The sequence below is a fragment of the Arachis ipaensis genome, chromosome B3 (assembly GCF_059453495.1).
Source record: "Arachis ipaensis isolate K30076 ecotype BB chromosome B3, ASM5945349v1, whole genome shotgun sequence".
NCBI lineage: Eukaryota > Viridiplantae > Streptophyta > Magnoliopsida > Fabales > Fabaceae > Arachis > Arachis ipaensis.
The window spans coordinates 78,900,206-78,972,294 of NC_142438.1; the positions used below are offsets into that span (position 1 = coordinate 78,900,206).

At 39.0% G+C, this 72,089-nt stretch overlaps 1 protein-coding gene and 4 non-coding genes across 5 annotated transcripts; 3 read left to right on the forward strand and 2 right to left on the reverse strand.

Moving 5' to 3' along the window:
* Positions 1–2,737: 2,737 nt before the first annotated feature.
* Positions 2,738–2,845, reverse strand: LOC148571246 (small nucleolar RNA R71). Its single transcript, XR_015907830.1, has one exon. It is a non-coding gene; the product is annotated as a small nucleolar RNA R71 (small nucleolar RNA).
* A 30,618-nt stretch (positions 2,846–33,463) lies between these two features.
* LOC148571247 (uncharacterized) lies at positions 33,464–36,238 on the reverse strand. Its single transcript, XM_088508215.1, has 2 exons — positions 34,703–36,238; positions 33,464–34,648 (listed from the first exon to the last, which is right to left on the reverse strand). Exons 1-2 carry the CDS (start codon positions 36,236–36,238, stop codon positions 33,464–33,466), a joined length of 2,721 nt encoding a protein of 906 aa, XP_088364341.1.
* On the forward strand, positions 35,550–35,653 carry LOC148571248 (small nucleolar RNA R71). The gene has a single exon (XR_015907800.1). It is a non-coding gene; the product is annotated as a small nucleolar RNA R71 (small nucleolar RNA).
* A 12,044-nt stretch (positions 36,239–48,282) lies between the features above and the next one.
* On the forward strand, positions 48,283–48,390 carry LOC148571249 (small nucleolar RNA R71). Its single transcript, XR_015907914.1, has one exon. It is a non-coding gene; the product is annotated as a small nucleolar RNA R71 (small nucleolar RNA).
* A 5,543-nt stretch (positions 48,391–53,933) lies between these two features.
* Positions 53,934–54,040, forward strand: LOC148571250 (small nucleolar RNA R71). The gene has a single exon (XR_015908663.1). It is a non-coding gene; the product is annotated as a small nucleolar RNA R71 (small nucleolar RNA).
* The last annotated feature ends 18,049 nt before the right edge of the window (positions 54,041–72,089 follow it).

Consider the following 72,089-nt stretch of genomic DNA (forward strand, 5'->3'; position numbering starts at 1 on the left):
AACAACGGTGATGCCCAACATAAAGCTTTCCATGGAAGGGTGTATGAATGATTGGATGAAGGCAATAGGAAAGTAGAAGTTTAGGAGGAACAAAGCATCTTCATACGCTTATCTGAAATTCTCACCAATGAATTACATAAGTATCTCTCTTTATTTTATATTTTATTCATCTTTTAATTATCAATCCTCCATAACCATTTGAATCTGCCTGACTGAGATTTACAAGATGACCATAGCTTGTTTCAAGCCGACAATCTCCGTGGGATCGACCCTTACTCACATAAGGTATTACTTGGACGACCCAGTGCACTTGCTGGTTAGTTGTGCGGAATTGTGACTAAGTGTGATTCACGTTTGAGAGCTCCAAGTCTTTGGCGCCATTATTGATGATCACAATTTCATGCACCAAGTTTTTGGCGCCGTTTCCGGGGATTGTTTGAGTTTGGACAAGTGACGGTTCATCTTGTTGCTTAGATTAGGTAATTTTACTTTTTATTCGAAAAAAAATTTTAAAAATACAAAAATTTTCTATTTTTGTTCTTCAAAGTTTTTAAGAATGACTTCTAGAGTTTCATGATGATTTATTGAAGTCTGGCTGGCTGTGAAGCCATGTCTAATCTTTTGGACCGAGGTTTCAACTTATCATCACAAGAGCTTGTTGATTTCTATCAATTTTGTTGTTGTGAGCAATGATCTGCTAAAGCTTGGCTGGCCATTGGCCATGTCTAGTGTTTTTGACCAAAGCTTTCTTTGAAAGCTTGGTTGGCTAGTAAGCCATGTCTAATTCCTGGACCAGAGTCTTAGACTAGCATTGCAATGATTCCTGGAATTCTTATTAAAAAATTTGAATCCCTTTATTTTCTTTTCCATTCAATTTTCGAAAAATCACAAAAAAATTTTATAAAACCATAAAAATAAAAAATATTCTATGTTTCTTGTTTAAGTCTAGTGTCTAATTTTAAGTTTGGTGTCAATTGCATGTCTTTATTCTTCTAATTTTCGAAAATTACATGCATTATGTTTGTCATTGATCTTCAAGATGTTCTTGATGATTTTCTTGCTCTAATCTTTAAATTCTCTTGTTTTGTGTGTTTAGTTGTTTCTCACATGCATTTTTCAAATTGTTATAGTCCTTAGTATACAAACTTTTAAGTTTGGTGCCTTGAATGCATTATGTATTTGATCTTAGTTTTCCATGTTTAATTGCATTTTGATTTTTCCTCATCATTAAAAATCCAAAAATTTTTCAAAATTATGTCTTTTCAAGTCAATAATACAGAGAATTGAAGATTCAGAACATGCAGCAGAGGAATTACACAGAAAAAGCTGGGCATTCAAAATGCCCAGTGAAGAAGGAAAACTGGTGTTTAAACGCCAGCCAGGATACCTGGCTGGGCGTTAAACGCCCAAAAGGGTAGCATTTTGGGCGTTAAACGCCAGAATGGATACCATTCTGGGCGTTTAACGCCGGATGACATAAGAGGGAAGATTTTGTTTTTAATTCAAATTTTTTTTCAAGTTTTCATAAGTTTTCAAAATCAAATCTTTTTCAAATCATATCTTTTCAATCATATCTTTTCAAAATAAATTTCTTTCCATTTTTTTTACTATTTTCGAAAATACTTGCTAACAATTAATGATTTGATTCAAAAATTTCAAGTATGTTGCTTCCTTGTTAAGAAAGGTTTAATATCTGAATCATATCTTTTAAATTTCTTGTTAGCCAAGTCATTAATTTTAAAATCAAATCTTTTTAAATTGTTTTTCAATTATATCCTTTCAATCATATCTTTTTAAAACTATATCTTTTCAATCATATCTTCTTAATCACATCCTTTTCAAAATAATTTTTAATCATATCTTTTTGATTTCTAATTTCAAAAATCTTTTTCAAAAATCACTTAATTTCTTTCCCAACTTTAATTCTCGAAAATCATCAATCGAATTTTCAAAATTTCTTTCAATTATTTCAAAATCTTTTACTTTAATTTCGAAAATTCTTCCCCTCTTCTCACATCCTTCTATTTAAAGGACTAACACTCCACCACTATCAACAATTCGAACTCTATCCCTCTTGATAAGTTTGAATTCTTCTCTTTCTACCTTCTCCTTCTATTCTTCTTTTCCTCTGACACTTCAAGGAATCGCTATACTATGACATAGAGGATTCTATACTTTCTTATTCTCTTTTCATATGAGCAGAAGCAAAGACAAAGGCATTCTTGTTGAAGCTGATCCTGAACCTGAAAGGACCTTGAAGAGAAAGCTAAGAGAAGTTAAAGTACAACTCTCTACAGAGGACCTAACAGAACTTTTCAAACAAGAAAAAGACATGGCAGCCGAAAACAACAACAATGTCAACAATGCAAGGAAGGTGCTTGGTGACTTTACTGCACCTACTCCCGACTTCTATGGGAGAAGCATCTCAATCCCTGCCATTGGAGCAAACAACTTTGAGCTTAAGCCTCAATTAGTTTCTCTGATGCAACAGAATTGCAAGTTTCATGGACTTCCAATGGAAGATCCTCATCAGTTCTTAGCTGAATTCCTGTAAATCTGTGACACTGTCAAGACCAATGGGGTTGATCCCGAGGTCTACAAGCTTATGCTCTTTCCTTTTGCTATAAGAGACAGAGCTAGAACATGGTTGGATTCACAACCTAAAGAAAGCCTCAACTCTTGGGAAAAGCTAGTCAATGCCTTCTTGGCAAAGTTCTTTCCACCTCAAAAATTGAGTAAGCTTAGAGTGGAAGTCCAAACTTTCAGACAGAAGGAAGGTGAATCCCTCTATGAAGCTTGGGAAAGATACAAGCAATTAATCAGAAGGTGCCCTTCTGACATGCTTTCAGAATGGAGCATCATAGGTATCTTCTATGATGGTCTGTCTAAACTGTCCAAGATGTCATTGGACAGCTCTGCTGGAGGATCTCTTCATCTGAAGAAGATGCCTGCAGAAGCTCAGGAACTCATTGAGATGGTTGCAAATAACCAATTCATGTACACTTCTGAAAGGAACCCTGTGAATAATGGGACAAATCAGAAGAAAGGAGTTCTTGAGATTGATACCATGAATGCCATACTGGCTCAGAATAAAATATTGACTCAGCAAGTCAATATGATTTCTCAAAGTCTGTCTGGAATGCAAGCTGCACCAGGCAGTACTAAGGAAGCTTCATCTGAAGAAGAAGCTTATGATCCTGAGAACCCAGCAATAGAAGAGGTGAATTACATGGGAGAACCCTATGGAAACACCTATAATCCTTCATGGAAAAATTATCCAAATCTCTCATGGAAGGACCAACAGAGGCCTCAACAAGGCTTCAATAACAATAATGGTGGAAGAAACAGGTTTAGCAATAGCAAACCTTTTCCATCATCTTCTCAGCAACAGACAGAGAATTATAAGCAGAGCCACTCTGAATTAGCAACTGTAGTCTCTGATCTAATTAAAACCACTCAAAGTTTCATGACTGAAACAAGGTCCTCCATTAGAAATTTGGAGGCACAAGTGGGTCAGCTAAGTAAGAAAGTTACTGAACTCCCTCCTAGTACTCTTCCAAGCAATACATAAGAGAATCCAAAAGGAGAGTGCAAGGCCATCACCATGACCCACACGGCTGAATCTGGAGAGGAGGAAGAGGCATTGATCTCCACTAAGGAAGATCTCACTGGACGTCTACTGGCCTCCAAGGAGTTCCCTTATGAGCAACCATGGGAATCTGAGGCTCACACTGAAACCATACAGATTCCATTGAATTTACTTCTGCCATTCATGAGCTCTGATAAGTATTCTTGCTCTGAAGAGGATGAAGATGTTACTGAAGAGCAAGTTGCTAAGTACCTTGGAGCAATCATGAAACTAAATGCCAAGTTATTTGATAATGAGACTTGGGAGGATGAACCCCCCTTGCTCACCAAAGAACTGGATGACTTGACTAGGCAGAGATTACCTCAAAAGAGACAAGATCCTGGAAAGTTCTCAATACCTTGCACCATAGGCACCATGACCTTTGAAAAGGCTCTGTGTGACTTAGGGTCAAGCATAAACCTCATGCCTCTCTCTGTAATGGAGAAACTGGGAATTTTTGAGGTACAAGCTGCAAGAATCTCATTAGAGATGGCAGACAACTCAAGGAAACAAGCTTATGGACTTGTAGAGGATGTCTTGGTAAAGGTTGAAGACCATTACATCCCTGCTGATTTCATAATCTTAGAGACTGGAAAGTGTATGGATGAATCCATCATCCTTGGCAGACCCTTCCTAGCCACAGCAAAAGCTGTAATTGATGTTGACAGAGGAGAATTGGTCCTTCAAGTGAATGAGGACTCCCTTGTGTTTAAAGCTCAAGGATCTCCCTCTGTAATCATGGAGAAGAAGCATGAAAAGCTTCTCTCAATGCAGAGTCAAACAAAATCCCCACATTCAAACTCTAAGTTTGGTGTTAGGAGGCCATGCTCTGAACATCTGTGAGGCTCCATGAGAGCCCACTGTCAAGCTATTGACATTAAAGAAGCGCTTGTTGGTAGGCAACCCAATCTTTAATTATCTATGTTAAATTTCTATTTTCTTTTGTTATTTTATGTTTTGTGTAGGTTGATGATCATGTGAAGTCACAAAAACAATTGAAAAAGCAAAAATAAACTGAAAAATAGAATGAAAAATAGAACACCCTGGAGGAGAAGCTTACTGGCGTTTAAACGCCAGTAAGGGTAGCAGAATGGGCGTTAAACGCCCAGTCTGGCACCATTCTGGGTGTTTAACGCCAGAAATGGGCACCAGACTGGCGTTTAAAGCCAGAAAAGGGCAAGCTGGTGTTAAACGCCAGAAATAGGCAGCAACTTAGCGTTTAACGCTAGGATTGGAAGAAAAGGGCGTTGTGCACGCCACTTGGTGCAGGGATGAAAAATCCTTGACACCTCAGGATCTGTGGACCCCACATGATCCCCACCTACCCCACCTCTCCCTCTCCTCTTCACCCATTCGCCAATCACCTCAATACCTCTTCCCCAAAAACCCCTCACCTATCAAATCCTACCCTCTTCTCCATAAACCCTTCACCAATCCACATCCATCCATCATAAAACCCCACCTACCTCACCATTCAAATTCAAACCACTTTCCCTCCCAAACCCACCCTATATGGCCGAACCCTAACCCTCTCTCCACCCCTATATAAACCCATCTTCACTCCTTTATTTTCACACACAAAACACACTACTTCTCCCCCTTGGCCGAAACATCAACCCACCTCCATCTCCTCCATTTCTTCTTCTTCTACTCTCTTCTTTCTTCTTTTGCTCGAGGACGAGCAAATCTTCTAAGTTTGGTATGGTAAAAGTAAAGCTTTTTGTTTTTCCATAACCACTTATGGCATCAAAGGCCGGAGAAACCTCTAGAAAGAGGAAAGGGAAGGCAAAAGCTTCCACCTCCGAATCATGGGAGATGGAGAGATTCATCTCAAAGGTGCATCAAGACCACTTCTATGAAGTTGTGGCCAAGAAGAAAGTGATCCCGAAGGTCCCTTACAAGCTCAAAAAGGGTGAATATCCAGAGATCCGACATGAGATTCGAAGAAGAGGTTGGGAAGTTCTCACCAACCCCATTCAACAAGTCGGAATCTTAATGGTTCAAGAGTTCTATGCCAATGCATGGATCACCAAGAACCATGATCAAAGTGTGAACCCGGACCCCAAGAATTGGCTTACAATGGTCCGAGGGAAATACTTAGATTTCAGTCCAGAAAATGTAAGGTTGGCATTCAACTTGCCCATGATGCAAGGAGATGCACACCCCTACACTAGAAGGGTCAACTTTGATCAAATGTTGGACCAAGTCCTCATAGACATTTATGAAGAGGGCGCTCAATGGAAGAGAGATTCAAGAGGAAAGCCGATTCAGCTAAGAAGGCATGACCTCAAGCCCATGGCTAGGGGATGGTTGGAGTTCATCCAACGCTCAATCATTCCCACTAGCAACCGGTCTGAAGTTACTATAGACCGGGCTATCATGATTCATAGCATCATGATTAGAGAAGAAGTAGAAGTTCATGAGGTTATATCCCAAGAACTCTACAAGGTGGCGGACAAGTCCTCTACTTTGGCAAGGTTAGCCTTCCCTCATCTCATTTGTCACCTTTGCAATTCGGCTGGAATTGACATAGAGGAAGACATCCTCATTGATGAGGACAAGCCCATCACTAAGAAAAGAATGGAGCAAACAAGAGACCCCACTCATGGGCAAGAGCATGAGGAAATTCCTCATCATGAAATCCCTGAGATGCCTCAAGGGATGCATTTTCCTCCACAAAACTATTGGGAGCAAATCAACACCTCCCTAGGAGAATTAAGTTCCAATATGGGACAACTAAGGGTGGAGCACCAAGAGCATTCCATCCTCCTCCATGAAATTAGAGAAGACCAAAGAACCATGAGAGAGGAGCAACAAAGGCAAGGAAGAGACATTGAGGAGCTCAAGCACTCCATAAGATCTTCAAGAGGAAGAACAAGCTGCCATCACTAAGGTGGACCCGTTCTTTAATTTTCTTGTACTTTATTTTCTGTTTTTTGAATTTTTATGCTTTATGATTATTTATGTTTATGTCTTTATTACATGATAACAAGTGTCTAAGTGTTTATGCCTTAAAGCTATGAAAATAAATCCATCACTTTTCTTAAATGGAAAATGTTTTTAATTGAAAAGGAAAAAGAAGTACATGAGTTTTAAATTTTAAAACAGTTTAATTATTTTGATGTGGTGGCAATACTATTGTTTTTCTGAATGAATGCTTGAACAATGCATATTTTTGAATTTGTTGTTTATGAATGTTAAAATTGTTGGCTCTTGAAAGAATGACGGGAAAAGGAGAAATGTTATTTGATAATCTGAAAAATCATAAAATTGATTTTTGAAGCAAGAAAAAGCAGTAAAAATCTTGCAGAAAAAAAATATATGCGAAAAAATGCAAAAAAAAAAAAAAGAAAAAAAAGAGAGAGAAAAGAAAAAGAAAAAGCAAGCAGAAAAAGCCAATAGCCCTTTAAACCAAAAGGAAAGGATAAAATAAAAAAAAAGGATCCAAGGCTTTGAGTATCAGTGGATAGGAGGGCCCACAGGAATAAAATCCTGGCCTAAGCGGCTAAACCAAGCTGTCCCTAACCATGTGCTTGTGGCGTGAAGGTGTCAAGTGAAAACATGACACTGAGCGGTTAAAGTCGTGGTCCAAAGCAAAAAGAGTGTGCTTAAGAGTTCTGGACACTTCTAATTGGGGACTCTAGCAAAGCTGAGTCACAATCTGAAAAGGTTCACCCAGTTATGTGTCTGTGGCATTTATGTATCCAGTGGTAATACTGGAAAACAAAATGCTTAGGGTCACGGTCAAGACTCATAAAGTAGCTGTGTTCAAGAATCAACATACTTAACTAGGAGAATTAATAACAATATCTGGATTCTGAATTCCTATAGAAGCCAATCATTCTGAATTTCAAAGGATAAAGTGATATGCCAAAACTGTTCAGAAGCAAAAAGCTAAAAGCCCCGCTCATCTAATTAATACTGATCTTCATAGATGTTTTTGGAATTCATTGTATATTTTCTTTTTTTTATCCTATTTGATTTTTAGTTGCTTGGGGACAAGCAACAATTTAAGTTTGGTGTTGTGATGAGCGGATAATTTATACGCTTTTTGGCATTGTTTTTAGTATGTTTTTAGTATATTTTAGTTCGTTTTTATTATATTTTTATTAGTTTTTATTTAAAATTTACTTTTCTGGACTTTACTATGAGTTTGTGTGTTTTTCAGTGATTTCAGGTATTTTCCGGCTGAAATTGAGGGACCTGAGCAAAAATCTGATTTAGAGGCTGAAAAAGGACTGCAGATACTGTTGGATTCTGACCTCCCTGCACTCGAAGTGGATTTTCTGGAGCTACAGAAGCCCAATTGGCGCGCTCTTAATTACGTTGGAAATTAGACATCATGGGCTTTCCAATATATAATAGTCCATACTTTGCCCAAGATTTGATGGCCCAAACCGGCGTTCCAAGTCAGCATAGAAATTCTGGCGTGAAAACGCTAGAACTGGCATAAAAGCTGGAGTTAAATGCCCAAACTGGCACAAAAGCTGGCGTTTAACTCCAAGAAAAGTCTCTACACAGGGAAGCTTCAATGCTCAGCCCAAGCACACACCAAGTGGGCCCGGAAGAAGATTTCTGCATTAATTACCTATTTCTGTAAACCCTAGGTTACTAGTTCTCTATAAATAGGACCTTTTGCTATTGTATTTTGATACTTTGATACACTTGATCACGTTTTAGGAGGCTGGCCTCACGGCCATACCTGAACCTTGTTCTTATATATTTTCAATGGTGGAGTTTCTACACACCATAGATTAAGGTGTGGAGCTCTGCTGTTCTTCATGAATTAATGCAAAGTACTACTGTTTTTCTATTCAATTCACGCCTACTTCTTCTCTAAGATATTCATTTGTTCTTCAACTTGATGAATGTGATGATCCGTGACACTCATCATCATTCTCACCTGTAAACATGTGCCTGACAACCACCTATGTTCTACTAGCAATGGCTTGAATGCGTATCTCCTGGGTTTCTAATCTAAGATCGGAACCTTCGTGGTATAGGCTAGAATTATTGGCGGTCATTCTTGAGATCCGAAAAGTCTAAACCTTGTCTGTGGTATTCCGAGTAGGATCTGGGAAGGGATGACTGTGACGAGCTTCAAACTCGTGATTGTTGGACGTGTGACAGACGCAAAAGGATCAATGGATCCTATTCCAACATGATCGAGAACCGACAGATGATTAGCCGTGCGGTGACAGTGCATTTGGAACATTTTCACTGAGAGGACGGGAAGTAGCCATTACCAACGGTGATGCCCAACATAAAGCTTGCCATGGAAGGGAGTATGAATGATTGGATGAAGGCAATAGGAAAGCAGAAGTTTAGGAGGAACAAAGCATCTTCATACGCTTATCTGAAATTCTCACCAATGAATTACATAAGTATCTCTATCTTTATTTTATGTTTTATTCATCTTTTAATTATCAATCCTCCATAACCATTTGAATCTGCCTGACTGAGATTTACAAGATGACCATAGCTTGCTTCAAGCCGACAATCTCCGTGGGATCGACCCTTACTCACGTAAGGTATTACTTGGACGACCCAGTGCACTTGCTGGTTAGTTGTGCGGAATTGTGACTAAGTGTGATTCACGTTTGAGAGCTCCAAGTCTTTGGTGCCATTGTTGATGATCACAATTTCGTACACCAGAATGTAAAGGGGAGTGGGTGCTGGAAATTAAAGAAAGCAATAGATCAAGCAACTGGAAATTTAAATTACAGGAAGAATAAAGGTAATTGGGTGCTGGGATTCAAAACTGAGCAAGAAAGTATAAATTGCAGTGAATCATAGAAATGTAAGATGAAGGGAATTGCAAAAGGACTAAAACAGAATTTAAAAGTTGCAAAAGCAGTAAAACAGAAACAATTGAGATTAGATCTTCAAATTCATGAAAACAGAAACAAAGGAATCAAAGGAAACTCAACAATGGAGAGATCCAAAAGAATTCTCCAATCAGAATTCCAAAATCACAACCAGAAAGTGGAAGTTGCAGAAGAGTGAAAATGTAAACCAGAAGACAAAACTTAGATTTGATCTTTCAATTCTTCAATTCAAAGACAAAAACTAAAAGAGAGAGCTCTCTACTCCTACTGCTCCCTAGTGGAGCCAGCCTCCTTTACAAAAATAAAAATGATGCCTTATATAGGCTTTACAAAGTGGAAATCAAAATGAAATTGAAATTAAAAACAAATTACAATTTAAATGAAATTCCTATTCTAACTTGTTCTTGTGCCTTTGAGTAATGATGTGGGCTTTGCTTTCTTTGGATTTGAAGAGAGATGGGTCCAGTTGTCCTTGGTTCAATTGGTGAAGAATTGAATCCAATTTAATTTTCAATTGAATTTTGGACCATGGGTGCTGCTCCCAGGGAACGGCTCAGTTGATTAAGACAACCGAGCACTCCCTTGCTCTCGGCCCTTCAATTTTGTGCGAATCAGCCCCTTGTTCATGCCAATTTTGTTGCGCTCGGTTGAAGAAGTGAATTGAGCTCTCCATCTTGCACTTGGTGTGCCAAGTTGTGCGCGTGACAAGCTCCTTGGCGTGCCAAAATGTGAAGGGTGTTGGGGGGAGGGGGAAGTAGCGCTCAGTTGAAAAAGTGAACTGAGCTTCCCTTTTTTTCTCTTGTGTAGCGCTCTACCTTTGAGTGTGACGCCTTGAGTTCGAACCTTGAGAGAAGCACTTTTGTGAGCATATTCCTTGCATTTTCTTGAGTGGGAGCCCGATAAAGCTCACAAGGTTAACCGAGCGCTCTTGCTGATGCCTTGTAAATTTTGTTTCCTTGTCTTAGCAATGATGTCGCGCTCGATTGGTAAAGCCAACGCAGCATTCCTTGCCTAATGAACGCTGGCCAATTGATTTTATTCATTGGCATTTAAATGCATGCTTTGAATAATGCTTTGCCTAATGCAAGCATGCTTTACCGTGAAGCTCTCTTTTATTTATCAATTCATGCATGCATGTATAATGCTATTAACGCCTTGGCATTAATTTATTTCTTTACTAATTAAATGCATGCTTTTTATATTGTAATGCATTAATTCAATCAAATGATCCATGCATTCATAGGCTTTATTAATGCAAGCTTACACTAACTTTAATTAATAATGCTAGGCATTCATTCATTAAATGAACGCATAATTAAGCCAATGATTGCATTAATAGTGCTAGTGTGAATAAGCCATCATAGCATTCATTTACTAGTAATACCAATGTGTTAATGTAAGCTTTACTTATTCATTTGCCAATTTCATTAGAAATTAAATCTTCATGCATGCATGCTTCCATGACTTTAATTAATAATGCCTAATGCATTAACGTAATGGCAATTGCATTAAACATTTCATGCATGCATGCATATGATATTGATGCATGTGCCAAGGTTTCATGGTCATGGGCCACGCTTTTAAAAGCGTGGCCTAGGGTTCTAAAGCGTGCTCAATCTTCAAAGCGTGCCCAAAATTCTTCTTTTATTCTTTTTAGTTTATTTTGTGCTCTTTTGCTTCTTTTTCTTTTTATTTCCTACAAAATTTATAAATCAAAAGATCAAAGAAATATACCACTTAAGCACAAAAGAATGCAATATTTAAGCACTAATTATCTATTTCTTGTATGAAAAAGTATAGAAAAATATGACATGATGACATGTCATCAGTGTCCTCCAAAGTCTTTCAGTGGAGGGAAGAGAATCCCCTGCTACTGGTTCAATCCAAGATAAGTGGTCAACCACTTGATTTTCTATCCCTTTTCTGTCTCTGATTTCTATATTAAACTCTTACAGGAGTAACACCCATCTTATGAGCCTAGGCTTAGAATCCTGCTTGGTGAGGAGATTTTTTAGAGCAGCATGGTCAATATAGATAATTACCTTAGATCCTACTAAATAGGATTTGAACTTGTCAATGGCATACACCACTACAAGTAATTCCTTTTTTGTGGTGGTATATTTCTTCTGTACATCATTTAAGACACGACTGGCATAATAGATGACGTGTAGAACCTTGTCATTCCTCTGCCCCAGGACTGCGCTAATGGCATGGTCACTGGTATCACACATTAGCTCGAATGGTACATCCCAGTTGGGTGCAGAGATTACAGGTGCAGTGATAAGCTTAGCTTTCAGAGTCTCAAAAGCATGTAGACTCTCTTGGTCAAAGATAAATAAAGTGTCGTTAGTCAGTAAGTTGCACAGGGGTTTACCGATTTTAGAAAAATCCTTAATAAACCTCCTGAAGAATCGTGCGTATCCAAGGAAACTTCTGATTCCCTTGACATTAGTGGGTGGTGGTAATCACTCAATTACCTCCACCTTAACTTGATCAACTTATATTCCCTTGTTTAAAATCCAATGCCCAGAGATAATTCCGTCAGTTACCATGAAGTGACATTTCTCCCAGTTTAAAACTAGGTTTATCTCTTGGGATCGTTTGAGAACTAAGGTCAGATGGTCAAGGCAGGATTAAAATGAATCTCCAAAGACAGAGAAGTCATCCATGAATACTTCAACGAACTTCTCCACCATATTAGAGAAGATGGAGAGCATATATCTCTGAAAGGTGGCAGGTGCATTGCACAGGCCAAATGGCATCCGCTATAGGCAAACACGCCATATGGGCATGTAAATGCTATCTTTTCTTGATCTTGTGGATCCACTGCAATTTGATTGTAACTGGAATAGCCATCCAGGAAACAATAAAATGCGTGCCTTGATAGTCTCTCTAGCATTTGATATATGAATGGTAAAGGAAAATGATCCTTTCTGGTGGCGTTATTGAGCCTTCTATGGTTAATACACATACGCCACCCTGTAACTGTCCTTGTAGGGATCAGTTCATTCTTTTTATTATGAACCACTATCATGCCTCCCTTTTTGGGTACAATTTGGACAGGACTCACCCAGGGGCTATCAGAAATGGGATAAATAATCCCAGCCTCCCATAATTTGGTGACTTTTTTTTTGCACCACTTCCTTCCTGGCTGGATTTAGTCGCCTTTGTGGTTGCACCATTGGTTTGGCATCATCCTCCAGCAGGATTTTGTGCATGCATCGGGTTGGGCTAATGCCCTTAGGGTCACTTATAGTCCACCCAAGGGTTGTCTTGTGTGTTCTTAACACTTGAATTAGCGCTTCTTCTTTTCATGGCTCTAAGGTAGAGCTTATAATCACAAGATAATAGTCGTCATCCCCTAAAAATGCATATTTTAGGAATGATGGTAATGGTTTGAGCTCGGGTTTAGGAGGCTTCTCCTCTTCCTTAGGAGGTTTCAAAGGCTCTTTTATCTCCTCTGGTTCCTTTAACTTAGACTGGACATCATAAAAGATGTCATTCAGCTCTTCTTCAAGTCTCTCAACCATGTTTACTTCTTCCACCAGGGAATCAATGACATCTATGCTCATGCATTCCTCTGGGGTGTTTGGATGCTGCATAGCTTTGACAGCATTTAGCACAACTTCATCCTCTTTGACTCTCAAGGTTACTTCTCCTTTCTAAACATTAATAAGGATTCTTCCTGTAGCTAAGAAGGGTCTTTCTAGGATGAGGGATACACTCTTGTGCCCATCCATATCCAACACCACAAAGTCAGTAGGAAAAGCAAAGGGTCCAACCCTAACAATCATATCTTCAACCACGCCTGATGGGAGCTTAACTTAACCATCAGCAAGTTGGAGGCATATGCGGGTTGGTTTGACTTCATGAGTCAAGCAGAGCTTCTTTATTAATGAAGTGGGTATTAGGTTAATACTTGCTCCAAGATCACACAGGGTTGTCCTTGTGCAAGCATCCCCTAGAGTTCATGGTATCGTAAAGTTCCCAGGATCTTTAAGTTTCTCTGGTAGACTACTTTGAATGACTGCACTGTACTCTTCAGTGAGGAGGACTATTTCTGCCTCTCTCCAATCCTTCTTATAACATAAGATGTCCTTTGTGAACTTAACATAAGAAGGTATTTTTTCAAGAGCCTCTGCAAAAGGGATCTTGATCTCTAGTGTTCTGAGGTAATCCGCAAATCGGGCAAACTGTTTATCCCTTTCTGCTTTACAAAGATTTTGAGAAAATGGTATCTTGGCCCTGTACTCGTCAATCTTAGTTGATGTCGGCTGAGTGCTTAATGTACTGGAAAGGGGGTTACTAACTTGCTTATGAGGGGTGTTATCAGCACTTGTATATGTCTGACTACCTTTGTTTGGGCGTTAAACGCCCTCATTGCTGCCCCTAGTTGGGCGTTCAATGCTAGGAGTGGATACCCCCTTTTTGGCGTTGAACGCCAATGAAATTCCTCTTTGGGCGTTCAACGCCCTCAGAGATGTCTTGGACAGCAGTCTGGTATTCCTTTGATAGCTTTTCTTCCCTTGATCTCCTGTTGCACTGAGGTTAGGTGTTTAATGATTTTTCATTCCTCAGTTGGATAGCCTGACACTCTTCTGTTATCTGCTTAGATAACTGCTGCCTTATTTGACTCAGCTGGGCTTCTATATTCCTGTTGGAAGCCTGCGTTTGTCTCAAAGCCTCTTGCAATTTCAGCTTTTACTGGGCAAGGGCGTGTAGTTGCTGCGTCAATGGCCCATCCTATTCTGGAAGGTTAGGTTCAGTAGATATTGCCTTAACCTCTCCTTTCATAGAAGTCTCAGCGGCTAAGTACAGATGCTGGTTAGTGACAACTATCTCAATAAACTTGTGAGCCTCTTCAATTATCTTTCTCATATGTATGGAACCACCAGCAGAGTAGTCTAAAGATATTTTGGCCATGTCCGAAAGTCCGTAGTAAAAGATGTCTAGCTATACCCATTCTGAAAACATTTCAGTGGGACATTTTCTTAGCATCCTTCTATACCTCCCCCAGGCATCATGAAGAGATTCATTGTTCTCTTGTTTGAAGTCTTGAATGTCCAGCCATAGCTGGGTTAGCTTCCTTGGAGGTAAGTATTAATTTAGAAACATATCTACTAGCTGTTTCCATGTTTTCAAGCTAGATTTGGGTATGTTATCTAACCACCTCTTTGCTTGATCTCTTACAGCAAAGGGAAATAGTAGCAGTCTGTAAACATCCTGATCTACTCCATCAGTATGTACTGTGTCAGCAATTTATAAAAAGTTTGCCAGAAAATTAGCAGGTTCTTCCTGTGGAAGTCTAGAGTACTGGCAGTTTTGCTGCACCAGAATAATGAGCTGAGGATTGAGCTCAAAGTTACTTTCTCCAATGGGAGGTATACTAATACTTCTCCCATAGAAGTCAGGACTGGGGGCCATGTAGGACCCCGAAGTTCTTATGAACTGTTCAATCCCAAATGGGTTCATGGTGAAAGAAAGGTAGAAGAAAGAAGTAAAGAAAAAAATAGAATTAAATTATTTTTTTGTTTTTATTTTTATTTATTAATTAAATTCAAAAATAAAAGCTTAATTAATTAAAAAGATTTGAAAATTAGAAGTTGGTTTTTGAAAAAGAAGAGAGAGAAGAATTAGTTAGGAAGTTTTAAAAAGAAGAAAGAGAAAACAAGTAACTAAATAAGAAAGATTTGAAAATAATATAAGATTTGAAAAACTGAATTTTAAATTTTGAATTGGAAACAAGATAAGATAAAGAAGTTAAGAAAGATAAATTTTAAATTAAAAAGATTTAAAATCAAAATAAAAAAAGATAGTTTTTAATTTAAAAAGATTTGAAGTTTAAATTTTAAAAGAAGGTTAAGAATCAAATTAAAAGAAAAGATTTAAAAAGATTTTGAAAAGATTTGATTTTAAAATTTAAATCTTGACTTGACTAACAAGAAAACACCTAATTTAAAATTTTTGAAATCAAATATGCTAGATTTTCGAAAATTAAGGAAAGATAAGAAAATATATTTAAAGTTTTGATTTTTGACTTTAATGAAGAAAGAGAAAAACAATAAAAAGACAACAAACTTAAAATTTTTAAATCAAAGACACTTGGAACTCGAAAATTTTAAAGAAAAACACAAGAGGACACCAAAATTAAAAATTTTAAGATCTTTACAATAAAAGAAACAAGAACAACTTGAAGATCAAGAAGAACACCAAGAACAAAACTCGAAAAATTCAAGGGAAAAGATCAACACACAAAGGACCCCAAACTTAAAGATTGACACTAGACTCAAACAAAAGACACTATTTTTGAAAATTTTTTTTTTAGAAAAAGACTAAGAAAAATCAAAACTTTAATCAAGAACAAGAACAAAAGATTCAAACAAAAGATAAAGATTAATGAAAAAAAGCAAAGATTTTAATTTTTTTTTCGAAAAAAAGGGAAACCAAAGACTCAAAACAAAATTAAAAAGTACCTAATCTAAGCAACAAGATAATCCGTTAGTTGTCCAAACTTGAACAATCCCCAGTAACGGCGCCAAAAACTTAGTGCGCGGAATTTAACTTCGCACAACTGAACTAGCAAGTGCACTGGGTCGTCCAAGTAATACCTGGGGTGAGTCAAAGTCGATCCCACGAGGATTGTTGGCTTGAATCAAGCTATGGACACCTTGTAAATCTCAGTCAGGTGGATGAAAAAGTTGTTTGGTTGTTTAAGTGCATAAAAGTAAAATAAAGATAACATTACTCAATAATTGTGGATTCAATGATAAGAAGATGGTCAAGGCTTCGGGGGTGCTTTATTCTTCTGGATTAATCCTTTCTTACTGTCTACTCTAACTGTGAATGATTTCTTCTATGGCAGGCTGTATGTGATCAACGCCGGTTGAGAGGCCGCTAATCTTCCTCTAGGCTGAACACCAGGTTTAGTGTGCATCTAGTCTGAATGAGGCTGAAGCTTATGCAGTTCATTCCGTTAATGATCCTACTCAAAATACCATAGATATGGTCAAATCTTCTGGATCAGAGAATGATATGCCATGGTTCTAGCCTCTACCACAAAGACTCTAATCTCCCCATACCTCGGCTGAACTGATGTCTTGAGAAATCCCCAACGAAGTCATGGATTAGCTGTCTAAGAGATGTATAATCAAACTAGTGGTTCAGTAATATCCGATGAAAGATGCTCACTGAACCCATGTAGAATAGAGATAATTTGTGATAGTTCAACTCATTCATATGGTTGACGAATGAAGATACATCTTAGAATAGAATCAAACACGAATTGAAATAGAACAGTAGTGCTTTATTAATCCATAAAACTCAGCAGAGCCCCTCACCTTAACCTAGGAGGTTTAGAGACTTATAATGTACATAAGAACAATACAATTCGAAAATATGGCATAAAGTTCTAAACAAGGGTGATCCTTGTTCTATATATACTAATCCAACGACTAAAAATTACAGAAATATGATAGGTGTAGGCTTGTAGTGCGAAAATCCACTTCTGGGGCCCACTTGGTGAGTGTTTGGGCTGAGCTGAGGGTGTCTCCACGTGCTAGTAGGGCTCTTGGGCATTGAACGCTCACTTTGGACTCCCCTATGGGCGTTGGATGCCAGCTGCTCCCTTTTGGGCGTCCAACGCCAAGAAGGGGGTAGATGGCTGGCGTTGAACGCCAGTTTTGGGCTTTCATCTCTAAAGATAAATATAGACTATTACATATTGATGGAAAGCCCTGAATGTTAGCATTCCATATCCGTTCAGAACGCTCTATTTGGATATCTTTAGCTCCAAAAATTCTTGCTTGAATGCACGGAGGTTAGATCCTGACTGCATCTGCTACGTTTTCCTTGCCTCTGAATCAGACTTTGATAAACTCTCATATTTCAGCCAGAAAATACCTGAAATCACCATAAAACACAAAAACTCATAGTAGAATTCAAAAATGTGAATTTCACACTAAAACCTATGAAAACATAATAAAACTTAAACAAAACATGCTAAAAACTATATGAAAATGATGTCAAAAAGTGTATAAAAATATTCGCCCATCAGCACCTCCTTCCTCTGTTTTTCTCATCTTTGTGGGGGTTTGTGGCATTGTGTTTATGTTGATGAGGGGTAACGGCGCTGGGTTAGGGTTTGTGAAGGACTGTGTGGGTGTTGTGTGATTTAGGGTTAGGAGAGTATGGGTAAAATTAGGGTTTGGCTGGTATAGGTATTTTTCTTAAATTAGGGTTTGTCCATTTTAATAAAGAAATCTCTAAAAATACAATTCTGAATATATATAATAAATAATAAATAACTTATTATTTAATTTTCAAAAATCCAGTGTGATGACAAGTCATCTTATGTTAGTTTCACACGCATTTTTCTTTTGTTTCATTAAATTTTTATGCACTTTCTTGTACAATAAGTAAGTGTTTGGATTGAAACTTCATGCATTTCCCAAGTAAATTAAACATGGTTGTTTATGTACTTTTTCATAAGGTTTTATGCTACTTTTACTAGATATTATGAATGGTGCAAATACCTCAAGATTACAGCAAACTTTGAGGCAATTGTTTGATTGATTGTAGGTGGAAATAAGGCAAGAAATAAGCAAGAAATAAGAGGAAGAAACAAAGTGAAAGAGTATTGAAGAAGAGAGGGAGATACAACGTTGGTGGCAACGTTGATCCACCAATGTTGAAGGCAACATTTTTGGAAAGAAGAAATGAGTGCCAACGTTGGTGATCCAATGTTGCCTCAAATATGGGAAGCTACAAAATGCTGGTGCTGGCGTTGGAGAGAACGTTGGAGGTCCAACGTTACCTCCAATGTCTGCGATGGTTTTCAATTCTGGAGCCAGAAAAATTTTGGGTGACGCGTATGTGTCGATGACGCGTACACGTGAAAGTTGAAAAATTTCTTATTCCACGCGTAAGCATGAGTGACGCGTACAAATAAAATGGAAAAATTGACCATTCACGCGTATTTACCCACGCGTACGCGTGACCAAACGAACGTTGGAGGTCCAATGCTACCTCAAACGTTGCCTCCAACATCCGCGATGAGCTACCCAAAAATTGGATTTGAAAAATTGCAATCGACCCGCACACGTGGACCACTCTTCAAGAACCAGTTTAATTGAGCACCCATGCAGATCAAAAATGTGAATTGCCAATTGCCCTCTTCAACATCACAGAGACCCACTCTTGCTTGCTTCAACAAAGGCCTAATCTAAGGACTTGAAGACCAATTTGGAAAGTGTATAAATAGAAGGAAATTTGATTTAGAAGGAGAGATAGTCAGTAGGGAATTGTAGCTTTGTAGTTAGCTGCAGATCTGAATTTTTTTTCTTTTGTATTTTCTTCTGCATTTTCTTTCTGCAACCTTTTGTTTTCAGGTTTTACTTGAGCAATGATGAACTAAACCCCAAATTCATTAGAGGGTGAAGCTCTATTGTAATTCCAATGAATCAATGAAATTCTTCTTCTTCTCAATTCATTTTTGTATCTATTGGATATCTTCTTTTTTGATTTAGAATTCTTCACTCCAGAAGGGGTTGAATTCAATTGAATGCTTGTGTAAGCCTCAGAAGAGGAATCACTTGCATTAGAATTGGAGCTCTATCCTCTTGAACAACACCATTTGGGAGGAATTGAGATCTTGAGAGTTAGTATGGCTTATGGATGAGAGATTTACACTTAACCTCTTCTCATGACAATTAGATCAAGGAATTGGCAAGATTGATTGTGATTAGAGAGATTGGATTGCCAAGGAATTGGGATCCAATCAATTTCAATCCGCCATAGATCTACTGATATGATTGAGAAGGTAGTTGAGACCCAATTGATTAATGAAGGATTAGAATATCTCCGATCCCTGATGAACCACTTTCTTTGATTTTTTTCACTTTAAACTTCTCTAATTTCAATTTCCATTTGATTTGTCTTGCTGTTTGAATCCCTGCACCCAATTCCCTTTATAATTCCTGCAATTTAAGTTCCTCGCAATTTGGATTCTACAATTTTACTTTCTTGCACTCTAAGATTCAGTTATTTACATTTCTTGCAATTTAAGTTTCATCTCTTTTAGATTTCTTGCACTTTAAGATTCAGCAATTTAGGTTTCAGCCAATTTACTTTCAGCAATTTATAATTCTTGCAATTTACATTCTGTCAATCAATTTCAACTCAAATCACCAACTATTAGCTTAACTAAATTCATCACCTAACTAAATTTGCTTAATTCATCAATCTCTGTGGGATCGACCTCACTCCTGTGAGTTATTACTACCTGATGCGACCTGGTTCACTTGCCGGTTAGTTTGTGTGGAATCGTATTTTCCCTCATCAAGTTTTTGGCGCCGTTGCCAGGGATTGATTTAGATTAACAATGATTAAGTAAGGTGATAATCTAGATTAAGAATTTTTCTTTTGTTTTTATTAAGCACACTAACCGTTTAAGATTTTGTCTCTACCAACCACAACCTCACTCTAGCAACAGAGTGTTCTGCTTTTGTGTTTTTGGTTTATTTGGTTGTACGCCAGGAGGGAGAAGAGGTAAATCCACCTCATTTGATTCTGAACCAGAGAGAACATTCTTGAGATTGAGAAGAGAAGCAAGAGGGAAAGGAGTGATTGAAGAAGAAGAATCAGAGGAAGAAGATCAAGAGATGGAGGGTAACATCCCTAATCCACATGAGGATGTGTGATGAGTGGTCTTTTGATGGTATAGAATTCACAAATGAAATCTCGTCGCAATATAGTTTCTGAACCAACAATAGTCCTTTCATACAAAAATTTTTTTGTCACAAGTACAAACCCCTAATAAATCTAATAACCGAAGTATTTAAACCTCGGGTCGTCTCTCAAAGGAATCGCAGGGTAGTGTTCTTGTTATTGGCTATGGACATGTATATTTTGGGGTTTTGAATAAGAAACAAGAAAAGTAAATGGCAATGGAAATCAAATGACAAAATGGTCTTGGCATAGTTTGGTGCTCAAGGATCTCTATCCTTATCACTAACCATAATATGATAATTGCAAGGATCAATGTAACGACCCAACTTCCAGCATGTCTAGATCATACTAGAAATCGAATGTTACCAACTTGTTTTTCCTTTTTGTATTATTAATTAATAAATATAATCCTGTACGTTGTTAAAACCCCGCAAATTTTACAAGTAAATTTTTTTTAACAAGAATAATTTAAAGTCGCATACCTTCCATATATCAAGGGATAATTAAACATTCACATACATAAGACAAAAGATAACAGAATATGGAACAACACACTATAATATACATCATGTCACAGAAGTGGTTCAGTTATATAAGCATAGAGCTATGGTACAGCACCCCTATGTCAGTGACTCATATAGTATATACATATATGTACATAAGACGCCCCAGGGCCTGGCCTGACCAAAAGCCCCTAAGCTGGCACCCAGGCTAGCCTAACTCTGATATATGCCTATTCCCTCTAATCATGCTAACAAAGTGAGGGAGACACTCTAATGTACTGAAATTAGACTAGGCGTATTAAAAAGTCTCCTCAATCCTGGTCTAGAGTACCTCACGGAAAATCACCGGGCAAATGGTGATGCTCGCCTGCTGGCGCCTCGCCTGGCTCATCGTCATCGCTGTCAGAGGAGATAACAATGAAGTTAGGATCTTCCTCTGGATCTTCTTCTTCCTCGTCCTCTTCTTTTGCCGGAGTGATAGTAGAGGAACCACTGCTGGCCACAGGAACCATAAAAGGATAGCTACTAAACAAAATACAGTCGGGAGAAGGAGGTGGCGCCTCCATGATCTGATCATACTCATGTCCCTGCTGCTCATCAAAGACAGGAGGCTCGATCGGCTCAGGTGATGCTAGGGCATTTTGGCCAGTTTCACTGACCTTTTCTTTACTGTTTTTAAGGTAGTTTCATGCATTTTCTTAGGAAATAAGCTAGTTTTGGGTAGATATTCACTTACATCTTGATTCAAGCAAACATTGTGCACTTTACATGATTTCATGAGAATTTTGCATGAATTATATGATAAATTGGATGATGCATGATCCCATGATTAAGAGCAAGACTTTGATGTACTTTGTTTGATTGATTTCAGTCCAAAAGAAGAAGAGAAGAAGCCACGTTAGTGGCTATGTTAGTTACACTAACGTGGGCACTAATGTGGAAGGAAGGAAAGCCCCAACGTTAGTAAGAAAATTTAGTGGCATTAACTTTGAAGAAAGGAAATGGAGCCAATGTTAGTGACACTTAACATTATCACTAACGTTGGACCAAGCTCATAAGTGGCCACGTTAGTTGCCACGTTAACTTAGTTAACGTGGCCTCTAACGTTAAGAAGAAAGGGGGGAAGCCAACGTTAGTGACACTCAACATTATCACTAACGTTGACCAAGTCACATTAAGCCACATTAACTTCCACGTTAACCTAGTTAACGTGGAAGCTAACGTGAGGAAACAAAGTGATCGACAACGTTAGTGACACCAAACATTGTCACTAATGTTGGGATGAACACACACTATCCCCAAGAAGCCACGTTAACTCCCACGTTAACCTAGTTAACGTGGAAGTTAAGGTGAAGAAGAAGAAGTTGTTGACAACGTTAGTGACACCAAACATTGTCACTAACGTTGCCAACACAAGCCACAAAGAGCCACGTTAACTCCCACGTTAACTTAGTTAACGTGGGCAAAAGTCCCACCTGGCAGCCTGACCATGCCTTCTTCAAACACGCATAACTTGAGCCACAAAGCTCCAAATGAGGTGATTCCAGTGGCATTGGAAAGTAGGATTCCAGAGCTTTCCAAGCATATATGGCACTACATGGTTGACACTAAATTTGAGGGAGAAAACCTGCCCCGAAAGTGCAATGATGAACATGGTATCAACCTGTATTAAGGCCAACTGACCTCTTCACATTCCAAGAAGTGTAACTCGAGTTGTAGAGCTCCAAATGATGCGCTTCCAAAAGCATTGGAAAGTAGACATCCAGGGCTTTCCAACAATGTATAATAGTATGGGGTGGACACTAAGTTTGAGCTTCAGAAACTGGCAATAATGAAGCCCTGATCGCTAGCGTTATTGGCAATCAACATTTCCATTAACGTTGGCATATATGCCAGCGACCATGTCCACTTCAAAGGAGCATAACTTGAGCTACAGAGGTCCAATTGAGGTGATTCCAGTTGAGCTAGAAAGCTGACATTCAGAGCTTTCCAACGATATATAATACTCTATAGTGGGCATGAAATTTGAGCACAAACAAGAGGCATCTTTTAAGCCCCAAAAACACCAACTGGGCAGCAAGTGCAACGTTAGCCACAATAACTTCAGCACTAACACCACACTTGTAGCGTTAGTATGGCTAACTTTAGCACTAACTTTAGCACCTGGGCCTCAACTTAACTCTCTTCTCTCTCAAGTCCACTTCAAAGCTCAAGCAAGCAAGCCCACAATTGTCAACCAATCAAGACCACAAGAAGCATCTAGAATAGGAATTTTCATTTTATTGTAATTTGCTTTTATTTTCATTTTGTAATTTAGGAGAGCCTATATAAAGGCCTTAGTTTTTACATTCAAAGCATTCTGGAATTCTGGAGAATTGAAGGAAGGGGGAGAGAGTGAAGACCAATTCGAACTTCTGTGAATTGGCACACTCCAAGGGGAGTGGGTCTTCGGACCCCTCCCCTAACCACTCTTCTTCCTTTTCTCTTCTTTTCTTCCTTAGGAGTAGTTTTATTTTAGTTGTAATTTTCATTTATGAATTTTGAAGTTTCAATTTCAGTTTCAATCTTCATCTTTACTTTTCTGCACTTTCTTTCTTTTCTATTTTGGTAGAGCAATGATCAACTAACTCTTTTCATTGGGTTAGAGAGCTCTATTGTGATTCAATGGATTAAGTGTAGTTCTTATTCTTCTTCTTCTTTCTTTCCTCTTGATTTTACTAGAGAGCTTTCGATCTTCATCCAATTGGGTAGTTATCTTGAAAAAGAAACTATTTATACTTGGATCTCTTCTGAACCTTGGAAGAGGAATGAAGAGATCATGCTAGAAATGCTTTCTTATGCTGGACCAAATTAGGTGTGGATGGATATGTGACTATAATCCTTCCAACACTTGATTTGGGAAATGCATGTGGTATAATCAGTGACCATACTTCATCTCTTCTCATGAGCAATTGACCAAGGAATTGGCTATTGATCAAGATTTGAGAGATCGAAATACAAGGAATTGTAATTCGATCACTTAAGATTGCCAAGGAGATCAATGAGTGCATTGATTGAGGAAGAGATGAGAATGAACTTGATCCGAAGGATTGCAATATCTCTTGATCCCAATGTACATTTTATTTTTAATTCTTACATTTACTTTTCTTGCCATTTTACTTTTCTGCACTTTATTGCTTTCTTTAATTTTCTGCCATTTACATTTCCTTGTTGCTTATCACTCCAATATGATTCATCTAACTAGGATAATCAATTAACCATTGATTGCTTAATCCGTTAATCTCTGTGGGATTCGACCTCACTCTATTGTGAGTTTTACTTGACGACAATTCGGTACACTTGCCGAAGGGAGATTTGTTAAGAGACAAGTTTTTCGTACATCAAGTTTATGGCGCCGTTGCCGGGGATTAATTGTGATTAACAAACTACCGGTTGGTTGATTACCTAGATTAGACATTTTCTTTTGTTTTGCTTTATTCATGTAATTGCTTTAGTTCTTTATTTTCTATGCTCTCTAACTGTTTGTGTTAATGCCTCACCAAGAAGCCCCTGTTCGTGACAGCTCTGGCTCTTGGTGATTTTGTTATTAATACAACAGTTCTTTTACTCAGCTTCTTTCCAAATAAAATTGCCATATGATCACATTTTAAGTTTGGTGTTGCCCTGCAACAATTTGTTTTCAATCTTTCTGGATACTTGCATCAATTCTAAGAGAAAGTGTCACACTCAGTTTGGTGTGCCACTTATTTTTTTTATGCAATGTATCCAGCAACATCACTTGTTTGTATAATCATAATGCCTTTGCTTCTTAGGCTTGCAGTGTTACCCTTAATTTTTGCTTGCTTAACCACATACATCACTTACATTTCAGTATGTAAGACGTTCATGACCCATCATAGACCCCACCACCACTGTTTTATTTGCTGCTTGAAGACAAGCAATTAGTCTAAATTGGTGTGGGAAGGAAGAAAAGTAGGAGAAGAAGGGCAACAATAATAAAGATGAACTACAAGGTTGTAAAGTTCCTTTTTCCTCTTACTTATTTCCAGTACATTCAATTGCATGATTGTCTTCTAAGTTCTTTGTATGTATGTGTGCTTGTTCCTTGTAAATAAGCATGTCAATTCTGTCTTTTAAACTTTTTATTGATTAAGGCTGTGTTTTCTAGTCTGAATGTCATTATTGCATCCTTACTTTGCTTACTTGTATGCTTGTCCCTTTTGAATCAAATGAAAGGAGAATGAGTGTTTTTAAAAGACCAGAGTAGAGTTCATACTATGGAGTGAGTTCATGAGTTTATGGTGTGGTCATAAGTTAGCTAAGTTGGTTCAACCACAAGGGTGGGAAGACAACTATCTGTCATGAATACTATGCTTGAGACACACCCCATGAGACTAGCTAAATAAGAAGATCCTAATAAGAAAGAGGGAAAGAACAACGAAAGTGGAAGAATAAAAGAAAAAAAAGTAAGCAATAAGGCTAGGCACCAATGGTTTTAATCTTGAGGCATGTGTCTGTGGTGCTCCTGTGTGAGGGATCTACTTGTCTGTGGTGCTCCTGTGTTGAGCGAATCCAGAATTTGGGTTGAGAGTTGCAGAAAATAAAATGGCGGGAATGTAAATAACAGAAAAGTAAATGCTAGAATTAAAGGACTGGAAGTAAATGACTGAAAATAAATTGCAGAATTGTAAATGGGAATAGGGGATTTGCTCATAAAAGTAAATGGCAGAAATTAAAGAGAATGGGTAAGATCAGAAATGGAGAGTTCATTGGGCTTAGGAGATGTTGCAATTCTCCGGATCAAGTTCATTTTCATCTCTTCCTCAATCAATGCACTCATTGATCTCCTTGGCAATCTTAATTGATTGAATTACAATTTCTTGCAATTCAATCTCTCAAATCTTGATCAATAGCCAATTCCTTGGTCAATTGCTCATGAGAAGAGATGAAGTATGGTCACTGATTATACCACATGCATTTCCCAAATCAAGTATTGAGAGGGTTATAGTCACATACCCATCCAAACCCAATTTGGTCCAGCATGAGAAAGCATTTCTAGCTTGATCTCTTCATTCCTCTTTCAAGGTTCAGAAGAGATCCAAGTTTGAATAGCTTCTTTTCCAAGATAACTACTCAATTGGATGAAGATCGAAAGCTTTCAAGTAAAATCAAGAGAAAAGATAGAAGAAGAATAATGAAAATTAGTATTGATCCATCAAATTACAACAGAGCTCCCTAACCCAATGAAAGGGGTTTAGTTGTTCATAGCTCTAGAAAATGAAAACAGAGATGGAGAATACATCATAAAACTAGAAATAGCAGAGAAGGTAAAATACAGAGAGTAGTTCCCTTTTTCCAACTTCCAGAACTCTTTCAACAATTCAAAGCTACTCCTATATATACTACTTCTTTCAGCTTCTAGTTGGCTCTTCAAGTCTTGGGCCTTTGGATCTTGAGTTTGAAGCAGTTCTCTTCTTCATTTGGGCTTGGGTTTACTTGCAGAGAGAAAATGTGAAGTGGGCAGAGACTTTAGCTCAGGACGTTAGGGGTGTTAACGTTTAGTGAAAATATAAGTTCGAGAACGTTAGTGACAATCAACTTTCTCACTAACGTTACTAAGTAAAAGCCACGTTAACTTCAACGTTAGTGGCATAAACGTTGCCACTAACGTTGCCTCTAAGTCCTTCGCACACATTATTGAGACTTAACATTTCCAATAACTTTGAAAAGCCCCTTTTGTTCCCACGTTAGAGCCCACGTTAACTTAGTTAACGTGGCTCTTTATCGTGGGCTTGCCATCCTTCGAGAACGTTAGTGACACTCAACATTGTCACTAACGTTCCAAGGTGCCCCTATGCCTCACGTTAGAGTCCACGTTAACTAGGTTAACGTGGCTTCTAACGTGGCCATGCTTAGCCATCCCCAACGTTAGTGACAATGTTGAGTGTCACTAACGTTGGCCATTCTTTCACTCATCAACGTTAGCTTCCACGTTAACTAAGTTAACGTGGAAGTTAAAGTGGCTCCTTGGGGGGTTGTGTGGTTGCTTCCAACGTTAGTGAAAATGTTGGGTGTCACTAACGTTGTCGACCATGCTTGCTTCTTTCGTTAGCTCCCACGTTAACCAAGTTAACGTGGGAGTTAACGTGGTATGTTTCTCCTTAGGCCAACGTTAGTGACAATGTTGAATGTTACTAACGTTGACATTTCTCCCCCTTTCTAACGTTAGAGGCCACGTTAACTAAGTTAACGTGGACTCTAACGTGGCCACTTATGAGCATTTGCCAACGTTAGTGACAATGTTAAGTTTCACTAATGTTGGCTCAACTTCCCTTCTCCACGTTAGAGTTCACGTTAACTTAGTTAACGTGACTCTTAACGTGGTCAATGATGGCTTTGAGAGCGTTGTTGGCAATCACTTTTCTCATTAACTTTGCAAGTTACCTCCCATTCCTTGCTTCCTTTGGTCTTGAAATCAAGCAATAGAGCGCATCAAAGTTCTAGTCCAAGTCATGGGCAATGCAACATACAATTTGTCACTAAACTTATGCAAAATCCTCATGAAATAATGTAAAATGCACAATGTATGCTTGAATTAAGGTGTAAGTGAATATCTACCCAAAACTAGCTTATTTCCTAAGGAAATGCATGAAACTAACCTAAAAATAGTAAAGAAAAGGTCAGTGAAACTGGCCAAGATGCCCTGGCATCACAATACCAAACTTAAAGCTTGCTTGTCCCTAAGCAAGTACTGGAACAAGAGAATGATGAATGGAATGCCAAGAGCAATGAGTCATTCTTGTAGAAGTCATATCACTGATTTTATGGTGGTTTCATGCATAGCAACTTAGGTTCATTCCTGGATTTCAGACCTTTATCATGTCTTAAAACACTCACTTTGCTTACATCCCATGAGACTTTTATTCATTGATCCCTTTATTGTAATTTCAGAGCTTATTGGTGTTCTTAGGCTAAGTGCTCTGTAAGGGGGCAACTTTTTAAGATAAGCTTTCAGCCAACACTCCCGAACCAGTTGGTTCAAGGTGCTAGGTGTTGAAACACCCCTAAGGACTTACTCCCTCAAGTCTCTCCCCCATACATACACACCACAGGCATATAGTTCATTTATTTTCCTTCTTGAGACCTTGGTGTCCAGCACCTCTTTGGGTTACTAAATGCTCTGTGGTGAGGGTTACTCTTGATAATGGACTTTCAGCTGATAATCCCGGGTTAGTTAACCCAAGTTACCAGGTGATAAAGCACCCCTAAGAGCTTATTCATCCAAGTAGATCCCTCACACAGGAACACCACAGACACATATCTTAAGATCAAAACCATTGGTGCCTAGCCTTATTGCTTACTCTTTTTCTTTTGTTTTTTTCCACTTTCATAATTCTTTTCTCTTTTTCTTATTAGGATCTTGTCATATGCTTAGTCTCATGAGTATATTCAAAGCAAAGTATTCAGGCCAGATAGTTGTCATCCCACCTTATGGTTGAACCAACTTAGCTAACTTATGATCATACCACAAACTCATGAATGTACTCCATAGTATGAACTCCTCTCTGGTCTTTTGAAACATAAACATTCTCTCTTCATTCGATTCAAAGGGGCAAGCATACCAGTAAGTAAAGTAGGGATGCAGTGACATAAAGACTAGTGCACATAGACCTATTCAGAAAGAAAACTTAAAAGACAGAATTTAAAAAGGGTTCAACTACGAGTAACTACAAATCAAAAGTGCATTCGGACTTCCAACTTTCAACAATTCTGAGTATAATGGAATTAAGTAACAATACAACCTTCGAGTGATGATTTCTGGTTTCCCTCTCTCTTTGTCATCATCCTAGTTTTTGCTGCCTTGCTTCTTTGGTTGGAGGTGCACCATTTCCTCATAAGATTCCTGCAAGGTTACTGGAAGTTGCTTGTTCCCAAAGCACTTGAGACATAGTTAGCTTGCATGTATGCTGGTGCTTTTTGAACTCAATTTGGTGTGTGAACACCAAACTTAGTTCCTTGCCCAGTGCAAAGCATTGCACATATGCAGAGAACCCCATATCTTGTTGTCAACAAAGCAATGATCACCTATAGTCTAACTACATCTAAGTGGTTTCTCTTGATTGGATGGAGCTAGCAATATTCTTTTAGAGTGGAGTGTAATTCTAACCAATGTCCTTTGGTGGAAGACCAAACTTAGAATTACACCATCACTCTTGGATTGTTCTGGTGTGGAACACCAAACTTAGCTCCTTACAATACAGGGGAAACGACTTGTGACTTTTATTGAAATAAAGATGCAAGTGAAACTACTTGAGGTTGGGTTGCCTCCCAACAGAGCGCTCTTTTATCGTCGCTAGCTCGACGAGTCCTTAATTACTTGAGATAGTACTTTACTCTGGGGTTTTCCCCCATGTTGCCCAGATAATGCTTGAGTCTTTGTCCATTCACTTTAAAAGTCCTCTCTGAACCTTCATCCGTGATTTCGATGTGGCCATATGGTAATACTTTCATAACCATGAAAGGTCCGAACCACCTTGACTTGAGTTTTTCTGGGAACAGCCTTAATTTAGAATTGTAAAGGAGTACTCGCTGCCCCTTTTCGAAACTCCTGGGCGCAAGATGCATGTCATGTTTTCTCTTTGCCTTTTCTTTATACATCTTAGTGTTTTCATAGGCTTGTGACCTGAATTCATCCATCTCTTGCAGCTGTAAGATCCTTTTTGCACCAGCAGTAATGCTGTCAAAATTTAGTATCTTGATAGCCCAGAGAGCTTTGTGTTCCAGCTCCAGTGGTAAATGACAAGCCTTCCCATAGACCAGTTGATATGGAGACATTCCAAGTGGAGTTTTGAATGCTGTTCTATATGCCCAAAGAGCATTGATGCGCATAAACTAGTTATGCCACGATTTAGGAAATTGCACGATCGGCAAAATTCCTTCCGGCAAGTGCACCGGTTATCGTCAAGTAAAAACTCACAATAGAGTGAGGTTGAATCCCACAAGGATTGGTTGAATGAGCAATTCGGATTAGAAGTGTGTCTAGTTGAGCGGAATCAAGAATTAGATGAGAATTGCGGAATGTAAAATTGGCGGGAAACGTAAATGGCAAGAAATTAAAATGGCGGAATCTTAAATTGCATGAATTAAAGAGCAGAAGCTAAATTGCTGAAATTAAAAGGGAATGGGGGTGATTGCATGAATTGAGTTGTAGAATGTAAAGAGAAAGTGGAAATCGAAGATGGGGAATTCATTAGGTTATAGGAGATATTGAGATCTCCGAATCAAAACATGTTTATCTCTTCCTCAACCAATGCGTTCATTGAATTTTGCTTGGCAATCTTATATGATTGGATCCCAATTCCTTGGCTCACCAATTCTCTCTAAAAACAAACAAATTCCCAATCCCTTGGTTTAAATGTTCATAAGAAGAGATGATGCTCGATCACTGATTATACCACACAGTTTCATGAACCACAATTTGGTAGGATTACATGTCACAATATCCATCCAAACCCCAATCCAATTCACTGTGAGAAAGCTTCTCTAGCATGAATCCTCCATTCCTTTCCCAAGGTTCCGAAGGATTCCAATTATGGGTAGTTTCTTTCCCAAGACAACTACCCAATGGAATTAGATCGAGAAGCTTTCTAACAAAATTCAAGAGAAAAGATTGAAGAAGAAGATAAACTATTATTGATTCATTGAATTACAATAGAGCTCCCTAACCCAATGAAAGGGGGTTTAGTGAGTCATAGCTCTGAATTCAATTACAAAAGTATGAAAACTTTCCCAAAATCAAAAGTAAAGTCCTTACTAACTTAAATTCTATCCTATTTATACACTTTCTACATTGAGCTTCTGTTGTGTTTCTTGGGCTTTGAGGCCTCTCCCTGCTTTCCTTTTGCTTTGGGTTTATGATCCATAATCTTGATGAGGCTACTGATCCAAATTCTGTAACATTCATTGAGCCAACTTAGTGATAATCAAGTAATGACACATGACTCAACAAATTGAAATTCCAGACTCATCAATCCTTCAGGCCCAATCCATAAACCATGATATTCAATTGGGTTTCATACCAGAGTAAGTTTAAGTTAATGTTTGTGCTCAAATGCTAACTTAAACTGCAATATTTTTGGCCCAGAAACCTTTTCTAATAGTGGCGTTTAAGTTGCAGTTTAAGCTTAAACTGCAGCTTAAACGCCAGACACTTCCAGTGATGCCTTTTGTGGAAGCACGTTTAAGCTTCAGTTTAAGGTTAAACTGAAGCTTAAACGTGGAAATGGAAGAAGGCAGCCCTGGAGGGTCACGTAGTCGAACACGTTTAAGCTTCAGTTTAAGGTTAAACTGAAGCTTAAACGTGGAGATAGGAAAGGCAGCCCTGGAGGTCGAGCACGTTTAAGCTCCAGTTTAAGGTTAAACTGGAGCTTAAACGTGGAAATAGAGAAAGCCATCCTGGAGGTCGAACACGTTTAAGCTCCAGTTTAAGGTTAAACTGGAGCTTAAACGTGGAAATGGAGAAAGCAACCCTGGAGGAGAAAACTTGGTCGAACACGTTTAAGCTCCAGTTTAAGGTTAAACTGGAGCTTAAACGTGGAAATGGCTCCCTGGTGCATTTCCCATTTCTGGCGTTTAACCTCCAGTTTAAGGTTAAACTGGAGGTTAAACGTGGAAATGCTTCCTGAGTGGAATTCTCATTCTGGCGTTTAACCTCCAGTTTAAGGTTAAACTGGAGGTTAAACTTCAGTTTCAGCATTTCTTAGCCTTCATGATTCTGGCGTTTAAGCTCCAGTTTAGGCTTAAACTGGAACTTAAACTCCACATGTGATATTCAAGCTTCCTTTATTGATTTTGTTGCTTCCTTGCCTAGCCTCTTCTTCCCTGAAATCATCCAAACAATTGCATCAAAGTCTTGCAAAATTTCATGAGAAATCTTCCAGTCATAGCATTCAAGTAATATAACTAAAACTCATGGAATTTGCATCAAAATCATACTGTTTGGATGGTTCATTGCTTTGTTATTCATTTAACCATTCTTGGTTACTTTAAGCTCAAGAAAATGCATAAAACAACTAAAACTAACAGAAAAATGCTAGTGAAACTAGCTTAAGATGCCTTGGCATCACAACACCAAACTTAATACTTGCTTGTCCCTAAGCAAGTCCTGAGTTATTTGAGAAGAAAGTATGAAATAGAAAGCAGTTACATTGGCTATATTAGCAAGCATTTGAAGTTCATCAGAAGGGTTTTATGCAGAAAGTTGCAGTATCACTTTTTCATTCTTATCAGGTAAGATTATCACTTTTTCATTGCATCCATCAAACACTGCTATGGCCTCTTGTTATTCTTATGTCCTTGGCACTTTTCTCTTCTTTGTTTTTCTTTTCTTTTTTTTTTTTTTTCTTAGAGCTCCTTTGCTCCTTGTTTGCTTAGTGTCATGTGTTGCACAAGCCTTTAGCATTTTCTTTTTCTTATCAGTGCACTACACATATCCACTCCAGGCATTTTAGTTCACATTTCTTCTTGAGACATTGGTGCCCAGCACCTTTTTGTGTGACTAAATGTTTTGTATTTAGGTTGCTCTTGATAATGGACTTTTGGTTGATAATCCCGGGTTAGTTAACCCAAGTTACCAAGTGTTGAAACACTCCTCAGAACCTATTCATCCAAGCATATCCTTAATACATAAACACCACAGGCATTTGTCTCAGAAGTTCAAACCATTGGTGCCTAGCTTATTTTCTCAATTTTTTTCTTTTTGGTTGTCCTTTTTCAGTGGCTTTTTCTTCTTCTTTTTCTTTCTTTTTCATGGCCAAAGACATTTATTCATTAAGATCCATAGACAGTTTTCAATTTCTACACAAAAAATGATAATTCTACACTCTATTTCCAGTGATCTGACTAAACAATCAAGCATGCATACCACCACTTAATTCTACTTGATTTGTCACTAATTGAGCCAAGTTACTTTTGTTCAAACTTTTCTTTTATTTTTGGAAACAGAACAAGCATGGCAAGCATTTGTTTAAGAAGGTGAAGTTATATCCAAACATCTAGGCATTCACTTTATTCAAAGCAATAAACAGACAAACATACTAGAAACTTCACATTCCAGAAAGATTCAACAATTACAGTTTAAACCAGAACAAGCATGCTTTTGTTTGCCCTTTTTAAAGAATTGTCAAGGAACAACACCACCTTGTGAAATTCCTTGTTTTCTCTTTGTTGCCAGGGAACAATTTGAATTCTCCTTCTTCTCCTAGTTGTTGCTTCATGTTCTTTCTCAGATCCTTGTTTCCTTTCCTGCAAAGAGTGATGAAGTTGCTTGCTTCTCAAGCACTTGAGTGGTTAGCTCAACTATGTATGGGCAAGTGTCTGAGTCTTAAGTTGGTGTGTGAACACCAAACTTAGTCTCCTACTTACTTCTCTGTTCTTTGAATCCTTGAATTCTCCTTGGAATGAAGTTGCTGCTAAGGATTTTAAGCATTTCTGTGCTTGCTTAGAATGGTTATTCCTTTCATATAATTCAAAGGTTGTTGTGTTCAGTTGATCTTTATGGTGGAACACCAAACTTAGAGTCACACATTCCCCTTTGAATTATTGATCCACGAATTCATTGTTTGGTGTGAAACACCAAACTTAATTCTTTGCAATGCACAGAAACTACTTCACCTTTTTATTGAAACAAATAAAAGAAACAGCAAGGGAGTATTACCTCAGGTTGGGTTGCCTCCCAACAAGCGCTTCTTTAACGTCACTAGCTTGACGGTTGCCCCTTGTTAGGGTGGATTGTAGTGCTTGATGTCTTCTCCTCTCATTATGAAAACGTCCCCATTTGATTCCTTCATGACTTCTAAATGTTCCATAGAAAGAACTTTCCTGATTGTGAACACTTGAGGGAGCTGGGAAGGAATGGTTTTGAGGCCAGGTGGGATTGGCAGATAATGACTTGATATCACTTTATCTCCCAGAGAGAAACCTTCAGTGGGAATTTTCTTGTTTCTCCACCCTCTTGGCAATTTCTTTACAATTCTTCCCTTTCTCTTGAGGATTTCTTCATTGACCCTTATGCCAGGAGGATCCTTCTGATCTGTTTCTATTGATTCTTGTGGCTTTAACTCTTGCAATTCTTGTTTGCCTTCCAAGGACTGTTTCAGAATTTCAGCTGCTGGATTGCTTTCCTCCAAACACAGATGGCTACTATCATCCTTAGGCTTTTCAGGTTCTGGTTCAGGCTCAGATGCAGGTTTGAAAGCATTGAAAATGAGCTGTTCATCATGTACTCTCAAAATTAGCTCTCCTTGTTCTACATCTATGAGCGCTCTAGCAGTGGCTAGAAATGGCCTTCCCAGAATGATAGGGTGTAGGTGGCTTTCCTCCATGTCCAAAATGACAAAGTCTGTGGGGAAGTAATAATCTCCCACTTTCACCAGCACATTCTCAACTACCCCTTCAGCTTGCTTCTGAGTTTTGTCAGCCAGTTGTATGATTACATCAGTGGATCTCACCTCATTCAGTTGTAGCCTCTTCATGAGAGTTAGAGGCATCACATTTATGCTAGCTCCTAGATCACAGAATCCTCTATCAATTTTTGTTCCCCCTATGATGCAGGGAATATGAAAACTTCCTGGGTCTGTTTTCTTAGAAACTGTGTCCTTCTTGATGAGGGAACTGCATTCTTTGTTCATTGTTACCGTTTGTCCTCCCTTCAAAACTCTTTTCTTGCTCAACAATTCTTTTAAATACTTGATATGTGTAGGCATTTGCTGGAGAATCTCAAGAAAGGGAATATTAATATGGAGAGACTTAAATGTCTCTAAAAACCTTGAATAGGTTTTCCCTTTTTCTCCTCCTCCTAACCTCTGAGGAAATGGTGCTTTTGGTTGATATGCTTCCATCATGCCTTTTTGCAGTTCCTTGGCTTGCTCAGTTTCACTTTCCTGCTTAGCTTCTTCCACACTTTCCTTCAAGATTTCTGGCTCCTGTTTTGAGGGTCTGATTCCTTCTTCTTCTGAGACTTCCTTCAATATAGTGATGGCCTTGCAGTCTTCCCATCTCACTCCCTTTTGTTCCCCTTTAGGATTCTTTTCCGTGTCACTAGGGAACACTGCAGTGGACTTGGGGGCTTGTTGGGATAGCTCTCCTACTTGAGACTCCATCCTCTTTAGTCTTTTACCATGGTCCCTTAAGGTAGATCTCACCTCATCCCTAAAGCTTTTCAACTCACTTACGTCCTGACCCATGTTTGCCAGCCTTCCTTCTATCCTGTTTAATTGATCTTGAAATTGTTGGTTCGGATTAGGTTGGGTCGGTTGATTAGTTTGGCCATGATATGATGGTTGGGAGTAAGTGTTTTGTGTGGCTTGGTATGATCTTTGGTTGGAGTTTTGGTATGTGGACTTGTTATGTTGGTTTTGCTGGTTTCCCCACCCAAAGTTTGGGTGGTTTTTCCAGCCTGGGTTGTAAGTGTTGGAATGTGGATCATATGGTTGCCTTTGTTGATTTCCTACATAATTGGCCTCTTCCCAATCTCCTCCTTCAGTGCTTTCTTCCTCTTGATCTTGTGTGTGTATTGCAGCCACTTGCTTTGTTTCTAACTTCCTGGTGAGCTCTGCTAGTTGCTTGGCAAACATCTTGTTTTGGGCTAGAATTGTATCAACATGGTTCAGCTCCATGACTCCCTTAGTGTTGTGTCTCTCTGAGGCATAGTAATACTCATTCTCAGCCACTATCTCAATCACTTCAATGGCTTCTTCCACAGTCTTTTTCCTGTTCAATGAACCTCCTGATGAATGGTCCACAGCCTTCCTTGATTCATAAGAAAGTCCATCATAGAAAATGTGCAATTGCACCCAGTCATGGAACATGTCTGGTGGGCATTTCCTTGTCAAATCCTTGAACCTCTCCCATGCTTCGTAGAGAGTTTCACCATCTTGTTGTCTAAAAGTCTGAACCTCAGATCGAAGCCTATTGACCTTTTGTGGGGGGTAGAAACGTGCCAGAAACTTGCTTTCCACCTCGTCCCATGTTGTTAGGCTCCCCCTTGGGAATGATTCCAGCCACTTAGCTTCCTTGTCCCTAAGTGAAAATGGGAACAAAAGCAGTTTATAGGCATCTTCCTGGACTCCATTGGACTTCACAGTGTCGCAAATTCTCAGGAATTTTGTGAGATGTTGGTTTGGGTCTTCATTAGCACTCCCACCAAATGAACAATGATTCTCCACAAGTGATATTAGCTGTGGTTTGAGCTCAAAATTGTTGGCCTGAATGGGTGGTTTCTGAATGCTGCTACCACAATTCCCAGATGTTGGGTTTATGTATGAACCAAGAACCCTCCTCTCGGGAATGGCATTGTTTCCATCAGCTCTCCCATGGTTATGAACTTCTCTTTCCATGTTGAGATCTAGAGCTTCCTCAAAATTGTCCTCAGATTCTCCTTCAGATTCTTCTTCTCCCAGTACTCTCTTCCCTCTTGCTTCCCTTCTAAGTCTATGAAGGGTCCTCTCTGGTTCGGTATATGGAGGAGTTGATGTCTCTCCTCTCCTACCTGTCATACAAGACACAGCACAGGCACCAAACAAGTGAAATACTCTTGGTTAATGGAAGAGTATGGTTAGAGCAGTTGAGGAATTAATTCAAACAGTTAGTGAGTCAGTGAGTTAGTTGCTTGAATTTAAAGGCATAAAGAAAGAAAGCATGTAACAGAGTGCAGAAATTAAAATTCAACAAGTAACTTGAACTGAATTAAAAAAGAAAAGAACAATTGCTCAATCTAGTTAACTTCCAATTGAAGAATTGTCAATCGAAAACTAATCCCCGGCAACGGCGCCATAAACTTGATGCGCATAAACTAGTTATGCCACGATTTAGGAAATTGCACGATCGGCAAAATTCCTTCCGGCAAGTGCACCGGTTATCGTCATGTAAAAACTCACAATAGAGTGAGGTCGAATCCCACAAGGATTGGTTGAATGAGCAATTCGGATTAGAAGTGTGCCTAGTTGAGCGGAATCAAGAATTAGATGAGAATTGCGGAATGTAAAATTGGCGGGAAACGTAAATGGCAAGAAATTAAAATGGCGGAATCTTAAATTGCATGAATTAAAGAGCAGAAGCTAAATTGCTGAAATTAAAAGGGAATGGGGGTGATTGCATGAATTGAGTTGCAGAATGTAAAGAGAAAGTGGAAATCGGAGATGGGGAATTCATTGGGTTATAGGAGATATTGAGATCTCCGAATCAAAACATGTTTATCTCTTCCTCAACCAATGCGTTCATTGAATTTTGCTTGGCAATCTTATATGATTGGATCCCAATTCCTTGGCTCACCAATTCTCTCTAAAAACAAATAAATTCCCAATCCCTTGGTTTAAATGTTCATAAGAAGAGATGATGCTCGATCACTGATTATACCACACAGTTTCATGAACCACAATTTGGTAGGATTACATGTCACAATATCCATCCAAACCCCAATCCAATTCACTGTGAGAAAGCTTCTCTAGCATGAATCCTCCATTCCTTTCCCAAGGTTCCGAAGGATTCCAATTATGGGTAGTTTCTTTCCCTAGACAACTACCCAATGGAATTAGATCGAGAAGCTTTCTAACAAAATTCAAGAGAAAAGATTGAAGAAGAAGATAAACTATTATTGATTCATTGAATTACAATAGAGCTCCCTAACCCAATGAAAGGGGGATTAGTGAGTCATAGCTCTGAATTCAATTACAAAAGTATGAAAACTTTCCCAAAATCAAAAGTAAAGTCCTTACTAACTTAAATTCTATCCTATTTATACACTTTCTACATTGAGCTTCTGTTGTGTTTCTTGGGCTTTGAGGCCTCTCCCTGCTTTCCTTTTGCTTTGGGTTTATGATCCATAATCTTGATGAGGCTGCTGATCCAAATTCTGTAACATTCATTGAGCCAACTTAGTGATAATCAAGTAATGACACATGACTCAACAAATTGAAATTCCAGACTCATCAATCCTTCAGGCCCAATCCATAAACCATGATATTCAATTGGGTTTCATACCAGAGTAAGTTTAAGTTAATGTTTGTGCTCAAATGCTAACTTAAACTGCAATATTTTTGGCCCAGAAACCTTTTCTAATAGTGGCGTTTAAGTTGCAGTTTAAGCTTAAACTGCAGCTTAAACGCCAGACACTTCCAGTGATGCCTTTTGTGGAAGCACGTTTAAGCTTCAGTTTAAGGTTAAACTGAAGCTTAAACGTGGAAATGGAAGAAGGCAGCCCTGGAGGGTCACGTAGTCGAACACGTTTAAGCTTCAGTTTAAGGTTAAACTGAAGCATAAACGTGGAGATAGGAAAGGCAGCCCTGGAGGTCGAGCACGTTTAAGCTCCAGTTTAAGGTTAAACTGGAGCTTAAACGTGGAAATAGAGAAAGCCATCCTGGAGGTCGAACACGTTTAAGCTCCAGTTTAAGGTTAAACTGGAGCTTAAACGTGGAAATGGAGAAAGCAACCCTGGAGGAGAAAACTTGGTCGAACACGTTTAAGCTCCAGTTTAAGGTTAAACTGGAGCTTAAACGTGGAAATGGCTCCCTGGTGCATTTCCCATTTCTGGCGTTTAACCTCCAGTTTAAGGTTAAACTGGAGGTTAAACGTGGAAATGCTTCCTGAGTGGAATTCTCATTCTGGCGTTTAACCTCCAGTTTAAGGTTAAACTGGAGGTTAAACTTCAGTTTCAGCATTTCTTAGCCTTCATGATTCTGGCGTTTAAGCTCTAGTTTAGGCTTAAACTGGAACTTAAACTCCACATGTGATATTCAAGCTTCCTTTATTGATTTTGTTGCTTCCTTGCCTAGCCTCTTCTTCCCTGAAATCATCCAAACAATTGCATCAAAGTCTTGCAAAATTTCATGAGAAATCTTCCAGTCATAGCATTCAAGTAATATAACTAAAACTCATGGAATTTGCATCAAAATCATACTGTTTGGATGGTTCATTGCTTTGTTATTCATTTAACCATTCTTGGTTACTTTAAGCTCAAGAAAATGCATAAAACAACTAAAACTAACAGAAAAATGCTAGTGAAACTAGCTTAAGATGCCTTGGCATCAAGCATCATCCAGCTTCTTTGACCAATCCTTTCTAGATGCACCCACAGTCTTTTCCAGGATCCTCTTCAGCTCTCTGTTGGATATCTCAGTTTGCCCACTTGTTTGAGGATGGTAAGGTATGGCTAATTTGTGTTTTACCCCATATCATAGGAGGAGAGCTTCTAATGGTTTGTTACAAAAGTGGCTCCCTCCATCACTGATGAGGGCTCTTGGGACTCCAAACCGGCTAAAGATATTCTTCCTGAGGAAGTTCATGACTACCTTGTTATCATTAGTTGGGGTTGCAATAGCCTCTACCCACTTGGAAACATAATCCACTGCTACCAGGATGTACTTGTTTGCATATGAGGTTGGGAATGGTCCCATGAAATCTATTCCCCACACATCAAACAGTTCCAGTTCCAAGATGAAATTTTGTGGCATGGCGTTTCTTTTGGGCAAGTTTCCAGATCTTTGGCATTCATTGCAGCTTTTTACTAGTTCCTTGGCATCCTTGAAAAGGGTGGGCCAAAAGAATCCGCTTTGTAACACTTTTGCTGCAGTTCTGTCCCTTCCAAAGTGCCCGTCATAACATGAACCGTGGCAATTCCACAGGACTTCTCTTCCTTCTTCTTCCGAAACACATCTTCTAAGGATTCCATCTGAACATTTCTTGAAGAGATATGGCTCGTCCCAGACAAAGTATTTTGCATCATTCATGAGCTTCCTTTTTTGATGCTTATTGATCCCTGGGGGTAATGCCCCAGTTGCCTTGAAATTTGCAATATCTGCAAACCATGGTGCTTTGTGAACTGTCATCAACTGCTCATCAGGGAAGAGCTCGTTCACATTTGTATCATTTCCTCCACCTTGATCATGAGGGATTCTGGATAGGTGATCTGCCACTTTGTTCTCCACTCCTTTCTTGTCTCTGATTTCAATATCAAATTCCTGCAACAGTAAGATCCACCTTATTAGTCTTGGCTTTGATTCTTGCTTGCAAACAAATATTTAAGTGTTGTGTGATCTGTAAAGACAATCACTTTAGCACCAATGAGGTATGATCTAAATTTGTCAAATGCAAAAACTATTGCTATCAACTCCTTTTTAGTAGTGGTATAATTTCTTTGAGTTTCATTAAGGACTTTGCTAGCATAGTATATCACACGAACTAAGTTATCTTTCCTTTGTCCTAACACTGCCCCAACTGCAAAATCAGATGCATCACACATCAATTCAAATGGTAGGTTCCAATCAGGTGGGGAAATGATAGGAGCAGAGGATAACCTCATTTTCAAATGTGCAAATGCTAGCATGCATGTTTCATCAAAGATAAATGGTGTATCAGATACAAGGAGATTGCTTAAGGGCTTGGCTATCTTTGAAAAATCTTTAATGAACCTTCTGTAAAAACCAGCATGCCCTAAAAAACTCCTAATTGCCTTGACATCACTGGGTGGGGATAGTATTTCAATAAGTTCTACTTTAGCTCTATCAACCTCAATGCCTTGGTGAGAGACCTTGTGACCAAGGACTATTCCTCTTGTCACCATGAAGTGGCATTTTTCCCAGTTCAAGACCAAATTGGTCTCTTGGCATCTTTTCAATACCAAGGCGAGGTGATGTAGGCAACTAGGAAAGGAATCTCTGAATACCGAGAAATCATCCATAAAAACTTCAATGAATTTTTCTATCATATCCGAAAAGATAGACAGCATGCAGCGTTGGAAAGTTGCAGGTGCATTACATAGCCCAAATGGCATGCGCCTATAGGCAAACACTCCATACGGACAAGTAAATGAGGTTTTCTCTTGGTCTCTGGGATCAACCACTATTTGATTATATCCTGAATAACCGTCGAGGAAACAATAATATGCGTGCCCTGCAAGTCTTTCCAACATCTGATCCATGAATGGAAGGGGAAAATGGTCTTTTCGTGTAGCCTCATTGAGTTTTCTGTAGTCTATGCACATCCGCCATCCTGTGACGGTCCTTGTAGGTATGAGTTCGTTCTTCTCATTAGTAACTACAGTGATTCCTCCCTTCTTGGGCACAACATGTATGGGGCTAACCTAAGGGCTGTCCGAAATTGGGTATATGACCCCTCCTTGCCAAAGCTTCATAACCTCTTTCTGTACCACTTCCTTCATGATTGGGTTCAGCCTTCTTTGGGATTGAATGGATGGCTTAGCATCATCTTCCAACAGTATTTTATGCATGCATATGGCTGAACTGATTCCCTTCAAGTCAGCAAGGGTCCATCTAATGGCATCCTTATGCTCCCGCAGCACCTTGAGTAGCTCGTCCTCTTGATCTTGACTGAGGGATGAATTTATGATCACTGGGTAGTTTTCATTTTCTCCTAGATATGCATATTTGAGAGTGGGTGGCAGTGCTTTGAGTTCAAGTTTGGGTGCTTCTGACTTGTCGTTCCCTTCCTTTGGTGCATCTGGTATATGTATTTCTGCTGTGGCCACCTCTTCACTTGATTCAGATTCTTCCTCCACCAATTTCTCGTCCTCTTCAGGTTCTTCTTCTTCAAAATTCTCCTGCACTTCATCCTCAAGTGCATCTAACCTCATGCATTCCCCCAATTGTTCTAGTGGGTTACTCATGGCCTTGAACACATTGAATGTCATCTTTTCATTTTGTAATCTCAGGGTGAGGTCATCCTTCTGAACATCAATGACAGCTCCAGCAGTGGCCAAGAATGGCCTTTCCAAGATGATGGAGGTCTTGGCGTCCTCCTACATGTCCAGCACCACAAAATCTGCTGGAAATATGAAATCTCCCACTTTTACCAGCAAATCCTCTACTATCCCGTGAGGGAATTTGAACGATCGGTCTGCCAGTTTGGTGCACGAAATTGTGATGTCCAGGCTCAAACAATCCCTGGCAACGTGAGCAACTTAGTGCGCTGATCTCAATACATAATTGTCACAACTTCGATACAACTAACCAGCAAGTGCACTGGGTCGTCCAAGTAATACCTTACGTGAGTAAGGGTCGAATCCCACGGAGATTGTTGGTATGAAGCAAGCTATGGTCACCTTGTAAATCTCAGTCAGGTAGATATAAAGTAATGAAGATGTTTTTGAATAATAAATAATAGAATAGGGATAGAGATACTTATGTAAATCATTGGTAGAAATTTCAGATAAGCGAATGGAGATGCTTTTCGTTCCTCTGAACCTCTACTTTCCTGCTATCTTCATCCAATCAGTCTTACTCCTTTCCATGGCTGGCTTTATGTGATACATCACCACTGTCAACGGCTACTTTCGGTCATCTCACGGGAAAATGATCCAATGCCCTGTCACGGCACGGCTAATCGTCTGGAGGCATCACCCTTGCCAATGGCTTCATCTTATCCTCTCAGTGAATAATATGCTCACGCACCCTGTCACGGCACGGCTATTCATCTGTCGGTTCTCAATCATGCTGGAATAGGATTTACTATCCTTTTGCGTGTGTCACTAACGCCCTGCAATCGCGAGTTAGGAGCTCGTCACAGTCATTCAATCATTGAATCCTACTCGGAATACCACAGACAAGGTTTAGACTTTCCGGATTCTCTTGAATGCCGCCATCATTCTAGCTTACGCCATGAAGATTCTGGTTAGGAGATCTAAGAGATACTCATTCTAGCTTATTTCATGTAGAACAGAAGTGTTTGTCAGGCACGCGTTCATAAGGGAGAAGGATGATGAGCGTCACACATAATCATCACCTTTATCACGTTCTTTGGTGCGAATGGATATCTTAGAAGTGAAATAAGATGAATTGAATAGAAAACAGAAGTACTTTGCATTAATCTTTGAGGAACAGCAGAGCTCCACACCTTAATCTATGGAGTGCAGAAACTCTACCGTTGAAAATACATAAGTGAAAGGTCCAGGCATGGCCGAGATGGCCAGCCCCCTTGATCTAAGAACAATGCGTTCAAAGATGATCCTAAGATCCTAAGATGATCAAAAGATGCCTAATACAATAGTAAAAGGTCCTATTTATAATAAACTAGCTACTAGGGTTTACATGAGTAAGTAATTGATGCATAAATCCACTTCCGGGGCCCACTTGGTGTGTGTTTGGGCTGAGCCTGAGTGTTGCACGTGCAGAGGCCATTTGTAGAGTTGAACGCCAGTTTTTGTGCCAGTTTGGGCGTTCAACTCTGGTTTTGGATCCTTTTCTGGCGCTGGACGCCAGATTTGGGCAGAAGGCTGGCGTTGAACGCTAGTTTACGTCGTCAATGCTTGGCCAAAGTATGGACTATTATATATTGCTGGAAATCCCTGGATGTCCACTTTCCAACGCAATTGGAAGCGCGCCATTTCGAGTTCTGTAGCTCCAGAAAATCCACTTTGAGTGGAGGGAGGTTAGAATCCAACAGCATCAGCAGTCCTTCTTCAACCTCTGAATCTGATTTCTGCTCAAGTCCCTCAATTTCAGCCAGAAAATACCTGAAATCACAGAAAAACACACAAACTCATAGTAAAGTCCAGAAATGTGAATTTAACACAAAATCTATTAAAAACATCCCTAAAAGTAACTAGATCCTACTAAAAACATACTAAAAACATTGTCAAAAAGCGTATAAATTATCCGCTCATCACAACACCAAACTTAAATTGTTGCTTGTCCCCAAGCAACTGAAAATCAAATAGGATAAAAAGAAGAGAATATACTATAAATTCCAAACTATCAATGAAACATAGCTGCAATCATATGAGCGGGACTTATAGCTTTTTGCCTCTTGAATAGTTTTGGCATCTCACTTTATCCATTGAGGTTCAGAATGATTGGCATCTATAGGAACTTCAGATTTCGAATAGTGTTATTGACTCTCCTAGTTCAGTATGATGATTCTTGAACACAGCTTCTTTATGAGTCTTGGCCGTGGCCCTAAGCACTTTGTTTTCCAGTATTACCACCGGATACATAAATGCCACAGACACATAATTGGGTGAACCTTTTCAGATTGTGACTCAGCTTTGCTAAAGTCCCCAATTAGAGGTGTCCAGGGTTCTTAAGCACACTCTTCTTTTGCTTTGGACCTTGACTTTAACCGCTCAGTCTCAAGTTTTCACTTGACACCTACACGCCACAAGCACATGGATAGGGACAGCTTGGTTTAGCCGCTTAGACCAGGATTTTATTCCTTTAGGCCCTCCTATCCACTGATGCTCAAAGCCTTGGGATCCCTTTTTTATTTGCCCTTGCCTTTTGGTTTTAAGGGTTATTGGCTTTTTCTGCTTGCTTTTTCTTTTTCTTTATTATTATTTTTTTTTCTATTTTTTTTTCGCCCCCCCCTTTTTTTTTTCTGCAAGCTTTGTTCTTTGCTGCTTTTTCTTGCTTCAAAAATCGTTTTTATGATTTTTCAGATTATCAAATAACATGTCTCCTAGTCATCATTCTTTCAAGAGCCAACATATTTAACATTCTTAAACAACAACTTCAAAAGACATATGCACTGTTCAAGCATACATTCAGAAAACAAGAAGCATTGTCACCACATCAATATAATTAAGCTAAGTTCAAGGATAAATTTGAAACTCATGTACTTCTTGTTCTTTTGAATTAAAACATTTTTCATTTAAGAGAGGTGATGGATTCATAGGACATTCATAACTTTAAGACAAAGTTACTAACTACTAATGATCATGTAATGAAGACACAAACATAGATAAGCACATAACATAGAAACGAAAAACAGAAGAAACAAGAACAAGGAATGAATCCACCTTAGTGATGGTGGCGTTTCCTTCTTGAAGAACCAATTATGTCCTTGAGCTCTTCTATGTCTCTTCCTTGTCTTTGTTGCTCCTCCCTCATTGCTTTTTGATCTTCTCTTATCTCATGAAGCATGATGGAGTGCTCTTGATGTTCCACCCTTAGTTGTCCCATATTGGAACTCAATTCTCCTAGGGAGGTGTTGATTTGCTTCCAATAATTTTGTGGAGGAAAGTGCATTTGAGGCATTTCCGGGATCTCATGGTGATGAGCTTCATACGCCTCTTGAGCTCCATGAGTGGGCTCTCTTGCTTGCTCCATATTTTTCTTAGTGATGGGCTATTCCTCTTTAATGAGGATATCTCCCTCTATGTCAATCCCAGCTGAATTGTATAGGTGGCAAATAAGGTGAGGAAAGGCTAACCTTGCCATGGTGGAGGACTTGTCAGCCACCTTGTAGAGTTCTTGAGGTATAATCTCATGAACTTCCACCTCTTCTCCAATCATGATGCTATGGATCATGATGGCCCGGTCTATAGTAACTTCAGACCGGTTGCTAGTGGGAATGATTGAGCATTGAATAAACTCCAACCATCCTCTAGCTATAGGCTTGAGGTCCAATCTTCTTAGTTGAACCGGCTTGCCTTTGGAGTCAATCTTCCATTGAGCTCCTTCTACACATATGTCCATAAGGACTTGGTCCAACCTTTGATCAAAGTTGACTCTCCTTGTGTAGGGGCGTGCTTTCTCTTCCATGTATGGCAAATTGAACGCCAACCTCACATTTTTCGGACTAAAATCTAAGTATTTCCCCCGAACCATTGTAACATAGTTCTTTGGATCCGGGTTCTTACTTTGATCATGGTTCTTGGTGATCCATGCATTGGCATAGAACTCTTGAACCATTAGGATGCCGACTTGTTGGATGGGATTTGTTAGAACTTCCCAACCTCTTCTTTGAATTTCATGTCGGATCTCCGGATACATATTTCTTTTGAGTTTGAAAGGGACCTCAGGGATCACCTTCTTCTTGGCCACAACATCATAGAAGTGGTCTTGATGGGCTTTGGAGATGAACCTTTCCATCTCCCATGACTCGGATGTGGAAGCTTTTATCTTCCCTTTCCCTCTTCTAAAGGATTCTCCGGTCTTGGGTGCCATCAATGGTAATGGAAAAACAAAAAGCTTATGCTTTTACCACACCAAACTTAGAATATTGCTCGCCCTCGAGCAATAAACAAAAGAATAGAAGAAGAAGAAGAAGAAATATGGAGAGGGAGAGGGAGATGTGGTTTCGGCCAAGAGGAGTGTAGAGGGGTGTGTTGTGTGAATTTGATGAAGAATGGAGGTCTTTATATAGGGAAGGGAGGGCGGTTAAGGTTCGGCCATATGGGTGGGTTTGGGTGGGAAATTGGTTTTGAATTTTGAAGGTAGGTGGAGTTTATGAGGTAGGTTTATGGAGAAGAGTGGGTGGATGTGAGTGGTGAAGAGGTGATGGGGAAGAGAGTTTGAGGTGATTGGTGAAGGGTTTTTGGGTAAGAGTGTTTATGGGGTTATGTGAAAGAGAGTGGTGAGAAGAAGTGAGTGGAGGTAGGTGGGGATCCTGTGGGGTCCACAGATCCTGAGTGGGTCCTGTGGGGTCCACAGATCCTGAATGGATCCTGTGGGGTCCACAGATCCTGAGGTGTTCAAGGATTTACATCCCTGCACCCATTAGGCATGTAAAAATGCCTTTGTATTCAAATCTGGGCGTTCAGCGCCAGGTTGGTGGCCATTTTGGGCGTTCAACGCCCATCTGTGTGCCATTTCTGGCGTTGAACGCCAGAACCATGCTTGTTCTGGCGTTCAGCGCCCAGAAGCTGCCCATTTTGGGCGTTCAGCGCCAGAACCATGCTCTGTTCAGGCGCTGAACGCCAGACAGATGCTCCTCCAGGGTGTAATTTTTCTTCTGCTGTTTTTGATTCCGTTTTCAATTTTTATATTTATTTTGTGACTCCACATGATCATGAACCTAAGAAAACATGAAAAACAATAAAGATAAGAATTAGATAAACATTGGGTTGCCTCCCAACAAGCGCTTCTTTAATGTCAATAGCTTGACAGTGGGCTCTCATGGAGCCTCACAGATGTGCAGAGCTTTGTTGAGACTCTCCAACACCAAACTTAGAGTTTGGATATGGGAGTTCAACACCAAACTTAGAGTTTGGTTGTGGCCTCCCAACACCAAACTTAGAGTTTGACTGTGGGGGCTCGGGTTGACTCTGCTTGGAGAGAAGCTTTTTCTGCTTCCTCTCCATGGTTGCAGAGGGAGATCCTTGAGTTTTAAACACAAGGGACTTCTCATTCCATTGAAGGAATATTTCACCTCTGTCAGCATCAATCACAGCTCTTGCTGTGGCCAGGAAAGGTCTTCCTAGGATGATGGATTCATCCTCTTCCTTTCCAGTATCCAGGACTATGAAATCAGCAGGGATGTAAAGGCCTTCAACCTTTACTAACACGTCCTCTACTTGTCCATATGCCTGTTTTCTTGAGCTGTCTACCATCTCTAATGAGATTTTAGCAGCTTGCACCCCATAGATTCCCAGTTTCTCTATTACAGAGAGGGGCATGAGGTTTATTCCTGAACCAAGGTCACACAGAGCCTTAAAGATCATGGTGCCTATGGTGCAGGGTATTATGAACTTTCCAGGATCCTGTCTCTTCTGAGGCAATGTCAGTTGATCCAGATCACTTAGTTCATTGATGAACAAGGGAGGTTCAACTTCCCAAGTATCAATGCCAAATAATTTGGCATTCAGCTTCATGATTGCACCAAGAAACTTGGCAGTTTGCTCTTCAGTAACATCCTCATTCTCTTCAGAAGAGGAATACTCATCAGAGCTCATGAAGGGCATAAGGAGGTTCAATGGAATCTCTATGGTCGCTAGATGAGCCTCAGAGTCCTTTGGTTCCTCAGAGGGAAGCTCCTTATTGACCACTGGACGTCCCAGGAGGTCTTCCTCCTTGGGATTCACGTCCTCTCCTCTCCCCACAGGTTCGGCCATGGCGCTTATGTCAATGGCCTTGCACTCTCCTTTTGGATTCTCTTCTGTATTGCTTGGGAGAGTACTAGGAGGGATTTCAGTGATCCTTTTACTCAGCTGGCCCACTTGTGCTTCCAGATTTCTAATGGAAGATCTTGTTTCATTCATGAAACTTACAGTGGCCTTAGATAGATCAGAGACTGGATTTGCTAAATTAGAAGCATTTTGTTCAGAGTTCTCTGTCTGTTGCTGAGTTGATGATGGAAAAGGCTTGCTATTGCTAAACCTGTTTCTTCCACCATTATTAAAGCCTTGTTGGGGCTTTTGATCCTTCCATGAGAAATTTGGATGATTTCTCCATGTTGAGTTATAGGTGTTTCCATAAGGTTCACCTAAGTAATTCACCTCTGCTATTGCAGGGTTCTCAGGATCATAGGCTTCTTCTTCAGAAGATGCCTCTTGAGTACTGTTGGATGCAGCTTGCATTCCATGCAGACTCTGAGAGATCATATTGACTTGCTGAGTCAATATTTTATTCTGAGCCAATATGGCATTCAGAGTATCAACTTCAAGAACTCCCTTCTTCATAGGCGTCCCATTATTCACAGGATTTTTTTCAGAAGTGTACATGAACTGGTTATTAGCAACCATGTCAATGAGTTCTTGAGCTTCTGCAGGCGTTTTCTTTAGGTGAATGGATCCACCTGCAGAAGTGTCCAGTGACATCTTTGATAGCTCAGATAAACCATCATAGAATATATCCAGGATGGTCCATTCTGAAAGCATGTCAGAAGGACACTTTTTGGTCAACTATTTGTATCTTTCCCAAGCTTCATAGAGGGATTCACCTTCTTTCTGTCTGAAGGTTTGAACATCAGCTCTAAGCTTGCTCAGCTTTTGAGGAGGAAAGTACTTGGCTAAGAAAGCCGTGACCAGCTTATCCCAAGAGTTCAGGCTGTCTTTGGGTTGAGAATCCAACCATAATCTAGCTCTGTCTCTTACAGCAAAAGGGAAAAGCATGAGCCTGTAGACTTCAGGATCTACTCCATTAGTCTTAACAGTATCACATATCTGCAAGAATTCAGTTAAGAACTGAAAAGGATCTTCAGATGGAAGTCCATGAAACTTGCAGTTCTGCTGCATCAGAGAAACTAACTGAGGTTTCAGCTCAAAGTTGTTTGCTCCAATGGCAGGAATGGAGATGCTTCTTCCATGTAAATTGGAATTAGGTGCAGTGAAGTCACCAAGCATTCTCCTTGCATTGTTGTTGGGTTCGGCTGCCATCTCCTTTACTTGTTCGAAATTTTCAATCAAGTTGTCTCTGGATTATTGTAATTTAGCTTCTCTTAATTTTTTTTTCAGAGTCCTTTCAGGTTCTGGATCAGCTTCAACAAGAATGCCTTTTTCTCTGTCCCTGCTCATAAGAAAGAGGAGAGAAAAAGAAAAGAAGAGGAATCCTCTATGTCACAGTAAAGAGGATCCTTATTGTTAGTAGAAGAAAAGAAGAAGAAATTCGAACACAGATAGAGGAGGGGGTTCGAATTTGGTGATGATGTGAGGAAGAGATGTTAGTAGATGAATAAATAAATAGAATAAGATGAGAGAGAAGGAGGGAATTTTCAAAAATTATTTTTGAAAAGGAGTTAGTGATTTTTGAAAATGGTTTTTGAAAAATGTTTAGTATTTTTTTCGAAATTTTTTTTGAAATCAAAAATAAAAATAAAAACAATTAGTTAATTAAAAAAGAAATTTTGAAAAAGAGGGAAGATATTTTCGAAAATTAGAGAGAGAGAGTTAGTTAGGTAGTTTTGAAAAAGTTAAGAAACAATCAAAAAGTTAGTTAGTTAGTTGAAACAAATTTTGAAAAGATAAGAAGTTAGGAAGTTAGAAAAGATATTTTGAAAAGATATTTTTGAAAAAGATAAGATAAGAAGATATTTTAGAAACTAATTTTGAAAAAGATTTGATTTTTAAAATCTCAATTAATGACTTGATTCACAAGAAATCACAAGATATGATTATAGAATTTAAAGTTTGAATCTTTCTTAACAAGCAAGTAACAAACTTCAAATTTTTTGAATCAAAACATTAATTGATTATGTTATTTTCGAAAATTTGATATAAAAATAAGAAAAAGATTTTTGAAAAATACTTTTTTTTTTTGAAATTTTCGAAAATAACCAAAAAATTTTGAAAAAGATTTGATTTTTGAAAAAGATTTTGAAAAAGATAAGATTTTCAAATTGAAAATTTGATTTGACTTATGAGAAACAATTTGATTTTTAAAAATTTTTGAAAAAGTCAACTCAATTTTCGAATTTGATGAGAGAAAAAGGAAAAGATATCTTTTTGATTTTTGAATTTTTATGATGCAAGAGAAAAACACTAAAAAGATGCAATGCATGAAATTTTTAGATCAAAACATGTGATGCATGCAAGAATGCTATGAACGTCAAGATGAACACCAAGAACACTTTGAATGCCAAGATGAACATCATAGACACAATTTTGAAAAACCTTTAATGCAAAGAAAACATGCAAGACACCAAACTTAGAATTCTTTAATGCTTACGCACTAAGAATTCAAGAATGCATATGATAAACATGAAAAGACACAAAACAAAAAATCATCAAGATCAAACAAGAAGACTTACCAAGAACATCTTGAAGATCATGAAGAACACTCGAAAAATGCAAGATGCATATGCAATTGACACCAAACTTATGATATGACTCAAGACTCAAACAAGAAACATGAAATATTTTTTATTTTTATGATTTTCTAATTTTTTTGGATTTTTTTTCGAAGAATTAATTGAAAAAAAGGAAAATAAGGATTCCAAAATTTTTAATATGAATTCCAGGAATCTTGCATTCTTAGTCTAAAGCTTCAGTCTAGGAATTAGACATGGCTCACTAGCCAGCCAAGCTTTCAAAGAAAGCTCCAGTCCAAAACACTAGACATGGCCAATGGCCAGCCAAGCTTCAGCATTTTAACATCAGAGTATATTGATCTTGATAACAAATTGCTGCTCATCATTTATCAAGTATGTAACTTACCTCTGATGGTTTGGAAGCCTCAGTCCAAAAGAATTTAGACATGGCTTTACAGCCAGCCAGGCTTCACATGCTTCATGAAACACTAGAATTCATTCTTAAAAATCTTGAATAAAATTTTTGAAAACATTTTTATAATTTTTTTTTTCGAAAACAGATGAGAAAATTTTAGAAATATTTTTGAAAAATTTTTGAAAATAAAATAAAAAGAAAATTACCTAATCTGAGCAACAAGATGAACCGTCAGTTGTCCAAACTCAAACAATCCCCGGCAACGGCGCCAAAAACTTGGTGCATGAAATTGTGATGTCCAGGCTCAAACAATCCCTGGCAACGTGAGCAACTTGGTGCGCTGATCTCAATACATAATTGTCACAACTTCGATACAACTAACCAGCAAGTGCACTGGGTCGTCCAAGTAATACCTTACGTGAGTAAGGGTCGAATCCCACGGAGATTGTTGGTATGAAGCAAGCTATGGTCACCTTGTAAATCTCAGTCAGGCAGATATAAAGTAATGAAGATGTTTTCGAATAATAAATAATAGAATAGGGATAGAGATACTTATGTAAATCATTGGTAGAAATTTCAGATAAGCGAATGGAGATGCTTTTCGTTCCTCTGAACCTCTGCTTTCCTGCTATCTTCATCCAATCAGTCTTACTCCTTTCCATGGCTGGCTTTATGTGATACATCACCACTGTCAACGGTTACTTTTGGTCATCTCACGGGAAAATGATCCAATGCCCTGTCACGGCACGGCTAATCGTCTGGAGGCATCACCCTTGCCAATGGCTTCATCTTATCCTCTCAGTGAATAATATGCTCACGCACCCTGTCACGGCACGGCTATTCATCTGTCGGTTCTCGATCATGCTGGAATAGGATTTACTATCCTTTTGCGTCTGTCACTAATGCCCTGCAATCGCGAGTTAGGAGCTCGTCACAGTCATTCAATCATTGAATCCTACTCGGAATACCACAGACAAGGTTTAGACTTTCCGGATTCTCTTGAATGCCGCCATCATTCTAGCTTACGCCACGAAGATTCTGGTTAGGAGATCTAAGAGATACTCATTCTAGCTTATTTCATGTAGAACAGAAGTGTTTGTCAGGCACGCGTTCATAAGGGAGAAGGATGATGAGCGTCACACATAATCATCACCTTCATCACGTTCTTTGGTGCGAATGGATATCTTAGAAGTGAAATAAGATGAATTGAATAGAAAACAGAAGTACTTTGCATTAATCTTTGAGGAACAGCAGAGCTCCACACCTTAATCTATGGAGTGCAGAAACTCTACCGTTGAAAATACATAAGTGAAAGGTCCAGGCATGGCCAAGATGGCCAGCCCCCTTGATCTAAGAACAATGCGTTCAAAGATGATCCTAAGATCCTAAGATGATCAAAAGATGCCTAATACAATAGTAAAAGGTCCTATTTATAATAAACTAGCTACTAGGGTTTATATGAGTAAGTAATTGATGCATAAATCCACTTTCGGGGCCCACTTGGTGTGTGTTTGGGCTGAGCCTAAGTGTTGCACGTGCAGAGGCCATTTGTGGAGTTGAACGCCAGTTTCTGTGCCAGTTTGGGCGTTCAACTCTGGTTTTGGATCCTTTTCTGGCGCTGGACGCCAGATTTGGGCAGAAGGCTGGCGTTGAACTCCAGTTTACGTCGTCAATTCTTGGCCAAAGTATGAACTATTATATATTTCTGGGAAGCCCTGGATGTCTACTTTCCAACGCAATTGGAAGCGCGCCATTTCGAGTTCTGTAGCTCCAGAAAATCCACTTTGAGTGCAGGGAGGTCAGAATCCAACAGCATCAGCAGTCCTTCTTCAACCTCTGAATCTGATTTTTGCTCAAGTCCCTCAATTTCAGCCAGAAAATACCTGAAATTACAGAAAAACACACAAACTCATAGTAAAGTCCAGAAATGTGAATTTAACATAAAAACTAATGAAAACATCCCTAAAAGTAACTAGATCCTACTAAAAACATACTAAAAACAATGTCAAAAAGCGTATAAATTATCCGCTCATCACAGTTGTAGGGCCATTTTTGTTGGTTTAGCCTCCTCAATTTTCATCTTTCTCATCATAGCTACTGACATCAAATTAATGCTGGCCCCTAAGTCACAAAGAGCCTTCTCTACTGTGATTTCTCCTATAATACAAGGGATCTGAAAACTCCCAGGATCCTTTAGTTTCTGGGGTAGTTTATGCTGAATGATAGCACTACACTCTTCGGTTAGTATCACAGTCTCATTGTTCTTCCAGCTTCTCTGCTTAGTCATTAGCTCCTTCAAAAACTTGGCATAGAGTGGCATTTGTTCTATGGCTTCAGCAAAGGGTATGTTGATTTGTAGTTTCTTGAAGATTTCCAAAAATCTCAAGAACTGGTTGTCATCTTCCTTTTTCTTCAATAGCTGGGGATATAGAGCTCTTGAGATGTTCAGTTGTGGCATCCCTTTTTCTTTCTACGGACTTGGCGTGGAAGGTTGAACTCCATCTTGCTCTTCTCCCTTTTCCTTTGAGCCTTCTTCTTGTGGTTTTTGGGACAGTTCCTTCAGTTTCTTCCCACTCCTAAGTGTGATAGCTTGACACTCCTCCCTTTTGCTTGAATTGGCATCATAGCAAAGGTTGTGCTTAGGAAGCTGCTTAAATAGATAGCTAATTTGTGTCTCCAGTTTCTTGATGGCAGCATTTTGATTCTGCATGTTTGACTGCACTTCCTCTCTGAATGCTTTACTGTTTCGAATGTCTTTGCATACTCCTTCAATTAAGGTTTCGATCTTAGAGAGCTTGTCATCAATTGATGGGTGATTCGGAGCAGATGTTCTGTTTTGGTTTTGATAGGCGTGTGGAGAAGTATTGTTGTGGGGGTTGTAACGTCTCTGGTCTTGGTTTTGATCTTGCTCACTTCCCCACCCAAAGTTTGGGTGGTTTCTCCATCCAGGGTTGTAGGTCTTGGAGTATGGATCATAGTTTTTCCTTGGTGAATTCCCAATGTAGTTGGCTTGCTCCTGACTACCATCTGCTTTTTCATTCACTCCTTCTTGGGTTGTTGATGAAGTGGAGATTGCTGCTACTTGGTTCATCTCCATCTTCTTGGTGAGGTCAACCAGCTGCTGAGTAATGAGCTTGTTTTGGGCCAACAGAGCATCTATATTGTTTAGCTCCATTACTCCTCTTGTGTTCCCTCTTTCGGAAGCATAGAAGTAGTCATTCTCTGCTACTATTTCAATAACATATATGGCTTCCTCAATAGTCTTCTTCTTGTTCAAAGATCCTCCGGATGAATGGTCTACGGCCTTCTTTGACTCATAAGAGAGCCCTTCATAGAAAATGTGCAGCTGCACCCATTCGTTGAACATATCTGGTGGGCACCTCCTTGTTAGGTCTTTAAACCTCTCCCATGCTTCATATAGAGTCTCACCATCTTGTTGCCTGAAAGTTTGGACCTCAGCTCTCAGCCTATTGATTCGTTGAGGAGGGTAAAATCTTGCTAAGAATTTGTTCACCACGTCTTCCCAAGTTGTCAAGCTTTCCCTTGGGAAAGATTCCAGCCACTTGGCTGCTTTGTCCCTAAGTGAGAATGGAAATAAGAGCAGTCTATAGGCATCATGATGAACACCATTAGATTCACTATGTCACATATTCTCAGGAAGGTGGTTAAATGTTGATTGGGGTCTTCTTGAACATCTCCTCCAAACGAACAGTTGTTCTAAACAAGGGTGATGAGCTGTGGTTTAAGTTCAAAGTTGTTGGCATGAATTGTTGGCTTTTGGATGCTACTTCCACAATTGCCTGGGTTTGGATTGATGTAAGAGCCCAAAACTCTTCTATCCTCCCTAGCATGATTTGCTCTACCTCCTTCCCCATGGTTGTGATCCTCTTCTTCATGATGGTTTTCCATGTTGTCTTCCATGTTTGTTTCAAAGAATTCCTCTTTTTCCTCAGCACCAACCACTTTCTTTCCTCTTGCCTCCCTCCTTGATCTAAGGAAGGTCCTCTCAGGTTTAGAATCGAAGGAAGTTGAACCCCCGCTTCTTCTCCCTATCATACAACCATCAAGTGTAAGCAAGAAAAGATAGGTGCAGAAAGTATTTGTGTTAGAATTACTGTTAGTTGTGGGTGATGCAATATATCAAACAGTTAGTGGGTTAGCAAACAGAATTGAAAATAACAAAGAAAAACAAAAAAAATAAAGGGGGAAGGGAAGAAGTTTAACTAAAACAGAAAGTAAATCACTCAAACAGAAAACAAAATTCACAGAATAAAAATGCTCAATCTAGCGATCTTCCAATTTAATCATTGTTGATGCACAATCAATCCCCGGCAACGGCGCCATAAACTTGATGCACGGAAAACTTGTCTCGCAACAAATCTCCCTTCGGCAAGTGTACCGAATTTGTCGTCAAGTAAAAACTCACAATAGTGTGAGGTCGAATCCCACAGGGATTGATTGATCAAGCAACTTTAATTAGAAGAATGTTCTAGTTGAGTGAATCCAGAATTTGGGTTGAGAGTTGCAGAAAATAAAATGGCGGGAATGTAAATAACAGAAAAGTAAATGCTAGAATTAAAGGACTAGAAGTAAATGACTGAAAATAAATTGTAGAATTGTAAATGGGAATGGGGGATTTGCTCATAAAAGTAAATGGCAGAAATTAAAGAGAATGGGTAAGATCAGAAATGGAGAGTTCATTAGGCTTAGGAGATGTTGCAATTTTCCGGATCAAGTTCATTTTCATCTCTTCCTCAATCAATGCACTCATTGATCTCCTTGGCAATCTTAATTGATTGAATTACAATTTCTTGCAATTCAATCTCTCAAATCTTGATCAATAGCCAATTCCTTGGTCAATTGCTCATGAGAAGAGATAAAGTATGGTCACTGATTATACCACATGCATTTCCCAAATCAAGTATTGAGAGGGTTATAGTCACATACCCATCCAAACCCAATTTGGTCCAGCATGAGAAAGCATTTCTAGCTTGATCTCTTCATTCCTCTTTCAAGGTTCAGAAGAGATCCAAGTTTGAATAGCTTCTTTTCTAAGATAACTACTCAATTGGATAAAGATCGAAAGCTTTCAAGTAAAATCAAGAGAAAAGATAGAAGAAGAATAATGAAAATTAGTATTGCTCCATCAAATTACAACAGAGCTCCCTAACCCAATGAAAGGGGTTTAGTTGTTCATAGCTCTCGAAAATGAAAACAGAGATGGAGAATACATCAAAAAACTAGAAATAGCAGAGAAGGTAAAATACAGAGAGTAGTTCCCTTTTTCTAACTTCCAGAACTCCTCAACAATTCAAAGCTACTCCTATATATACTACTTCTCTCAGCTTCTAGTTGGCTCTTCAAGTCTTGGGCCTTTGGATCTTGAGTTTGGAGCAGTTCTCTTCTTCATTTGGGCTTGGCTTTACCTGCAGAGAGAAAATGTGAAGTGGGCAGAAACTTTAGCTCAGGACGTTAGGGGTGTTAACGTTTAGTGAAAATATAAGTTTGAGAACGTTAGTGACAATCAACTTTCTCACTAACGTTACTAAGTAAAAGCCACGTTAACTTCAACGTTAGTGGCATAAACGTTGCCACTAACGTTGCCTCTAAGTCCTTCGCACACGTTATTGAGACTTAACATTTCCAATAACTTTGAAAAGCCCCTTTTGTTCCCACGTTAGAGCCCACGTTAACTTAGTTAATGTGGCTCTTTAACGTGGGCTTGCCATCCTTCGAGAACGTTAGTGACACTCAACATTGTCACTAACGTTCCAAGGTGCCCCTATGCCTCACGTTAGAGTCCACATTAACTAGGTTAACGTGGCTTCTAACATGGCCATGCTTAGCCATCCCCAACGTTAGTGACAATGTTGAGTGTCACTAACGTTGGCCATTCTTTCACTCATCAACGTTAGCTTCCACGTTAACTTAGTTAACGTGGAAGTTAACGTGGCTCCTTGGGGGGTTGTGTGGTTGCTTCCAACGTTAGTGACAATGTTGGGTGTCACTAACGTTGTTGACCATGCTTGCTTCTTACGTTAGCTCCCACGTTAACCAAGTTAACATGGGAGTTAACGTGTTATGTTTCTCCTTAAGCCAACGTTAGTGACAATGTTGAATGTCACTAACGTTGGCATTTCTCCCCCTTTCTAACGTTAGAGGCCACGTTAACTAAGTTAACGTGGACTCTAACGTGGCCACTTATGAGCATTTGCCAACGTTAGTGACAATGTTAAGTGTCACTAACGTTGGCTCAACTTCCCTTCTCCACGTTAGAGTTCACGTTAACTTAGTTAACGTGACTCTTAACGTGGTCAATGATGGCTTTAAGAGCGTTATTGGCAATCACTTTTCTCATTAACTTTGCAAGTTACCTCCCATTCCTTGCTTCCTTTGGTCCTGAAATCAAGCAATAGAGCGCATCAAAGTTCTAGTCCAAGTCATGGGCAATGCAACATACAATTTGTCACTAAACTTATGCAAAATCCTCATGAAATAATGTAAAATGCACAATGTATTCTTGAATCAAGGAGTAAGTGAATATCTACCCAAAACTAGCTTATTTCCTAAAGAAATGCATGAAACTAACCTAAAAACAGTAAAGAAAAGGTTAGTGAAACTGGCCAAGATGCCCTGGCATCATCAGGTAAAGGATCAAGCTCGGGTGGTAACACAGGAACACCCCACTCATCAAGGACAAAGGGTGCAGGAGGTGCCTCATGGATATGCTGGGCAGGTATAGGCTCATCAGGTAGAGGAGGTTCAGGTGGAGGAGGATAGTCAGGTGGAGGTGGCATCTGCTCCTCAGGATGAGGTATCCCAGGTCCGCCGGGGTGTAACCAAGATAAAGGAAAGTCATAGGGTGCATCAGGATTAAAGTATGCTGTCCTAATAGGGTACTGGAAAGATCTACCACGAACTACATAATTACGGATACGAGGTACCGCACAGTAGATGTAATACTCGCCACGCACCGGGTCCTCGTGGATGTACGGTGGATCAATCTCGTAGAATAGGACTCCCGTGTCCATCTGTAGAGGTGTAAGGGGTAAGAACTGGGGAGTTCTTAGTAAGGTCGGGGTTTACAGTTAAGTTCGTTTATAATGTCCGTGGTCATAGAAGTATAAATAAATATAGAGTAATATGTACATAACAGCAACATAAACTAACACATGAACAAGAGAGAAAATAGGAAGTAAATGCACATTCACACATTAATATGCAATCACACAGTTATGCTCAAACAAACAAGGAATAGAACAAGAACACAAGAAGATAAGCAATAAATAATGCACAAACAAGTATGATGCATGTCTGTCCCTACTGCAGGTAATGAGCTTATTTGTCGGTTTCGACCCGCACCCGACGCAATCCGACCCTCCAAGTCAGATAAGTCCTTCCCAGAACTTAATCCCAGATTAAGTACCGCATACCCTCTACCAAGTGCTCTCGACTTGCAGGGCTGGTATTTGCTCAGGTCTCAATATACCGCAGGTATGAAAGTCAGGCCTCTACCAAGCATTCAGCTTGCAGGGCTGGTACTACTCTACCGCAGCCTGTCTGGGAAGCAACATCACAATACGGGCGTCCCCGCACAACATTCACAAGCATTGCCCGAAGGCTCATAATTCACATATAACCATACTTTCCATCATTTAGCAATCATCATAAATCAAGCATTACAACATCACAGAAAGCTCATTTTACAATTTTCTATTTACTCTGTAAGGTCAGGTACACAGCTATATCACTTTTAACTCCTTTTCTTTTTAACTTAAACACAGGTTTCAAAATCTTGTTTCTTTACCTCATATACCTCTATATCTTCTCTTATACCTCTTCTTAGGTGTTTAGTAAAGGAAATTAGAGAATTCTGGACTCAAATCTGCCTTCTTGAGGCTTTCAGGGAAAACTATCTTTTTATCAATATTTTATTATTATTAATAAAATAATAATATTATTAAAATAATATTATTAATAAAATAATATATTAATATTTTATTATTAAAATAATAATATTTTATTTAACTTTCAAAAATTGCATTTTGACTCCCGGACTTCTTGGAAATTGCACTTTGACCCCTATAACTTTTAATATTTGCACTTTAGCCCCTCAACTTTTGATTAATTAATTTTCAACCCCAAACTTTTTAATAATTGCATTTTGACCCCAAAACTCCTTGAATACACGTTTTCATGTTTTTCCAAAAAACAAAAACATTTTTTTTTTCAAAAGTTCATCAGATTTCTGCTTGATTTTCAGCTAGTTTTTCAATCTTTTCGGAAATCGATTTGAACCCGATTTTTACCAAACCAAAGAGAAACTTTTCAGCCATCAAATACACATCAAATAATCATCAAAAATCATGATTTTCATGGCTGGAATGTCATGTTTTCCAGCAGCACCAACAGCCACTTCAAAACCATCATAAACATGATTTTCAAGCATTAAACAACAAGTTTCCATGATCAAACCATCACACAAACACCAAAAATCAAATCTCAAGCAACAAGATCTGGTTTAACACTTCAAGAACACAGCAAATCATTGACTAATTTACCAAACCTTACCTCCTTTGCTGCTGTCCGAGATTGCACCAAAAACAAGCTTCCAGAAGCACTTTTACGCCTATTTTAACATCAAAAACAACTTTAGAATCTTATGAACCATGAAGGCTGAAGCTTCATGATGATGAAAAGAAGGTTTTCCTCACCTTAAGGTAACTAGAAATCACGTTTTCTTGGAGCTTTTGGTGATTGAATAAGAGATCCTAAGAAAGAACATGAAGAAAACATCATTAACTTAAGGAACCACCATGGCCGAATTTTCAAGGAGGAGGAGCAGCCTTCATACCTTGATTTACTCCATGAAAAGTGACATAGAAATGAAGAGGAGGAAGAGGTGAACACTTTGGTAAGATTAGATTTTTGATAGGGGTTTCGGTTTGAGAAAGAACGGAGAAAGTAGCTCAGGTGTTCATGGAAACTTCATGGTTTTCTATCATGGTGTTCTAAGCTTTTCCAAGAACAAAAATGATAGCCAAGCTGTCCAAGGAAGGCCGTGGCTTTTGGATGATGATTATCCAAAAGTTACTTGCCAAAATATCTCAGGAAAGGATAATTACTAAAGCTAGATGTATTAGAACTTAAGTAATTACACTACTAATGGATAAACATTAAGTTACTTAGTGTAAATGACACTAGTAACTGGATAATCATGAGAATAAAAGATATATGATGAAGCATTAGCAGTGCTAAGTTCATCTAAGAATGCCGGTATTATCTGTTACCGGTAGATTTCAAGCTCAGTTATTATATTACTAAACATAGATCAACATTAATCACAGTAGAGAAGATAATAATATAATATTCTGAATAAAATAATAATATATGAATATTATATTAATATAATTTTTCTCTCGAAATTCGTGACCGGCTCGTCACATAGAGACTAACCATGGAAATCAGAATTTTGAAATTCGGGCCCGAAGTGGCTCAAAAACGCAACTCTTCGCGACGTGCCTACTTAGATTAGGAGAGGTGTCCTGTGCAATCAAGCTGCTGACTCAGCAGCTTGATGACGCAGCACCTGTGCAGTGGAGGTGCTTATATGCATAGAAATTCCTAAAAATTCTGTAAAAATTCCGTTTAATCCCGAAAAAGCGCCGTTTCTTCGGGGCTAGGCCGTTACATTCAATCCCATTAAGTCATCCTCTAACAAGTTGAAGAAAGTCAAATGAGCTATATCAATCCAAGTCCATAGGTCTTGGCTATTCACTAATTGAATTAATGAGAGCTAGAGTCAATGGCTACCAACTATCAATCACTTGGACATTAGTAACTCAAGAATTTCTAAGTTACCTTCCCGAGCTAAGAACATAAAACTCCTACTCTAACATCCTTTCAAGCATTTTGACAAACACTTAGAAGGTGTAAAAGGGAAGCATAGTAAATTGACAACAAGAATGAAATCTAACAATTACTTATTACAAATAATCAACAACAACAATCAAAGAGAACACAATTATCATGAATTACCTCAAATTGGATTAAAAGAAAGTAAAAGGAACAAGAGTAGATCAACAACAAAGTATGGAAACAACATAGAGGAAATTACAACAAAAGAATAGGAGAACAAGAGATAACAACAAAAAATTGAGAGGTAGAAGTAGATGAAAGCATGAATTAAAACCTAAATCTAATCCTAATTCTAGAGAGAAGGGAGAGCTTCTCTCTCTAAAACTAACACTAAAACTAGATCTAACTTCCTAATGTGTGAAAAAATGGAATCCCCCTTTACTCTCCAATCCTTGGTCCTTTTAAGCGTTTTGGTGCCAATTTGGTTCAGATTGGGCCCTACAGCCTTTGTGAATTTGCTGGGCACGTTTTCACTTAAAAGTCACGTGATAGCACCGACGCGTACGCGTACAGCACGCGTGCGCGTCCTTGGGTTTTACGATCCACGCGTGCGCGTCTGTTGTGCGTGCGCGTGGATGAGTGCATCCCAAATCTTTGGCTTTCCATGATCTCTCCACTTTGCATGCTTTTCTATCCATTCCTCTGATCCATTCCTAGCCTTTTCAACCTGAAATCACTTAACAAACAAATCAAGGCATCTAGTGGAATCAAAGGTGAATTAAAATCATCAAGTTAAAGGTCTAAAAGCATGTTTTTACACTTAAGCACAAAATAAGAGAGAATCACAAAACCATGCTATTTTATTGAATAAATGTGAGAAAAGGTTGATAAAATGTTCTAAATTTAACACAAGGAATTGTGGGAGCAGTATCTTAACCCCCAATGTCCATGCTAATAACTTCGAACTCAAACCTCAATTGATTACCCTGGTCCAGAATAATTGTCAGTATGGAGAAAGTGCTGCTGAAGATCCAAACCAACACCTCTCTGTGTTTTTGAGAATTTGTGATACTGTTAAAACCAATGGAGTCCACCCTGACATCTATAAGCTTCTGTTATTCCCATTTTCCCTGAGAGACAAAGCCACACATTGGTTAGAGACCTTCCCTAAAGAAAGCATCACCAACTAGGATGATTTAGTTATCAAATTTCTAGCCAAATTCTACCCCCCTCAAAGAATCATTAAGCTGAAAACTAATGTGCAAACCTTCAGGCAGTTAGAAGGAGAATCATTATATGAATCCTGGGAGAGGTATAAAGCTTTGATCAGAAGGTGTCCAGAAGGAATGTTCAGTGAGTGGGTAGAGCTGCATAATTTCTATAAAGGCTTGACCATGAATTCAAGGAAAGCTTTGGATTATTCGTCAGGAGGATCCTTGCAAATGATGAAAACTGCTCAAGAGGCATATGATCTTATAGACATGGTGGCCAATAATGAGTATTTCTACTCCTCTGAAAGACAAGCAGCTCCCAAGAGAGGCGTGTTTGAGCTTGAAGGTGTTGATACAATCTTGGCTCAAAACAAGATTATGCATCAGCAACTCTAGCAACAGATTAAAACGATGTCAAAGAGGATGGATGGGCTACAACTTGCAACAGAAAGCACAACTAACCAACCACCAGTTGTGTGGGGACAGCAGGAGGGAAGCTATGAGGAACAGCAGCCTGAACAAGTGCAGTATATGCATAACCAAGGTGTTGGACAGAATGATTTCCATGGAGACACTTACAACTCATCTCGGAGGAACCACCCCAATTTGAAGTGGGGAGAGAACCAGAACCAGCAACCTTGGCAAAGAAGCTCCAACCAAAATAATTTCTGAAACACAACCCATCAAAACCATCCAAACACTAAGGAATTTAGAAAGACAAATTGAACAGTTGTCCAAACAGCCAACTGAGAGACTAACCAACTCTTTCCCAAGTGATACCATCCCTAATCCTAAAGAAAAATGCAAGGCCATTCAATTAAGAAGTGGAAAGACTTTGGTGAATGATAAAGAAGCCAACAAGAAGCCAGCAGAGAATGATAAGGCTAATAGCAAGGAAGAAGTGGCAGCAGAGGAAAACGACCAAGAAAATCCCAAGGAGACGGAGGATGAGCCACAGGCTTCAAGGAAAGGGAAACAAGTCATGACAGAGCCCCTACAAGAACAGAGGAAAGTGGTGAAACCTTACATCCCTCCTCTGCCATACCCTCAAAGGTTGCAAAGAGAGCTCAAGGATCAACAATTTCCCAAGTTTCTGGAGGTTTTTAAGAAGCTAGAAATCAATATCCCACTTGCTGAAGCATTGGAACAGATGCCTCTATATGCAAAATTCCTCAAGGAACTCATTAACAAGAAGAGAAGCTGGAATGAAAAGGAGACAGTGATCCTAACCCAAGAGTGCAGTGCTGTCATTCAAAAGGGTCTCCCACCAAAATTCAAAGATCCTGGGAGTTTCATCATAGCATGCACCATTGGCAACATGACACTAGAAAAGGCTTTCTGTGATTTAGGAGCCAGCATCAACTTGATGCCTCTCTCATTGATGAAAAAGCTTGCAATAGAAGAAGTCAAACCAACAAGAATGTCACTTCAAATGGTTGATAGATCACTCAAGATACCTAATGGAATTGTAGAAAACTTGTTGGTGAAGATTGGAGAATTCATCTTCCCTGCTGATTTTGTCATTTTAGACATGGAAGAAGAGGGGCACAACTCAATCATCTTGGGGCGACCTTTCTTAGCAATAGTAAGAGCTATCATTGATGAGGAGAAAGGTGAAATGACCGTCAGGGTACATGATGAAAAAATGAATATCAATGTCTTTAAAGTGATGCAATTCCCTCCTGAGAAAGAAAAGCATATGAGAGTGAAAATGACAGAAGACTTGGTGGAAGAAGTGTTTGAAACCAACGTCCAGGAGGAACAAGAAGAAGAAATGGGAATTGATCAAGATGTCACAAAGAAACAAGCTTTTGAAATCTCCCTTGAAGGCAAGACAGAGGAAGTGCCAAAGCAAGAATTGAAGCCCCTCCCTCCTCATCTCAAGTGTGCATTTCTTGGAGAAGAAGAAACCTTGCCAGTGATCATCAATTCCTCCTTAAACATGGAAGATGAAACAAAGATGATTGAAGTGTTGAATGTTCACAAGACAGCTTTGGGATGGACAATTGATGACATCAAGGGTATAAGCCCTGGCATCTGCATGCATAAAATCTTGCTGGAAGAGGACACAAGACCTGTGGTGCAGCCTCAAAGAAGGCTCAACCCAACCATGAAGGAAGTGGTTCAAAAGGAGGTGATGAAGCTGTGGAATGCTGGAATAATATACCCAATCTCTGATAGCCCTTGGGTGAGTCCGGTCCAAGTTGTGCTAAAGAAGGGAGGAATGACAGTCATATTCAATGAGAAGAATGAGTTAATCCCTACAAGGACAGTAACTGGGTAGAGGATGTGCATTGACTATAGAAGATTGAATGAGGCTACAAGGAAAGATCACTTTCCTCTCCCTTTAATTGATCAGATGCTAGAAAGATTGGCCGGCCATGCTTATTACTACTTCTTGGATGGATATTCTGGGTATAATCAAATAGTGGTAGTGGACCCCAAGGACCAAGAGAAAACCTCATTCACCTATCCATTTGGAGTTTTTGCCTACAGAAGGATGCCTTTTGGACTTTGCAATGATCCAGCAACCTTCCAAAGGTGTATGCTCTCCATTTTCTCCGACTTGGTAGAAAAATTTTTAGAGGCCTTTTATGGATGATTTCTCTGTCTTTGGTAACTCTTTTGACACCTATCTGCAACATCTAACCCTTGTTTTGAAAAGATGCCAAGAAATAAATTTAGTTTTGAATTGGGAAAAATGCCATTTCATGGTACCAGAGGGTATAGTTCTTGGGCATAAGGTTTCAAGCAAGGGTGAAGAAGTTGACAGAGCTAAGGTAGAGATCATAGAAAAACTTTTTGTCCCTGTCAATGTAAAAGCAGTGAGAAGTTTTCTTGGGCATGCTGGGTTTTATAGAAGATTCATCAAGGATTTTTCAAAAATAGTCAAACCACTGAGCAATTTTCTAGTGGTTGACAATCCTTTCATCTTTGATGACAATTGCAAGCATGCCTTTGAAACCTTGAAAGAGAAACTCACTATAGCACCAATCATCACACCCCCTGAATGGGGACTTCCTTTTGTACTTATGTGTGATGCAAGTGATGTTGCAATTGGTGCTGCATTGGGCCAAAAGAAAGACAAGCTGCACCATGTCATATATTATGCAAGGAAGGTGTTAAATGAGGCACAAAACAATTATACCACCACAGAAAAAGAGCTTTTGGCTATTGTGTATGCATTTGACAAATTTAGACAATACTTGATTGGTTCAAAAGTTATAGTATACACTGATCATGCTGCTCTCAAGTATCTAATATCTAAACAGGATTCCAAGCCAAGGCTTATTAGGTGGGTGCTGCTACTACAAGAATTTGACATTGAGGTGAAGGATAGGAAAGGAAGCAAGAACCAAGTGGCAAATCATTTGTCAAGATTACCACAAGAGGCTAACCAAGATACACCACAACTAGTGAATGAAAAGTTCCCAGATGAACCTCTCCTCCAAATACAGCAAGCACCTTAGTTTGCTGATATTGTAAACTACAATGTGGAAAGAAAGATTCCTCAAGAGTTTACCAAACAACAAGTGAAGAAGATGTGTAATGAAGCCAATAAATTCTTGTGGGACGAGCCATTCTTGTTTAAGAGGTGTCCAGATGGGATGATTAGAATGTGTATCCCTGAAATTGAGATGAGAAACATATTGTGGCACTGTCATAGTTCAGCATATGGTGGACATTTTGGGCCAGAAAGAACAGCTGCTAAAGTGCTTCAAAGTGGATTTTATTGGCCAACTATATTCAAAGATGCCATAGAATTTGTGCACCAATGCAATGAATGTCAAAGGGCTGGAGGGCTAACAAAGAGGAACGAAATGCCTCAAAATTTCATTCTGGAAGTAGAACTATTTGATCTCTGGGGTATGGATTTCATGGGGCCCTTTTCTCCATCCTTTTCCTTCAAATACATTCTGGTAGCAGTGGAGTATGTCTCCAAATGGGTGGAAGCTATAGCCACAACCACCTGTGATGCACCAATTGTCCTTCAATTTCTCAAGAGACACATCTTCACCAGATATCGGGTGCCTAAAGGCCTTATTAGTGATGGTGGTAGCCACTTTTACAACAAACAAATGGAAAAATTACTCCACAAATATAGAGTAATTCACAAAGTGACCACCCCATACCATCCTCAAACTAATGGCCAAGCTGAATTGGCAAACAGAGAACTAAAAAAAATCCTAGAAAAAACAGTTGGGGTGACAAGGAAAGACTGGGCCAGAAAGTTGGATGATTCCCTGTGGGCATATAGAACCGCATTCAAAACCCCAATTCGGAAGTCACCCTTTCAGCTAATCTATGGAAAATCATGTCACCTGCCTGTGGAAAACTAGAACATAAAGCTTACTGGGCCACTAAGCTCCTCAATCTTGACTCTCAAGCAGCAGAAAAGAAAATGCTATTGCAACTTAATGAGCTGGATGAATTCAGATTGGAAGCTTATGAGAATGCAAAGATATACAAGGAGAGAGCTAAAAAGTGGCATGATAAGAAAATCTTGAAAAAGGAGTTCAAACCAGGACAACAAGTGCTCTTATATAACTCTAGGCTCAAGATTTTTCCTGGCAAACTCAAGTCCAAATGGATTGGTCCTTACTTGGTGACAAAGGTTCTCCCTTATGGGAGCATTGAACTTCTGAATGAGGCTACAAAGGACACATTCACAGCAAATGGTCACAGAGCCAAGCATTACCTGGGAGGATCTTAGAATAAAGAAGAGAGTATTCAGGAGCTAGGATGAACAAGGATGAAGGACGTCAAGCTAATGACAATAAACAAGCGCTTGTTGAGAGGCAACCCAATCGGAGGTAGCTTTCTTTTCATAGCTATTTCAATAAAATTCAAGAATTCCCCTGTATTGTAAGGAATTAAGTTTGGTGTTACATACCAAAAGGAGTATAAAAAGGGTGAATGTTTGATTTTATGTTTGGTGTCCCACCAAGATTTGATGGAAAAACACTATAACCCTTTGAAGAACATCAGGAGTCATAAATTCCAAAGCAATCAGGGAAATTTCTTGACAGTTGCTTGAATTCTTTTTTTTTTCTTGCTGGTTTACTTAATAAAATCACAAGGTTTCATGCATATGATTAATCTTACTATGGACAATAGCAAGGGACTAAGTTTGGTGTTCCCACACCAAAGTAAGTTCAAAAACATACAACAGTTCATACATGTTAACCGTGTTCTTAAGTGCTTGGGGAACAAGCAACTTCCAATGATTAAGCAGGGAAGCATTCGACCTCTTGAAAGATTCAAGCATTATCACCAAAAGAAATACAGAAGTTATAGATGATGAGGACAAAAGGAAAGCTAGAAGACATCCCCAAGAGGTTGTATTGTCACTTAATTCCCTTTGCTTTGAAAAGTTCTAAACTGGAAGTTTCTATATACCCTGCTAATTAGCTTAATTAGTGCAAATTATGATGTATGCCAAGTATTCTGGTGTAAGTGCTTGCTTTATTTTCATCTGCTTCAATGTGTGTCTTGTACCCCCTTTTGCATAATAAAAGAAAAGGTTAAAACAAAAATCTGTAATAGTCTAATATGGTAGACATTAGAATAAGGATCAGTGGTGGTAATTGCTTGATTAGTTGGTAAGCTCAATAATAAAAGCTACGAGGTAGAGTGTTTCTTTCAAGTGTAAACTTAGTTGCTGCTATGAACCTTTAATGAATAAATGTCCTTGGAAGAGGAGGAAAAGTAAGAAAGAAAGAAAGAAAAGCCAAGAATTGGCAATAAACAAACGAAAGAAACAAAGAATAAAATATAGACACCAATAACTTGGACCTTAAGACATATGCCTGTAGTGTCTTTGTACTGGGATCTTCTTGGATGATTAGATTCTAAGGTGTGTTTCAACGCTTGGCAACTTGGGTTAACTAACCCGCGATCATCAACTAAAAGTCCATTATCAAGAGCGACCTAGTTACAAGACATTTAGTAACCCAAAGAGGTGTTGGGCATCAATGTTCTTAAGAAGAATTGTGAGCCAAGTGTCTGTAGTGAGGATGTGTTAATTGAAAATTAAGCCAAAAAGCTGATGCAATACTTGACACTGAGCTACAATTGAAAAACAAGTTTCAAAAGCAAAGGAAAGAAAGAAAATCTCACAATGACCAATACAGAATAAGGTCTTGTAGTAGCAACTCTAGTTAACACTCACAGGGACATTTCACATTTGAAGTTGACAATAATTGAACTGCATTCTGTCTTCATAAAACCCCATGAGCCAAATTCAATTCTTTACTAATAAGGACATATATGCTTATCTGTTTTCATGCCTTTCTCTTATTTTAGTGATTGCTTGGGGACAAGCAAGATTTAAGTTTGGTGTTGTGATGACAAGTCATCTTATGCTAGTTTCACAAGTATTTTTCTTTTGTTTCATTATATTTTTATGCACTTTCTTGCACAATAAGTAAGTGTTTGGATTGAAACTTCATGCGTTTCCCAAGTCAATTAAACATGGTTGTTTATGTGCTTTTTCATAAAGTTTTATGCTACTTTTACTAGATATTATGAATGGTGTAAATACCTCATGATTACAGCAAACTTTGAGGCAATTGTTTGATTGATTGTAGGTGGAAATAAGGCAAGAAAGAAGCAAGAAAGAAGAGGAAGAAACAAAGTGAAAGAGTATTGAAGAAGAGAGGGAGATGCAATGTTTTGGAAAGAAGAAATGGGTGCCAACGTTGAGGGCAACGTTGGTGATCCAACGTTACCTCAAACGTGGGAAGCTACAAAATGCTGGTGCTGGCATTGGAGAGAACGTTGGAGGTCCAACATTACTTCCAAAGTCTTCGATGGTTTTCAATTCTAGAGCCAGAAAAATTTTGGGTGACGCGTGCGCATGAAAGAGGAAATTTTCTTAATCCACGCGTAACCATGAGTCACACGCACGCGTGAAATGGCAAAATTGACCATTCACGCGTACGCGTGGGTCACGCGTACGCGTGGGTCATGCGTACGCGTGACCAAACGAACGTTGGAGGTCCAACGCTACCTCAAACATTGCCTCCAACGTCCACGATGAGCTACCCAAAAATTGGATTTGAAAAATTGTAATCTACGTGCATGCGTGGACCATGCGTACGTGTTGATGCATATTTTGGCCAGAGACGCCAACGCATAAGCGACGCATACGTGCAAAATTCCATTTTGACGCATACGCGTATACGACGCCTACGCGTGGGTGGAAAAACGTTGGTGCACCAACGTTGAGTCCAACGTTGGCGCCAATGTCCAGCCCTTTGGAAATCCTCTCTCGAGCCAACGTTTGATTCAACATTTTCTTGCAAAGTTTGAGGCCAACATTGACACTACCACCAGTTTAATTGAGCACCCATGCAGATAAAAAACGTGAATTGCCAATTGCCCTCTTCATCATCACAGGGACCCACTCTTACTTGCTTCAAAGAAGGCCTAATCCAAAGACTTGAAGACTAATTTGGAAAGTGTATAAATAGGAGGAAATTTGATTTAGAAGGAGGGCTAGTCAGTAGGGAATTGTAGCTGTGTACTTAGCTGCATATCTGAATTTTTTTCTTTTGTATTTTCTTCTGCATTTTCTTTCTACAACCTTCTGTTTTCTGGTTTTACTTGAGCAATGATGAACTAAACCCCAAATTCATTAGGGAGAGGAGCTCTATTATAATTCCAATTAATCAATGAAATTCTTCTTCTTCTCAATTTATTTTTGTAGCTATTGGATATCTTCTGTTTTGATTTAGAATTCTTCACTCCGGAAGGGGTTGAATTCAATTGAATGCTCGTATGAGCCTCGGAAGGGGAATCACTTGCATTAGAATTGGAGCTCTATCCTTCACTACTCTCTTGAACAAAACCATTCAGGACGAATTGAGATCTTGAGAGTTAGTGTGGCTTATGGATGAGAGATTTTCACTTAACCTCTTCTCATGACAATTAGATCAAGGAATTGGCAAGATTGATTGTGATTAGAGAGATTGGATTGCCAAAGAATTGGGATCCAATCAATTTCAATCCACCATAGATCTACTGATATGATTGAGAAGGTAGTTGAGACCCAATTGATTCATGAAGGATTAGAATATCTCCGATCCCTGATGAACTATTTTCTCTGATTTTCTTCACTTAAAACTTCTCTAATTTCAATTTCCATTTGATTTGTCTTGCAGTTTGATTTCCTGCACCCAATTCCCTTTATAATTCCTGCAATTTAAGTTCCGTGCAATTTAGATTCTACAATTTTACTTTCTTGCCCTCTAAGATTCAGTTATTTATATTTCTTGCAATTTAAGTTTTAACTCATTCAGATTTCTTGCACTTTAAGATTCAGCAATTTAGTTTCAGCCAATTTACTTTCAACAATTTACAATTCTTGCAAATTACATTCTGTCAATCAATTTCAACTCAAATCACCAACTATCAACTTAACTAAATCCATCACCTAACTAAAGTTGCTTAATCCATCAATCTTTTTGGGATCGACCTCACTCCTGTGAGTTATTACTACTTGATGCGACCCGGTTCACTTGCCGGTTAGTTTGTGTGGAATCGTATTTTCCCTCATCAAGTTTTTGGCGTTGTTGCCGGGGATTGATTTAGATTAACAATAACTAAGTAAGGTGATAATCTAGATTAAGCATTTTTCTTTTATTTTTATTAAGCATGCTAACCGTTTGAGATTTTGTTTCTACTAACCACAACCTCACTCTAGCAACAGAGTGTTCTGCTTTTGTGTTTATGGTTTGTTTGGTTGTATGCCAGGAGGGAGAAAAGGTGAATCAACCTCATTTGATTCTGAACAAGAGAGAACATTCTTGAGATTGAGAAGAGAAGCAAGAGGGAAAGGAGTGATTGGAGAAGAAGAATAAGAGGAAGAAGATCAAGAGATGGAGGGTAACATCCCTAATCCACCTGAGGATGTGTGATGAGTGGACTTTTAATGTTATAGAATTCACAAATGAAATCTCATCGCAATATAGTTTCTGAACCAACAATAGTCCTTTCATACAAAAATTTGTTTGTCACAAGTACAAACCTCTAATATATATATATATATATATAACATATAGTAATTGAAAGAATAAAATATTCGAGGAGTCTTGAAGGATAATTATTGTGAAAATTAAAAGCGCAACACTCGAAAATAACGTTTTTTGCGTACGAAGAAAACTTAGGTACATAAACATATATATATATATATATATATATATATATATATATAGTCAAGATTACAGAATATTCAAGCTCCGAACTCAGCCTACGAAGCTAAGACTAGATGGAGAATATTTACTGACATACATATAAAAATCCGTAACCCAAAATGCACAAAAGAATCCTAGTTCTCCATAAACGTCTATGAGGTACAAAGGTAAAACAAGTTTATATGGAGAGTTCTATACACATGGATATGCCTAAATAGAACAAAATGTAATATCCTAAAAGTCCCACTTTGCTGCATAGAGCTCTAGATGCCTAGCGAGGTGCCTCTCGACCTACATCTAAAAAACACAAATATCCGTATGGAATAAGAACCGGGGCTTCTTAGCATGGTAATGGTGCCGCATACATAATATATAAGATCCCAGAAAAGTCAAAGGCAATCCTAGAACTCTGACACTTAGATTATAAAACATAAAGATTTAAAACGGAAAACCATAAATAGGGTGGTCCTCTAAGGTTCTTAACATAACCAAAACCTAACCAAAACCCTCAATCCTCCGCCTTTCCTCCAATCCTCCAATCTTCAATGGAATCACATAGACAAACAAATAGACAATATCAAACACAATTAGAATACAAGTAATGCCTAGTAGCAAGTATAACAATTAGGCATACTAATTCACATAGGGATTCCCAGTTAATACACAAGCAAGCAAAGCAAACATATGCATATAAAGTATGCATGTCCTATGGCTGATGAGTCTCATCTGTTGGTTATCAAGCCAACCCGACATGTCCAGCTGCTAAACCCTGGACAATCTCTCGTACGTGCATTCCCAAGAGTCTATGCATAGTTTTTTCTCATTCATAAATAAGTTTTGCTTATTGGGGGAACCTTCCCAAGGATTTATAAGTCCCCGGTCACCCTTGATGTAGGATCAACAGAGTATCGAGTCTCAACCTGGAGCACGTGGTGGCAAGCTACTACTCTTTACCCAGAGAAACTCATATCTCAGATAAAAGTAGATAAGCCACTTTGCCATTCATATTTATTCATAATCATTTATTATAGCCATAAACATCTCATATACATCATATCCTTGCACTTCTCATACATATTTCATCATATTTCAAGCTTACTTTGCCTCTAAGTTATCCTTCTTTCATAGCTTCATCTCATCACTAAGCATACAACTAAGGCTTAGGGGCTGAAAGAGTAAAAATAGAGATTTAGAGGTTCAAAATTAGATTTTAAAACATAAAAAATCACTTCGCTGAAAATAGTGGTTCTGC

Coding starts and splice junctions, on each gene's coding strand:
- LOC148571247 (XM_088508215.1), bottom strand. CDS start 36,238: ATGACAGGTAGGAGAGGAGAGACATCAACTCCTCCATATACCGAACCA. Junction 34,649..34,702: donor CCATCACTATATTGAAGGAA/GTCTCAGAAGAA, acceptor GAAATCTTGAAG/GAAAGTGTGGAAGAAGCTAA.